The sequence below is a fragment of the Solanum dulcamara genome, chromosome 1 (genome assembly GCF_947179165.1).
Source record: "Solanum dulcamara chromosome 1, daSolDulc1.2, whole genome shotgun sequence".
Lineage (NCBI taxonomy): Eukaryota > Viridiplantae > Streptophyta > Magnoliopsida > Solanales > Solanaceae > Solanum > Solanum dulcamara.
In genome coordinates this window covers 88,084,061-88,137,895 of record NC_077237.1, presented here as the reverse complement: position 1 = coordinate 88,137,895, position 53,835 = coordinate 88,084,061, and the positions used below count along the sequence as shown (strand labels likewise).

The 53,835-nt window shown below is 35.8% G+C and overlaps 6 protein-coding genes across 6 annotated transcripts; 4 read left to right on the top strand and 2 right to left on the bottom strand.

Annotated features, from left to right (window-relative positions):
- The first annotated feature begins 386 nt into the window (after positions 1-386).
- On the top strand, positions 387-18,777 carry LOC129883623 (uncharacterized). Its single transcript, XM_055958249.1, has 24 exons — positions 387-686; positions 5,208-5,288; positions 5,415-5,514; positions 5,613-5,697; positions 5,845-5,894; positions 7,752-7,831; positions 8,273-8,332; positions 9,272-9,371; positions 9,466-9,543; positions 9,724-9,788; positions 9,920-9,988; positions 10,066-10,143; positions 10,222-10,317; positions 11,396-11,466; positions 11,574-11,651; positions 11,774-11,867; positions 12,359-12,454; positions 15,386-15,603; positions 15,694-15,808; positions 17,084-17,215; positions 17,304-17,411; positions 17,496-17,608; positions 17,673-17,774; positions 17,848-18,777. The coding sequence occupies exons 1-24, from the start codon at positions 642-644 to the stop codon at positions 18,347-18,349; spliced, it is 2,616 nt and encodes an 871-aa protein (XP_055814224.1). The 5' UTR covers positions 387-641; the 3' UTR covers positions 18,350-18,777.
- A 2,191-nt stretch (positions 18,778-20,968) lies between these two features.
- On the top strand, positions 20,969-24,774 carry LOC129883615 (ubiquitin-conjugating enzyme E2 32). Its single transcript, XM_055958242.1, has 5 exons — positions 20,969-21,185; positions 22,333-22,464; positions 23,074-23,158; positions 23,784-23,947; positions 24,030-24,774. Exons 1-5 carry the CDS (start codon positions 21,075-21,077, stop codon positions 24,441-24,443), a joined length of 906 nt encoding a protein of 301 aa, XP_055814217.1. The 5' UTR covers positions 20,969-21,074; the 3' UTR covers positions 24,444-24,774.
- A 472-nt stretch (positions 24,775-25,246) lies between these two features.
- LOC129890829 (UPF0481 protein At3g47200-like) lies at positions 25,247-27,009 on the bottom strand. The gene is made up of 2 exons (XM_055966303.1): positions 26,928-27,009; positions 25,247-26,653 (listed from the first exon to the last, which is right to left on the bottom strand). The coding sequence occupies exon 2, from the start codon at positions 26,586-26,588 to the stop codon at positions 25,314-25,316; it is 1,275 nt and encodes a 424-aa protein (XP_055822278.1). The 5' UTR covers positions 26,589-26,653; positions 26,928-27,009; the 3' UTR covers positions 25,247-25,313.
- A 1,163-nt stretch (positions 27,010-28,172) lies between these two features.
- On the top strand, positions 28,173-35,661 carry LOC129883608 (aldehyde dehydrogenase 22A1). The gene is made up of 14 exons (XM_055958238.1): positions 28,173-28,439; positions 29,185-29,228; positions 30,384-30,476; positions 31,014-31,141; positions 32,042-32,164; positions 32,299-32,452; positions 32,669-32,772; positions 32,846-32,924; positions 33,084-33,179; positions 33,351-33,488; positions 33,820-34,035; positions 34,119-34,310; positions 35,056-35,199; positions 35,285-35,661. Exons 1-14 carry the CDS (start codon positions 28,328-28,330, stop codon positions 35,441-35,443), a joined length of 1,782 nt encoding a protein of 593 aa, XP_055814213.1. The 5' UTR covers positions 28,173-28,327; the 3' UTR covers positions 35,444-35,661.
- A 373-nt stretch (positions 35,662-36,034) lies between these two features.
- LOC129883602 (FIP1[III]-like protein) lies at positions 36,035-45,574 on the bottom strand. The gene is made up of 8 exons (XM_055958233.1): positions 45,147-45,574; positions 44,127-44,305; positions 43,704-43,830; positions 43,446-43,514; positions 42,517-42,618; positions 42,254-42,441; positions 39,697-41,503; positions 36,035-37,310 (listed from the first exon to the last, which is right to left on the bottom strand). Exons 1-8 carry the CDS (start codon positions 45,567-45,569, stop codon positions 36,768-36,770), a joined length of 3,438 nt encoding a protein of 1,145 aa, XP_055814208.1. The 5' UTR covers positions 45,570-45,574; the 3' UTR covers positions 36,035-36,767.
- A 1,239-nt stretch (positions 45,575-46,813) lies between these two features.
- LOC129883596 (uncharacterized) lies at positions 46,814-53,251 on the top strand. The gene is made up of 14 exons (XM_055958228.1): positions 46,814-46,914; positions 47,022-47,167; positions 48,006-48,054; positions 48,142-48,288; positions 48,946-49,025; positions 49,129-49,198; positions 49,367-49,457; positions 49,731-49,800; positions 50,178-50,273; positions 50,367-50,466; positions 50,575-50,661; positions 50,746-50,834; positions 50,942-51,305; positions 51,971-53,251. Exons 1-13 carry the CDS (start codon positions 46,866-46,868, stop codon positions 51,089-51,091), a joined length of 1,224 nt encoding a protein of 407 aa, XP_055814203.1. The 5' UTR covers positions 46,814-46,865; the 3' UTR covers positions 51,092-51,305; positions 51,971-53,251.
- Positions 53,252-53,835: the final 584 nt, after the last annotated feature.

Sequence of the window (53,835 nt, the reverse complement as noted above, 5' to 3'; positions counted from 1 at the left end):
ATATCACAAGTTTATATGTATGCACACTTTTGGCCCATGACATGATTCAATAAGCAAATTTGCGAAATTCATCAAACCAAACATAAAAAAATACATGTCATGAAATTGAGCCGTGCCAGATATGATATTGTAGTTGGATTTCTTTCACTACAATGATGAAAAAATCTCAACGAGGACACCGAATCCCTATGGAGGTGTATTCGAAGCCCATAACAAAGAGTGACTCAAATAAATATTTTAGTTCAATATAAAATAATAGATAAATTCAATATAAATTTTTATAAATTATTTTTCTTCAATGGCAAGTCTGATATTTTACTCACAATCTAAGGGCATTAAAGTCATTTCACCCATCCACCAATGTAGTGCTTCTGTTCCCAAAGGTCAGGTCAGGCACGAACACTTTAGAAAGAATTGGAGAGAAGAGAGAGAAAGAGGAGAGAGAAAGAGAGAAGTTTCACTCCATTTCAATGGCGGTTAGGGTTTTGAATTGATCCCAATTTTATACCCAAAAAACCTCAAATACTTCATATTCAATCTCTTCCTTTCTTTCCCCCTTTTTTTAGCTACTCAAAAACCCTAATTTCAATCGTTCTCCGGTAAACAGCAGGCTCAGTGAAGTTTGTGTTCTAGAAGTTTCTATGGGTGCTCAAGAGAAGTCATCAAACTCTAATAATCCGATGCAGGTTAGTTTCGTTTATTTTTCAGTTCAAAAATTGTTGCTTTTGCTTTGTATAACCCTAAGGACTAAATTTTACATTGATTTAGCTCTTTTTTTTGCTGTGAAATCAATTTTTATATAATTGATTATGTCTCGATTCCGAACTAGCTAGAATTTGAGTATATTTAATTTTGGTTTAGCTATTTTATGCTGGTTGTAAGGTTTTGTGGAACTCATTTATTAGGACTATAGGTTGAGTTGGAGGTTGCTTTTTTTTGTTTGTTTGTTGGAAGATTTGAGATAAGAAGTATGGAACATGTGCTTATGAAGTGGAGAAGGGTAGAGGGGCGGGCCAATTATGCAGTGGATTTCGAACTGTGAGCCACTGGTCTAGGGGATTTCTGGGTATGAGTATTTATGAAGTGGGTCTAAGGGGAATTTGCTTTTGTTGTTGTCTTTGCATTTGAGCTAGAAAAACATAATTCCTGAGTCCGAAGAGCGCTTTTCTGCTTTATAACCTCAAGGACTAAGTTCCCACTGATTTAGCTCTTTCTTTTTTTTGTATGAAATCAATTATTATAGAATAGACTACATCTCAATTCCGAACTAGCTGGAATTGGATATTTAGCTAGAATTTGACTATGTAATTTTAGTTTAATTATTTTATGTTGGCTGCTAAGTTATTGTGGAACTCCTTTATTGGGACTTGGGACCTGGTACCTTCTATATTCTAGAGCCATAGGTTGAGTTGGTGGTTACTTTTTTCTCTTATTGTGGAGAAGGTCAATTATACAGTGAATTTCGAACTGTGAGTCACTGCTCTAGGGGATTTCTAGGTATGAGTATTTATGAAGTGGGTCTGAGGGGAATTTGCTTTTGTTGTTGTCTTTGCGTTGAGCTAGAAATACAGAACCTCTCTCAGAATATACCAGTTACCCAAAAGTATTTCACTGTAGGACACATGTCAAAAGCCTTGGGGCTTGGATAAAGGTAGCTGAGCTAAAAAAAAAATCATATTTTCTGGGTTTTTCGCGGTGCTACTCCAGTATTTATGTTTTGGTTCAGTTTCAGTTCAGAAGGTACTTGTGGCTAGGTGGAATATTATGTCTTCTATGTTTGCTTTGTTATCCTGTTGAATGCTTATGGGTTTTGTAATCTATAATATCTAGCCCTTCGCAGTCCATATTAGACTAAGTTATGTTGTTTCGGTAGTGATCAATCTTACTGTAAGTGGACCTGCATTATTGATTTGTATGTTAGAATCTAAAAGTGAACTTTTTTCGTTCGGCGTCAAGAGAAATGTTCCCATACCATGGGATTTTCTGAGTTGGTGGCATTGATGGTTAGGTTGTATTTCCCTGGATTTTTTGTGGAAAAAAAGAATTGAAAATCGCCTACAGTGTCATTAGGGATCTTGTTATGTTATTGAGGGCACAAGAAAGAGAACTTAGAGCCCGTTTGGATTGGCTTAGTTTAAGTGCTTTTAAGCCAAAACAACTTTTAAGCACTTTTGGAGTGTTTGGGTAAATTAAAAAAATGCTTATAAGCACTTAGTTTCAAGCTAAAATGGTAAAAATAAGCCAAAAGCCAAAAGCCGATCCAAACGGGCTCTTAATGTGAAAAATCACAAAGCTATTTTTGTCCTAATATTCCTCTCAAAAAATGAAGCAATTTTGTCTTAATATTGACACACAATATTCAACATCCTCCACCTTTTGTGAGATTAAACAATGTCAGGGATAAACGAGGTCGTAAATTGAACAAGTCTGGCTTGCTGGTGTTGATTTTTGTGGAGATGTTATTGTCACTTTGATAGATTGTTTGAAGGTAGACAAGTGAGGGAGTCGGCTGGAAGTTTGGTTATGAGAAACACTTTACTGTGCAAGGGTTTTAGGATAAGCAGTAGAAATTCAGAAAATTCCATAAGAAGAATGATCGTGAATTGGGATAATTTAGGATTGTTTGTGCCTAAATTCAAACAACCTAAATGTGTGGGCTTCAGCCTTCCCGAAGAACGATATGATGGATCATAGATGAAGATGTAATACATTTACTCCCATTCATCGTGCTCTTAGGCACCTTTTTCAAGGCATCCTTCTGAAGCCCCTTCTGGGCTTTGGTAACCCCACTCTGGTGGAACTACTCTATCGGAGAACTCTTTCTTTTCTTCCTTTTTCTTTCTCTTCTCTAGACATCCTGACCCTCACGGACAGGATGGACAATAGAATTTATTTCCGGTCAGAGGGGAAGTCATACGATATCATCGAGTCAAGATTAAAAGTGGAGACATGGTATGACTGGGTAGAGAGTGGCAGAAACTACATGAGGAGAATGATTCTGAGTAAGGGGGCTCTCATATGGATCTGCAGAAGACTCAGCGAAGTATTGAGATTTAGAGGAAACACTTATAAAACTTGGAGATGCAGGGGTTATGTCACCAATATTTTCCAGTCTTTGAAGTCCAACATGTACGGTAGATTTAGATCTTTAATAACTGTTAAAGGAAAGGGGAGGGCAGTTATTATACTACCAGTTAATGCATTCAATGAGGGGTGGGAGCTGTTAGAATAGTATGGTTGAAATGGAGTAGTACACCACTATTATATGGAAACAACAACATATGGGAGTAAATGTGGGTGTCCAAGGCATAATATATCCACACGATGAATGTCGTAAGATTTGTATTTGTATTTTTTATATATGGGCCTCCCATTCTGTAATGTCCATCATTAGTTTAGTGCTTGTCCTTGTACATTAATAGTTTTTTCTTCGATATAAAAATGAGATGGTTTGCGATAATACAAGATTGGACATATTAGAGATGATCCATTCTCTTGAACTTTTGTGCTCTATTTATTTATCAAAAAATAATATGAAAAATGTAAAGATCTGGTAGAAGATGCAAAGAGCAAATATAGAGAGGACAAAGTCAGAGAAGATTGCTAGAGAGTGTTAGGTCTTATCTTGCATAAACTTCCACAATTTTTCATTACTTATTAAGAAAAAAGTAATAAAAGGAGGCAAATAAACCTATAATCACACGAAGTTCCCTCAAAATGCCTAAAACCTCACAGAATTAATGAAGACTTAAGCCTGTTTGCCAAGCTTCTATGCTTATTTTGGAAAGTGCTTTTTGTCAAAAGTACTTTTATAAAAAAAAAGCTTTTGGAGAATAGCCGTGACTGTTTTTTTTATCAAGTGAGAATAGCCCGTACTCTTTTGGAGAATAAGCACTTTGGGTTTCCCATAAGCTTTGGCAATCATGCTATTTTTTTTTTGAAACTGGTAACTTTGTTTATATATATAACAGATCAGTACATGGGCTGTACTACAACCATATTTCCAGAATCCTATGATCCTATGTCTATAATGAATCTAACACATCAATAATAGAGACTGGATCATTAGACCAAATCTGGTTACACCAAAAACGCAGAATCAAGATACAATTCAACTTGATCTGTTGTATACTATTCTTTATGTTCTCAAACACCTAGAATTTCTTTCCCTCCAAATAGTCCACCATATGCTGGCTGGTATGATTCTCTGTCTGCTTCTGCTCTTGGCCTGCAACAGCAGCTAAGAATAGAATATCATGTTTTAAAGAATATTTAAAAGTGGTAGCAAATAGTTAAGATTCATTTAGGCCTTAGAGGCACTTTACTTAGCATTGGAATAAGCCAATGGATATAGTGGATCTTCATAGCTTACTCTAGTTGTATTGGAATTGTGACGTTTGGTTGATCAACAGATAGATATCAAGAGCCACGTTTAGTGTAGAGTTTGCTAAAATGGTAAACTTTCTTGGCGTGTATCAGTCGACATGACAGTAGAGGTGACCTTATGCTGATGTAGGATATTATCTTTTCAGGTCCTTTGAAAATATATGTGGTGATTGTACTTACTATTCTTATACCAGAAAATTTACCATCTGATACTTGTCGTGTAGGGAGTAATTGTATTCTGTTGGATGTGAGATTGGGCATTAAACTACAATTACTTTTTCTCAAAAGGAAAAAAAATGGGTATTAAACTATATCCAGTTTTCTGCAGAAATATAAAGATATATGATGGCTCTTTTATTTAAATAAAAGATATACTACAGTTAATTAAGGCACAATTTGGCTACCCCTTGTTTTTATAAGGTGTAAATTCGTTACATGAGCGGAACTAATTTTGGTTTGTCGTTCCCAGCTGAAATATCGTCTCCAATTCTGATGTGAAGGAGGGATTGGAATATTTGTGTAGTTTGTAGCATCTTTTGTTCCGTGCGCCTTTCCGTAGACCAATGTAGATTTTCTTCTACATTCTTGTAGCTCTAACTTTGTATATTTCGTTAGAAACACCCCCCCACACCACCCCCACCCACAAACCTCTAAGAAAGAAGAACCATCCTGCCGTGTCCCAACTATGCTCTCTGAACAGGCTGAGAAACTTTCTTAAGCAGCTTTGCCTGCTAATATGTTTAGCTTTGCTGTTGGTCTTTATTCCGTTCTTTTATTACATCAATTCTGTAAGATTAACCTTTGTCTCATCTGTACTGCAGCGTGTAAAGGTCTATCGCCTGAATGACGATGGGAAATGGGATGATCAAGGAACAGGTCATGTTACTGTAGATTATATAGAGGTGAGTGTTTGTAGAATGTTTGATGTTTAGCTTATACCATTTTGTTTGTGTCGACAAATAACGTGTCATCTGCACTGATTGGGAGGGGTTAATTTTTATTGCATCTGATTGTGGATGCCGATGCAGAGATCAGAAGATCTAGGATTGCTTGTAGCTGATGAAGAAGATCATGAGACTTTGCTCCTGCACCGTATCAGTGCAGATGATATCTATCGGAAGCAAGAAGGTATCCTCCAGCTCCATAGTTTTGTCTCCTTTCTCCCTGTTTATAACTTCTGTTATGTTAGTGTACAGTTTCATGAGAAAACATATTCTTCTATTCAGATACAATTATATCTTGGAGGGATTCGGAGTATTCAACTGAACTAGCTCTTAGCTTTCAAGAGACGACTGGTTGCTCCTATATATGGCAAGTTTTTGGAAATTGATTTTGTATTTTATCTCCTATTTTCTTGGTTATCCCACCCTCCTTGACCTATTTTTTCAAGGTTGCTTAGATTTTATAGAAGCTGTTAGAATCACCAGCAAATAACATCTTTTTTTTTTTGCTTTGTAGGGACCATATATGTAGCGTGCAAAGGAACATGCACTTCAGTAGTCTTAACAGTGAGTCTATAGAGTAATCTTTTTGTACACTTGACAAACGGAACATTATTGAGTTCTCAGTATTCTGAATTACAAAAGTTCGGCTGAATATAATATTCGCGTGGGGATGGTCATATTTCTGGCCCATGTGGATATGTGGAGTATGTACATTGAAAAGTTTCGGTCTATTTTTCTCCAATTAATCAAAACGAAATGAGATTTATCTACTTGGGTTAGCATTACGTGGTTCAATAGTCAAACAGGAAATGTAAAACTCAATTGCAATTGTCGTGCGATGAATAATTCAGTTGCTATTGTTGAATACTTAATTGCTATTGTCATGATATGAATAAATTTTGATGCTAGGAACCAAAATTAATTTATCTAAGGCGCATTATTGATGATTTTAGGCAGTGTCAAATGAGATGTGGTATTGACTATATTGGGTTGCTTCACGGCAATCCTCTAGCTGCATTGAGAAATCGCATGCTATAGCAATACTCCTTCAAAAAAGTATTGTTTAGCTGGACCTGTCCTAGACAAACAAGAAGATGCAGGGCATGGGATGCTGTGTTAGTATGGACTGTATGGGGAGAGAAAAATATGAGAGCTTTTGATGGGATAGAGAGGGATTTATAGACTTGAGAATAACTTCTTAGAGCCTGTTTGGATTGACCTTTGACTTTTGACTTATAAGCCAAAAGCCATAAGTTAGAAATTCTAACTTATGACTTTTGGCTTATTTTTACCATTTTACCTTAAAACTAAGTTGCTTATAAACACCTTTTTAATTTACCCAAACACTCCAAAAGTGCTTAAAAGCTATTTTGGCTTAAAAGCACTTAAAAATAAGCCAATTCAAACAGGCTCTTATTCTTTATTTCTTTTTGGTGCACCCACGAGGTTGCTGTAGGTATAGAAGATTATGTGTAATTTGCCCCACTAGGCTTAGCCCACTTGGCAAAGGTTGAGGGAGATTGTGGCTTAGGTCATGGGATTAAGCCTTATGCCAAGTGGATTAAGCCTAGTGTTCAAGTGGAGAAGGGTGGAGGGGTGTGCCCATCATCCCCGATTTTCGAAGGTTGTGTTTGTCTTAAGGGTTGTGCTCTAGATGGATTTCTTGGCATTTAAAGTGAAAAATAAAAAAATAGGTGCCATTTGTAGAAACACATATCTTTTTGTAAGCTTTTCTACTTTTTGGTATACGTCTTGTATACAGGTGTTCTTCTATACAGATATACTCATTTATTGCTTAGAGGTGAAGCTAAGATATATAATTCCATAATGATTTATTATGTGGATGTTGTCGTTTGGTGGAGTTCTTCCTTTATTCTTATTTTCCTGGCGAAGTTTTAATTGTCAAGGATTACTTTTAACAATAGATGTATTGATATTGTACTCCTGCTTAATTACAAAATATAGAAATTAGCTTTCAGAGATATTACCAAGTCTGTTTCTCAAGTTCACATTTCATTTTTGACATTTTTAATTAACTGACAACTTAGCTTTACGAAATCTTGACCTCATAAAGTTCGACAATAATGTGAAATGGGGGTTTTGAGGGTATGTTCTGTTGTCCACCAGAGATCCTCCAGTGGAGAGACATGACTTTATCACATGGTGGAGTCTTGAGTGTTTCTGGAAAAGAAGAGTGAAATTTAGAAGGATGATGACAAAGGAAAGAATAAATTGCTGCCTTTTACAAAAATAGGCCCACACAGTTTCTCTCCTACTTCTGGGACACTTATCATTGGGCTTTCTTGTGCTTAAAAATTACTGTCGGTTTTTTTGTTGACTCATTGTGTCATACCTGTCGGAATTAGGTTTTATGTGCATGACTTATTTGTTTCTCTTCTTCTTTTCCGTTACTATTTTCAGATGAGACATTTCATAGTATCAACAGTGATTTGAAGGAGTTGCCCCCTGTTGAGCTTTCTACGCTTCCCTTGATATTAAAGGTCCATCTGTTGTCATTCTTTCAGCATTTCTTATCTTAAATAGTTCAAATGTCTTTTTCTTATATTGCCTTGATAATTACCAAATCTCTAAGTTGCACTCGAGGGTGTGCCTTAGTAATCAAGGGGGTTGACTTTTCTTGAGATCTGGGTTCAAATCCCAGGCGAGACAAAATCACTTAATACTGTGTGCCCCCCCCCAAAAAAAAATAATAATAATAATAATAAAAAATAATAAATAAATAAAATAATAAAAGAGGAGTGAGGGTTGCTTTCTCAATCCTAACCAAAAAACATGTAAAATTAAAAGGTATAGGGTATATAATATAGGAAAAACTCTGTTTGCTTTTGTGTGTGTGAAGGCAATGCACTTTTGAGTTGTGCAAATCTTTTCATACTGTGTACTGATTTCTGAAAATGTGTTGTTTATTGTTTGACTTGCAGACAGTTGTAGAGAGTGGCATTGCTGATCAGTTGCGTGTTACCGAACTAATATTGCACGATGTGAGCTTCATGCATCTTTCAGTTCTCTAAGCTTGATTTCTTTTTGGACAAATAATCGTCATTGGAATGAGGGATTTCATGACCTCAAATTAGCATTAGTAATATCTTCCTTGTGACAAAGAAATCAAAGATTAGCGGTGGTTATGAAACTGCTTCGAGCATGTCAGCTTCAGGATTAATTGCTGTTATATACATTATCCATCTTGAAAACATCGATGTCCAGTCTTCACCTTTTTGAAGCAATTATTAACTACATTAACAATGACTGGATGAGAACTTGATTTTCTGTTATGGACAAGTTGGAAAAATTGGAACTGAATCATCAATTGATTTTAACTTTGTTTTGTTAAGTTAGATATAAAATTTTGATAGGTATAGTAAACTTTTCTTTGCCTTTAAAGTGGTGGCTGTATGTACAGGTTAGTACTCTATAATGCCAGTGCCCTTCCCCCCCACCCCGCTTCACCCCTCCTGTTTTTCACCACTTTGGCTCTTTTGCCATCACACTGAATACAATCTGCACAATCTGGTCCACTACTTGCTCTGGATCTGTAAAGATTTTTCTGTCGCTGGCAAAACTCCGAAAGATCTTCAGTCACCGCTGTCTCCCTTCATGCCTTCTTCACCCTTTTACCAGTCTTGGAAGAGCTGGAAATCGCCGAATCTTTTGTACTGTTTGTGAAAATTCTTAATGCAAAGTGCAGTATTCTATTCAAGTTAGTGGTGAACTCTCAAGGAGTTTCTGGTGCTATATGTAAGACGAGAGAAAAGGGGGAGGGACCCTCACTGCTCCCATCCCAAAAAGGGCGCAACAAGACAAGTGTTTCACGTTTTTCATTGATTTCTGTTCATTCTAAGAATCACTTGTTTATTCATTTGTCTCCTCGTTTTCTGGATCAATGGGTGAATCATACTGAGTTGGGTTCTTTTGTTCTGCAGCAAGATTTTTTCCGTAAGCTGATGGATTTATTTAGGATCTCCGAAGATCTGGAGAACATTGAGAATCTTCACATTATTTTCAAAATAGTGAGAGGAATCAGTTAGTATTTCCTACTTGTCTCCCATTTTCTTTTGTGTATGCTTTGGCTTGTTTTATGGGATATAATTAATCAGCATGAAATGGTTTCTTGCAGTGCTGCTCAATAGCACTCAGATCTTTGAAAAAATATTTGGTGATGAGCTGATAATAGATATTATTGGGTGTCTTGAATGTAAGCTTTTGATCCTATTGCTTTCAACTTTTAGTTAAATGTCTTTTTTTAATTCCAATAGAACTCTTTGCTTAATGATTATATACTGAATGGCCAACCCTGTTCTCCAACCTCTTACTCTGAAGACATTGATCACATTTTGGAATGTCCTGACAACCTGATTCATATTTTGGTCAACAGATGATCCAGATGCTCCTCGTGTTCACCATCGAAATTTTCTCAAAGAGCATGTGGTCTTTAAGGAGGTACACTGTTTCTTTTCTACTCCTTTTCTTCCTGCTGTAATAGTACCTCTGAGGAATGTTTGCTGAAATGTCTTCAATGTTAGTTCAGTTTGCATTTATTGATATCTGTTATTTCCTTATGTGTGTGTTAGGCTATATCTATTAAAGATCCGATAGTCCTTTCAAAGATACATCAAACATACCGAGTTGGCTATCTTAAGGTGAGTGTGTTCTTTTACTTTTTAGATCACATCCTTGTACCATCAATGGAACTGACAGTTTGTGGGCTTACTTTCAGGATGCCATTTTGCCTCGAGTGTTGGATGATGCCATAGTTGCAAACCTTAATTCCATAATCCATTCAAACAATGCAGTTGTAAGATTTTCTTTTCCTGAAGTTAAAATGTTCCATCTTCTGGTTAATATAGTCCCTGACTGTTTGGTTTTGATATAGGTTGTATCTCTCTTAAAAGATGATAGCACCTTCATTCAGGATTTGCTTGGAAAGTTGAAGTTACCTACTACATCTGCGGAGTCGAAGAAAAAATTGGTAAAGAAAATTGTTGTTTCCTCTTTTCTTTTGGGCTTGCCTCTGTTGCATTGCAGCTATTAGTTGATTTCTTTTTTATTTTCTCAGAAGACATTTAATTGTTCATTATATTGTCAGCTTCTGATAATTGCTTGTTCGTTTAGTTTGTTGGACTTATCTATTTTTTTGTTAGTTGGTCATTCTCTTATATTTTCTTTGCTTGCTGTTTTGTCATTAAATTTGAATTGGTCAAAGCAGAAACTTGAGAATTACTATTAAAACTTGAGAATTGGTCAACTGGTGAAAATTTATTTTGATCACTGAATGTAAAATTTTATTATTAAGTCAATTGGTGAGAATTACTCGCACTCCACCCTTTCCTCTAGGGATCTGATTGTGTCAAGATCCTCTCCCCTCTTATTACTCATCTTGTTAGATATAAAAGATGCATAACGGAAACGTAGGAAAACCTTGAGCTTAGGTGGGAGTGCAATTGGTAAAATTATATATCCTTATTTTTTTTTTTGATGAACTAAGATGTTGTTTTTGAAAGGCATCAAGGAGATGCAAATTACATACACAAAAACATGGTTAACTCCTGAGAACAAAAACACCTATTTAATCAGGGAGGTAGCCATGCGCAAAAGAATGGTCGCTAAGTCATATTGAGGGAGCTAATGAAATCTAAGAGGAGTAATATATCATTTACAGGGTATAAATTATATATCCTTGTGTCTGTTTAACATTAGTTCCAAAATTTACTGTTGATGCTACTCACCTATAGTCGAGTTTGTTCTATGCTGTGCTATAAAATTATTGTCTTTTGTTTCACTATGAATCCAAAAACCTGTTCCTACAATTTGGCATATTCCTGCGCTCATGATATTCCTTTATAGTGCCATGATAATAATAGGTAAACCGTGTACCAACTCCTTTGTCAGTTATTCCTGAAATGTTGGTATTATCATCACCTTTTACTTTTTTGTTCCTTGGTCTGATGTTTGTCGGGAGATCTGGGGAAAGGGTATTTGTAGTCTCATCATTAATTCATTATTGTACATTTGTACTTATCGTTTTTTCCTTTTCTTGAATTGGATAGGTGCACTTTTTGCATGAGTTTTGTACTTTGAGTAAGAGTTTGCAGGTGGTCCAGCAACATCGTCTATTTAGGTATGCATCACATGCTGTGTCTTTCGTATTAATATCAGTCTAATATATCTTATGTTGCTTTCATAGCAACTGGAGCTGATAGAATCACAAATCTATTATTGTTGCAGGGATCTTGTCAACGAAGGCATATTCGATATCATAGCTGATGTTTTGGAGAGCCAAGACAAAAAGCTAGTCCTGACGGGGTAATGGACCATATCGTTATATTTTAGCAAGTAGACTCTTTTCCTTTTGCTTTCGTCTTTTTAAATGATTGTAGTTTTTGCTTCCCTGAAATTCTCATCCAAAATGATTCTAACTGATGCAGGACAGACATCCTTATTCTTTTCTTGAATCAAGATCCAAATCTTCTGCGGTCTTATGTAATTCGTCAGGAAGGTCTTGCTCTGTTTGGGCTGCTGGTGAGCAAAAAATTGTTTTTTTCTTCTTTTCTTTTCCTTAGAATTTTAACATCAAGTTTGACTGTTGGTTACCTTCTCTTAATATGCATTCATTCATGTAACATTTATCTATTGTTGCAATGATGTGCGTCAATATGGATTTTGATATCTAGTGCCTGCCCCCTCCAACATGTTCTTCTAAGGCATCTGCTGTCATGTGTATTTGGTCAGTTATTCTATGCTGTGAATGTGGTACTAGATTCATGATATAAATAATTGGAGAAGTGGTTGGTCTCTCCTCCATTTCTCATCTTTTTGATGTTTCCTGTTTCCTTATGCTGGATGTTTTTGTAATTGTAGCAGAAATACAATGTCCTTTTCGTGGCTTAATTGTTAATTTTAGTACTCATCTTCTTTTTTCTTGGCTTTATGTTACTATCAAATGGCGTTGAACCGCGCTTGCCACCATGGAAGGTACTCGAAGTAAATAATAGCATGCTTCAAATTTGCAGGTCAAAGGTATGCTAACAGATTTTGAGGATGATATGCACTGCCAGTTTCTTGAAATTCTGCGCAGTCTCTTGGATTCATATGCATCAGGATCACAGGTGCTTCACATATAGCTTTTCTGGTTTTACCATCAAGTTCTAGCTTTTTTTTTTGGGGGGGGGGGGGGTGAGTTAAATTTTTAGTACCTTCTCCAAAAAAATCTGGGTAGTCAAGTTTATGACAGGATTGGCACTTTGAACATGGATATGTTCAATGTGCTTTTTTCCTTATGGATCTAGCATTTGTCTCTTATGTCTTCCCAAGTATAGTGATGGTGGGTGGAACATCTTTTACAAATTCTATTCCGGACTGATAATAACTAGCCTCCGCTTGTGAGATTACACTGTGTATGTAGTTGTTTGTTACTGATAATATCTGACCTGTCTAAGTGGAGAAACTGCCTTTCAATATTCTGATCACGTCTAGTTCTTGTTCGCTAGATGTATGTGTGGGCATACTAGGAGAGATAGGATTGAGTGCGAAGATATTTGGGATAAGGTGGGTGTGGCCTCCGTGGTGGACAAGATGAGGAGGCGAGGCTGAGATGGTTTAGGCATGTGAAGAGGAGACGCGCAATGCCCCGGTGAGGAGATAGCTATGGTGGGTATTAGGAGAGGTAGAGGTAGGCCGAAATTTTTTTGGGGAGAGGTGATTAGTTGACATGGTACACATGCAGCTTACTGAGAACATGACTCTAGATAGGAGGATATGGAGGTCGAGGGTTAGGGTAGAAGGTTAGTAGGTCCCTTATTATTATTATTATTATTACTACTACTACTACTACTCCTCTCCTACTACCCTATTCTTCGATTTTACTTTTACTTGTTGTTTCCTATGCTTTGGTTATCGTATTATTTGTTGTTGCATTGTTCTTTTCTCCATTATTTTCTCTATGGTTTCTTCATTATTGTATTTCCTTTTCTTGATGATTTTGATATGCGGTACTTGAGCCGAGGTTCTATTGGAAACCTCTCTACCTCCACAAGGTAGGGACACACCACCTTCCCAGACCTCACTTTGTGGGATTACACTGGGGACGTCGTTGTTGTTGTCTAGTGCTTGTTCACAAATGTAGGGAAGGGTAAGGATTAAAGATTGGATTATAGAGGAAGACGGAAACAGTAGACAGTGGGGGGAAGAAACCCATTCTTTTGGCACCACATTTTCTCTCCTTTCTGCTGTTATAAAGATAAATCTATGGACAATTTGAACTTTGCAAATGTGGGGAATGGATTATAGGGAAGACAGAAACGGTGGATAGTGGAGGAAGCAAACAGTTGTCTTGGCACCATATTTTCTCTCCTTTCTGAAGTTTTAAAGATAAATCTATGGACAATTTGAACTAGAAAAATGAGTTGTAAAAGAAAAAGAGGCTGGGAAGGCCTAGAGGATAAAGGATAAATAATATTAGAGGTGGATGGTTAAGGCTCAAAAATTTCATTGAGTTGAAAATGTGAGAAAGGATGCAGACCTCCTATAGAGCATTACTTTCTATTTTCAGTTAGGACTTGAAAGAAGTACTTCCTCAACTTCTATTATAAAAGGATACTTCTTTGTTTCTCCCATCCGAACAAAGGGAAGTGTTGTCTATTTCAAGCTCACTGCTCAATTTGCTGTTTTTTACTTCATTCTTTTTCCTTTTATTGTGTATTCTGTTGAAATATGAGTACTTTTTGTGGGTGTTGGAGTAATCGAGGATTCTTTTTGTGTGATGTTCTGGATTGTCACATCTTGGAGCCTGTATGTTATGAAAGCTTTTTTCCTAAGGAAGCGACTTATTTTTTTGGAAGAATGTTGTAAATATATTGATATCAGTACATGTATTTCTTTTGATTTGAGAATTTTCTATGAGGTCTTTTTTTGGGCGTCCACTTAAATACTTCTTTTTTTATTTTTGCGGGTGGGAGGTTTGTGATCTCCATACACAAGATAGCTAACATTGTGGAAGAGGCCTCACTTCCTCAATCCTGAAGCTTATTGGGAGTCCCCCCTCCCCCCTCTCTATTTTCGTTTAGAAGTAGATGAATTCTCATAATTGTGGTAGTGCAGCACTTTTCATGAATGATGCCTGGCTGACCTTTCTTCATTGCCCTGCATTCTCTTTTCAATGCAAAAGATTGTAGATTTCCTCTTATCCCTTTTTTCTTGTGGGATATTTTGTCGGAGGTTATGACTTTAGCGGAATAATTTGGCTTTGAGGCTACTAGTTTAGTTTGGCAGTTCGTTGGCCGTATCTATTATTTTTGTTTAATGTCCTTGATTGTGTTTCCTTTGTTCTTGTTTGAGTGAAGTGACTTACACTAAGCACTAGTAACAAAGAAGCCTGTAGAGGCATTACTGCTCTAGGTGGTTTAGTATCTGCCTGTAGAGGCATTACTATTTTAGGCGGTTCCGGATCTGCAAACTTGACTACCCTGGGCTTTGGTTCAAGGGCAAAGGTAGCACAACACAGGATGTGTGGCAGGCACATGTAATGAGTTTAAATCCTGTTCTGGATCAAGTTTGGTAGTTAAATGGAAAAGGGTAAAGGAGTCTACTCATTATCCACCTAGTTTCGAAACTAGAAGCAACAGATTTCCCGGTTTTCGAAAAAAAAAGTATATCCAATTTGATTCCCTTGTGTTTTGGGATGGGGATTATTTTTTTTTGACTTAATTGCTTTTTGAAGTATTAGATTGCTTGCTATTGTTTGAGGAAAAAAAAAGAAAATGCATGTGTTTCCTCTTTAATTGCATAAGTTCTTTGATGAGATGGTTCACATAATCCACATGGCATTAGAGCATGCAGAGATCCTGAGTTTGTGTTTCACTGATCCCTTATTATAAAATGAAAGGTGTTTGGCTGTGCAATGATCCCCCCCCCCCCCACACACACAAAGAATGTGTTCGACACATAAAAAATAAACAAAAATGTCTCTTATCTTATTGTCCTTACATTTCAACAACTATTTTGAATTCTTGTTTTTATTATTTTCTGTTAATTTGTTTCAGAGAGAGACCATTGTTGAAATCTTCTACGAGAAGCACCTAAGTCAACTCATTGATGTTATAACATCATCCTGCCCGACGGATGGTATCACACAAACCGTCAGTAACTCTGAGAGCTCCGATGGAGGAACTGGAAAGCAAAATAGTTTCAAACCTGAAATACTACTAAATATTTGTGATCTCCTATGTTTTTGTATCGTGCACCATCCTTACAGAATAAAGTAATCTTCTCATCTTGGTATGGAATTACTTGGTTCTTAAATGCTAAATTTGATTATTTGGTTTAATGTGGATTCTTTTCTGTGTTTCAGGTGCAACTTTCTTCTTAATGATGTGATAGATAATGTTCTGTTTCTGACACGAAGAAAAGAGAAGTACTTGGTAGTTGCTGCTGTTAGATTTATGAGAACTCTTATTTCCCGCAATGTGAGTTGTTACTTCTATTAAGCAAGAGAGTGTTGTCTGTGGACATGACTGAATTGATCAAGTTTTGATTTATTTGTACTCTATGATGAATGTTTTACTTTGTTAAATGCTCTTACATGTTTTAATAAGTAGCCCCCAAGCCCTTGATCCAACGATAAAGGAAGTATAGCGCAGTATGCATGGTAGGCGCCTGTCATGAGTTCGAACTTGTGCTCGAACTGGGATTGGCCAGCTAATCCACAGAGAATGTTTGGGTCATTAAAAATAAAAGTTTTTTTGCATAGCACTGTAGATGGGCCTGTAATCTTTCTTTTTGTGGTCCATATTTCTGTTTTGTTCTGTTTGTCTTGTGGTGATTCATGAGTCCATGATTGCTCAAGAGACTTGGTAAATGTTGAATGAAACTGGTAGCTATCTTATGCAGGTTTTTATCTGATAATAACTAGGTAAAACTGCTAAGATTTGAAGTACTTTAGACTCCTAGAGTCCACTGAGGTGTAGAATGGGGAGTGATCAAAATTAAGAATCAAATCCACACTTCGACCTAGTAATTAATTTTTTGATATTAAGTAAGATTTTGTGGAACAAAAAAATGTAAAAGTAAGATGATGAAGCTCTTCAGTGCAACACAGATAAATTTTCACCCTCTAATTAAATCCTATACCCTGCGATTTTATGTGCATCAATTAAGTTTACATGTACTTAAAGCCTTAGTAACCATAACTTATGAGATAGATTAGTAGGTTTGAGGTAAGGTCACTATGATTGAGTTGTTAAGGAGAATTTGTTGCAACATTGAACATATTTGCATTGTTAGATAATGTAGAAGTTGTAATTGCTAAAATGACAGAGGAGATTGTAGGTTTCATATGGTACCATTCAAAATTCAAACATTATCTTCTTTCTTGATTCGTTAGTGCACAGTAATTTTCTAAGAACGGTTTCAAGCAACCTTACTAGTTCTTTGGGGATGCTAGACAGTGCCTTCGTTTTGGTTGTACTGCTTTAATGTCCTTAAGTTGGTTGAAGTTTCTTGAAAGTGAAGAATAATAAGATGAATATCTTGTATTTAAGAGACACCCAAGGACTAGGAATTTTTCCTCATTTCATGTAACATAACTCCTATTTAATGAGTCGATTTTATAACCAACCAGTTTCGGCTAGAGTTTTTCTCTCTTCTTCTTATGTCATTTCACATGGTCAATAGAGCTACAAATTTGGCAGACTGAAGTATATTTGTGAATATATTAAAATGCTTTTGAGTATGAACTGCAGGATGAGCATTTGATGAACTACATAGCAAAGCACAATCTCCTAAAACCAGTTGTTGATGTCTTTGTTGCTAATGGAGATCGCTACAATCTTCTAAACTCAGCTGTTCTTGAACTGTTTGAGCATATTCGTAAGGTTGCATACTTCTTGACCTGCTTAGACTGCGAAAGTTAATGTGACATGGCTTCTCTTATTTCTTAGGATCTGACATGATATAATGCAGGATAACATGAAGATATTGCTCAAGTATTTAGTCGACTCATTCTGGGATGAACTGGTCAAGTTTGAAAAGTTGACATCTATCCACTCTTTGAAAATTAAATATGAACAGGTATTATCCATTGGGCCTGTTGTTCACCATTACACTCTTGATAGTGATGCTTGGCTCATAATGGGTTATTTGGGTCTTTTGTAGTCCCTAGATTGTTCAGGAACGAGAAGTGTCGGCAATCTATTAGACGACCCTAGGAAACGAGTTGATGACCGTGGTTTAGAAAAAGAAGAAGAAGAATATTTCAATGAAGACAGGTATGCCATTACTTGCATGTAAAAATATTTTATATGGTATCCACTGAATATGTGTATCCTTCAGTGACGAGGAAGATTCTGCCTCTGCATCCGTGACTAATGCAAGTAGAGCACAGTCTCAGCCGGCCTTGCCTAATGGATCTGCTCCAAGCGTCTCACCTGTGAGGTAAGTAACTGTTACTGGGGAATCTGGATGTATTAAACTAAGGGAACATATTCTGAGACTCCTATTGCTTTAGATCTGGGGGGCTTGTTGATTATGATGATGATGAGGATGATGAAGATTATAAGCCACCACCTAGGAAGCAATCAGATAACTTTGATGAAGATGGGTCAGTGGAGTCTTTCCCGTTGAAACGTAAGCTATCACAGAAAGAAGAGCCAGAGCCAAAAAGGTTGCAGCGAATTGCTAAAGGTTCAAAGTCTCGAGACAGTGTTTTTGCTGCTTTATGCTCAACCTTAAGTCAAGCAGTTTTACCCTCAAAAAAGATGGGTAGTACAGCACAAGATGGTCCATGCTCAGATGGAGACGAGAAATCTGTCGAGTCCAACCATGATGAGAAAGGGAATTCTACTGATAATGGGAGTTCTGATTTGGATAATCATGGCCACCGTGAACCAAATGGTCCTAAAAGTTATTCTGAAAGCATGCACAGTTCTCCTGATAATAGGCAGGGAGGAGACGACTATCCATTAATACCTCCAAAATCATCGCCTGAAATGGCTGTAAATGGATCATGACTCCTCTTTTGAGATCATCATGTCAATTTGACTCCTACCGTGATCTACAAGATATTGCTTGAGCATGTGCTTGCTTCAAATGAGCCCTCTGTACAACTTCGACATGAGTGATGATCTAACAGGCAATTTGATTGTTGAATTTCATAACTATTGGTGGATTGGAGTCTGTACAGTGTTGTTGCAAGCGAGGGGAGAGATTAGCCACCGTGTTGAGTTTTCTCTTTTGTTTAGCATTTCCAATTGCTCCTGTAAAACATTACATAGCTATAGAATTTTGGTTTCTCCTATTCTTTGGTTTTATCTCTACCCCCAACTCCATCTTCACTTTCCCTAGTTATGTGCACTTGTATGCAATGTATAGGGCACCAACTTTTGCCCTTGAAAGGTTTATTCTTCAATTTAGAGAGATCAATGTTGCTTGAGGCCAAGTTTTCTGTTTCAATGTTGCCTAATTGTATATTAAAATTTGAGTGGGACAATCAACATTTACTGCGTATATGTACATTAGATTTACAGTGGTAGCTCATTTGGCTTCTTTTTGTCCCCTCCCATTTTTTTGCTACTCTACTTGTGAAGTCCAGTGGGTTCTCTCTTTTCACTGTAACTTTTGTATTTGTCAAACCTGTTTTTGAAAACACTTCTCCTGAGTTAAAGGGTTTATCAGAAACATCTTTTGTCTCACAAAATGTAGAGATAAGATTTGTGTGCACTCAACCTTATCTGAACCTCATTGATGGGTCACACTGGTATGTTGTACCTTAGCAACTTCAAGGTTTTTAGTTATTTATTTGAAAGAATGAATTGAATGAATAAGGACAAAGAATAAAGAACCTAATATGGTAGGTCAAGGCTTTGCCTTGTCGAAACCTTTTTATTCTGGCGAGGTAGGAATAAGATTTGCATACATTTCATCATTTTCAGACTACATTCCTGGGATTACTGTTATTTAAGGTTTTGCTGTTTTTTCCATGTCTCTCTTGGCTGCTTAATTTCTTTCTTTCTTTCTTTCTTGTGTAGTAACACATGATGGAGATGTGTTGGTTGATTTTGGTCATTGGTGTTTTTTGGTCTCACATTAAAGGGGTCATTAGTAGTGCTTTTGGTACCCTACATCTTTAATTGTTATAAAATAAATTAACTTGACAAATTAAAAATGAGAGAGTTAGTGCAGGAAAGAGAGAAAGAGAGAAAATTGTAGTGAAAAGAAAAAGGCAATTTATAACAAAGAAAAAGGGGAAAACATATGGGGACAATGGGGAGTGAAAAGAAAAGAGGAAAAAACAAGTGGGAAAAAAAGTTATAAAGTGGAACATCCACGTGCTCCTTTCTAATACTCTCCGTTGAATGTCCACGTGTAACATTAAAAAAACTTTACAAAAAATAATATACATAATTATTCTGAACATTTATAAATGTTGTGCTTCGTTAAAATCTTATTAAAAAAAATTCAATGAAAAAAGCCTAATAGTAACAAAAAATATATACACATCTGATAGTTTTAAATGCTGTCTGATTAAAAATTTGACCATAAAAATTCAGTGTGACAAAACATATTATTTTGGAGTTTTAGAAGACTTCTTCTAAGGGGTGAAGTTTTCCACAAGTTTGTCTTTTTGTGTCCCATTCCACTTTTCGAGGCTTTACCCACATGAAACAAAATTACAACTACCAATTTGAGAATTCAATATTATGTTTTCACACTTTTTATTTCAAGTAATTGGGATCTTGAATTTAGTATCTTCCAACTTTTTAATTCAAGTTTGAATGCTTGTGACTAGGATGTTTTAAGTTTTTTAATTGTGAATGTTATGAGATCGTTCATTATCGTTAGTGTTATAATAAAAATTGTAAAGAGTTAATTCTAATTTTAGTACGATAGAATTGAGTTGGGATAACATAAAATACAATACTAATTATTTTGTGAATGGAGACTCCGGCACTAAGTTGGTATAAAAGAATTTATTGCGGCCCAAAAAAATTGTCTATGAAATTTATTGAGATTTTCGAACAGAACTTTAATAAGCAACAAGCGTAAGCCATAAATAAAATTCATAAATTCATACTGTCAAGTCAATAAATTACTAAAACAAACCATTAAGATTTTGTTATTTCTGTCTAATAATTAATCGTCGTGTTATTGTGATGACGCATCACCATCGTCTTAAAATCAATAATTTGTGAATATACCTTTTAAGTACTTTAGTGTTTTAAGTTTTTTAATTGTGAATTTCATCAAAACGTTCAATTTTTTTTATTAAAATAATAAAGTGAGAAATTATGTAAAGTAACTCTCAATTTTAATACGAGAGAGCTAAATTGGAGTAACCCACAATACAATACTAATTATTATATCGTTAGTGAAAACCGATGCAAAAAGTTATTTTTATAAAATTTCTCGAATGAGATTTTCAAACAGAACTTTAATAAACGAGAGAGGTATAAGCCATAAATAAATTTCATAAAACCATCCCTTCAATAATCTTTTCATAATCATAAATTATTACACTTAAACAAGCCATTAAGATTTTGTCATTTTTGTCCAATAATTAGTCGCCACGTCATAGTGATGACGCGTCACCCTTTCACTTTCTTTATTTATTATTTTTCCCATTAGTTTTCTTCTTCATTATCATCATTATCGGTGGTACTTTTTTGACCGGCGGTGGATTTACGGTGACCGGAGACGGAGGCGACGGCAGCGGCTTAGAGAGTTAGAGTAATAGATATGGCGGAGGACAAGTATAATCTGAAAAATCCGGCGGTGAAGAGAATCTTACAGGAGGTTAAAGAGATGCAATCAAACCCTTCCGATGATTTCATGAGCCTTCCTCTTGAGGTTTCAATTTAATTTCTTAATTTTCCTTTTTTTTTTGTAATGTAATCGATTTTATCATTTCATGATTTATCTGTTTTTTTCTCTTTGGATCTAGAATTTTAATGTGGTGCATTTTTTGCTTTAAAAAAATAATTTTTTTAGGTGAATTGCAAATTATAATACGAAATGTCTTGATCTCTATATGTTAATTTTAAAAATTGAGTACTTATGTAGTTTGATTTAGCTAAGAAAATTAGTCTAGTTTACTTGCCATGAGCAAAAACTGTTGAAACAAGTTGATTTAGGTAAATTTGCTGGATCCATTCGAAATTGAGTCAAATTTCCTGGGGATAAGAAAAGAAGTGTGAAATAAATTGGAGAAGTTGTCTGCTTGTATGAGTGTAGATGTAAATAGGGTTTGTAGTTAGTTGGTATTTGAGATAGAGGGTGTAACTAATTTGCTTGTCGCGGGTGGTGGGGAGGTGGGGAAGTGGAGGTGTTTTTGTTTGCTTTTTTGCTATGAAAGTGAGATTTGATGGTTTACCGTATTGGTAGGGAAGCTGTTTCCTTTATGCAATTTTTACTGCGCGGATGTACAAGTCTTAAAATTTGGAATGTTTTGGCAAAAGCTTGTTTGGTAGTATTTACTGCTGACAAAATAAACTAAATTGCAAATTGGACAAGGCAGCAACCAGTGATTTCTAGTATTTAATATGATAATTGTGGTTCTACATCAGAATGCTCATGATATAAAACTCTTAAGCTTCGATAAAATTTCATTGGCATAGAGTTTTTATGATCTAAGTTCATGTATGTTATAATAGTTGATCCTGCTGAAGAATCAACCTCGCTAACAATGAATGCTCCATGCACTTCTAGCTCTCAGTTTGATGCCTTTCTGCTGTTGTTATAATATACATGGTCAAGATTTGATTTTGGGGGATTTTCCTTCTTTTTCTATGAGGTAACATGTGTATTCAAGATCTTGAATCACTGGTAAATTTCATCATAATTCTCTCTTTCGAGTCGAAATAACTTTCAATGTTGTGTCTTGCATTATATTCTGTTAACAAATGACTGGTTATCTTCCGGTCACAAGTTGTTTTTAATACTAAAAGTTGCATAATGACGTAGCTATTTAAAGCTGAACTTTATGTTACCTTTTCAGGAGAACATATTTGAATGGCAATTTGCAATTAGGGGTCCCCGAGATTCTGAGTTTGAAGGGGGGATTTATCATGGACGAATCCAGTTGCCTGCCGAATTTCCTTTCAAGCCTCCTTCTTTCATGCTTTTGACAGTGAGTTTCTTTCTGTTTTAAAAGCTTGTCTTACTCCTTGAGTCATTTTATGGAACAAGGTTTAGTAATTAGAATAGGTCGAGCTTTGTCGGTCAAACCCCACCCTGCCACAAGCAGACTTTACAGATTGGGCTGAGCAGAGTGCTGACAAGTTTTGATGTGAAAAAAAAGGGATAAAAACAGGTATCATGGGAAAAAGAGGCTAAGAGATTTGTAATTCAAATGGAAAGTAAGCAAATCTTAGGGAAGTCGTACCGTAGGATAAGATCTGACTAAAGAGTACTGAAGGAAGTCGTTCTTTTGCTCCATGTGTAAATCTTGAATAAGTTTTGAAGTGTGACCCAAGTTTCCCTCCCGCTACACAAATTCGTCGGGGAGGGTAGCAAAAAAGATTGGAAAAAGAAAACAAAAGGTACGCGGATTAACAAACTGAAAGAGAAGAGATGGGATTATCGGGGGTGGTGGAGCAAAAGGGAGTCTGTCTTGTGGGGTGGGGCAGGCTACAAACAGGAGAAGCCAAACCCTATCTCATTCCATTACCATCTAAGTTTATAGTTGATTCATTTCATGTTTAATAATCTGCTAACTCATGGTTTTGTTCTTTTTCAGCCAAATGGACGATTTGAAACCCAAACCAAGATTTGTTTGAGTATTTCTAATCATCATCCTGAGCACTGGCAACCATCATGGAGTGGTAACTTCATCATTCTCTATACCATTTTTGCAATATGTTATATTTTGATGAATAATTCACTTTCATATCTTTGTATTAGTGTTTTTCTCTTGGGATATATTGCCAGAAACCCTTTTTACCTGAAAGCAATAAAACAGTTCCTCTTGTCTCAAATTTTAGGCAATGTCATGTTAGGACATAAAAAGGAATCTTCATCCGCATGAGTTGGCAATTTCCCTCAAAAATTATATTCTCCATTGCTTTTAACTTGTGGCTGTATTTAGTTGAATCAATATAATTGAATATGGCATGAGGTTGTGTTGATGGGTGTAAAAGACGGAAGATATGATTGAATATGTGCACTAACTTTCTTGTGATGGCTATTGGTGTACTGTGTACTTGAGCAAAACAAAAATGCAAACACCTTAGTAGGCAAAAGTTTCAAATCAAGAAGTGAAGTGTGAGCAACCTTTTTTTGCAATCATTATTCCTTAGTTGTAATGACTAGAGAAAAGCATTTTTTGGTGCATGAAGCTATTGTGTGGTATATTCTTCTGAATTAATGGACGCTGCTTCCCATGTTTTGGTTCAGGCTCACAGCTACTGAAGCTAATCAGTATTTAATTGTTTTACTTATGATGTGCAGTTCGCACTGCGCTGGTAGCTCTGATCGCATTTATGCCTACCAACCCAAACGGTGCCCTTGGATCACTAGAATATACAAAGGAAGAAAGGCGTGTTTTAGCTATTAAATCTCGTGATGTGGCTCCAAGATATGGGACTCCTGAGCGCCAGAAGCTGATTGACGAGGTATAGCATTATCTGAATGTCATTTTGGCATCCAATATGTTATAACACAGGCATAAGCATTAATAGTTGGTTTATTTTACAGATACATGAATACATGCTAAGCAAAGCACCCCCAGTTCCTCAAGCTACTTCCTCACCAGCTCCTGAAGAACAGAACAGTAATAGAGAGAGCGAGGTCAAGGAGAGTCCTGAGAACACCAGCAACGAGGCTGCTGAAGAAAGACGTCCTAATCCATCTGTTGCTGACACAACTACTGAAGAGAGACGTGAATTGGCTTTAGATGCTGATCCTGTACAGGCACCTATAGAGCCCCCTGCTGTACGGCCTAGTGAGCATCGGATATTGCATACACCTCAACAGAGCATTCCGAGGCAGGCTGATGACCGTATATTCACATGGGCAGCAGTTGGACTTACAATTGCAATACTTGCACTTCTGTTAAAGAAATTCATGAAAGCTAATGGCCACGGTGCTGTCTTCATGGATGAATCGTAAATCTACCAGCAGTAATTATGGAATTCGACAGGCAATATGTTTGGCAATTTACTTCACTTTCGGCCAACTTATGCAGAAAAAATGTAGTATATTTATCCTTTTGCTATTGTGACATCGATTATATAGATTGTCCAATGTGTAAACATGATTTACTAGTTGGTATTTTCATAGTGTTCTTGTATAGATAAAAGATGGTACTTTTTCTGAGATGTGAAGATGTTAAGATGAAGCAAAGTACTTCAGTTCAACATTGGCTGGTTTCTCAGTTCTTAATATTCAAAAACATGTATGTTGTTCAAGTAAAAGAGTATTATAGTTGGATTTCTCTATAGCAATCTTCCATATCTAACAACATTTTACTATAATGTTCAAGTTTTTCTTACAACCAGTTTCATTTGTTATGTTATGAATTATTATATGTTTTTTATAGTAATATTTTGCTATAACAACAAAAAATCCATTGTCTAGGGAGGGAAGAGTATGCAGTTTCTTACTTACCTTTGAGTAGATAGAGACTAGAAAGATTGTTTCTGATAGATTTTTAGCTGAACAGAAGATGAAAAAGATGCAACAGTAAGTCAGTTGAATGAAAAATGAAATAGATGCAACAGTAACTCAGTTGAAAGAAAGATGAAAAAGACGCAACAGTAACAAGCAGAAGCAACAACAAGAAAAAAGACACAACAAAAACTCAGATGAACACATGATGTAGTAAGAGAGAGGTTTGACTTTAAATACAGTAACAAAAACAAACATAGATAGATATAATTTGGAATTTCCATATAATAATATCTCAAGCATGGTGCAGTAAAAATGCAAATAAAGAAACTAAAATTGCAGCAAAAACACAAAAACTACTAAGAGAAAATGTTAGCATGAAATTCTTTTGGCAGTCTTCTTATATACATAGCTAATTTTCTGGCAGCATTCTTTCCACTTAGTTTTATTCTTGTAACCATCAACTTTCTCACAAAGTCCACTATAATAGAAATCCATGACATCAAAGTGCTCCACATGAAGCCTCAGCATCAGTTGAAAAATCTCTTCATCATTATACAAACTGCTATTCAAAATCTCCCTTTGTCTCAAATAGCTTGCATCATCTGCAGACCTTACAAGACTTTTCATGAGGTAAACATAAGACGTGACGTGCTTCGTGCCACTTTTAAAGGTATCACATTGCTCCATTGCCACCATATTTTTGAATAAAATCTCAGAGTAGTTGTGTAATTTCAATAATGGGATTTCCAAGACTTTGTCTTTGGTGAATCTTACATTCATGACACTATCACTTATTGCTTTCTTGAACTTGATCCCTATATCATGAAGATGTAGTACATTGTACATATGTTTTTCTGTTCCATTTGAGTGAATTTGTGGACTTGTTGGGAGATAACAATGATGAATTAAGTCCAATAAATGGTGAACATTAGGACCAAATTTCCCTATAGTTACAAGTCCTTCTCCAGGAATCAATTTTCTAAAGAAGAGTAAGGCAAGTTGAATGAGGGAATAAGTACATTCTTTAGGAATTGGAACTAAGTGAAACATTTGGTGAAGGATAAAAAATGGGATTTGGTTTTCAAATAGAATCAAGTCACATCTCAGATGGTAAAACTTCTCGTAGTTGCTAAAGAGAGTGTCATCTCTACGTCGAAAACCCTTTAGAGCAAACTTGATAAAGACCTCAATGAGAAAACCACTATCAAGTAACATCATTTGGACAAACTCATTACTTCCTATTTGATCAATTGTGTTTTCACCATAGCATTTTCTTGCTTTATCCTCTAAATTTCTAAGTGTTTTCACACAATTCTCTAAAATGGTTTGTGTGTTTATTGTTTTTCTACTAACAAGTGTGTTGAGATAACACCACTTATATTCCTCCATGGTTTTAAGATTATCAACTCCATGATGAAAAGGACCTATTGAGACTAATTTAGGAGAGTAACTATATTCACTTCCCTTTCTAAGTTCTTTAGGAACTCTGTTGATACGATGAAAACTTGAGATATTTTTCATCTTTTCATCAATTGATTGTACAAGATCTTCTTCTTCTTCTTTCACGATATCGAGTAATACATGATCATTTCTCTTGACATTTGCGTAAGATATATCGTCTTCCTTCATCTTTCCTTGAGACATGAGTAGAATTGACTCCCTCCAAAATCGTTACTTCATTAAACTTTTCAAATGAATTAACCAAACCCCTGCAAAAAAAAGAGAAATATTTCAAAAACCTCAAATTTGTACCACTTCACCTCCAACAATCGCCCTAAGCAATGACGAATTCAATATTCAGAATCAGTACATTCTACTTTTTCTTAATAAATGTGTCAACTTTTCACATAATCACAATTCATATCTATAGTCAGAGCTAGACGCAGTAGATTTTGTCAAATCCGCTATACGTCTAGGGGGCGGGGTGGGGGAGGTTGGGGGGGGTGGGGTGATTATAGGATGTAAGGGGTGAAACAAGGTTACCAGATGAATGCAGCAATGATATTAAGGGGAGACAATCAGAATATGCTGTTGATGACAAAACCATAAAATATAGAAATATTTGATGATTGATAGGTGTTATAAATGTGTCTAACATGGTTGAAACTTGTATCTTTTTTATGAGATGAACATGTAGGAGAAGTCATTATTTGTTTACTTCATTTTCAGAGAAGCATTGTTTTGTCAGAAAGTAAAGTATTGTTACAAAGAAAACTTAGTATTAATTACTTTTATGAGAATCTAGGAATATTTTACAACAATATTTGAGTAGCAAAAGAAAAAAACATTCTTAGATTTTGGCAATTTTGGTTTACTGATATTTATCTTCCCAACATTTACTGATTACTAAATATGTGACTTGGAGTAACAATAAAGTTGTTTTTGATCTATAGGTTATGAATTTGAGTCGTAGAAATAGTCAATAATGGATGTATTAGGATAGACAGTCTACATCACACCTCTTGAGTGTGACTCTTCTCCGGACCCAACTAACGCGAAACATTTTGTGGCATAAAACTATCATTTAACACATAGTGATTACTGAAGCACATCGAAGAAACACACTTAATATTTGTGTGCAAAAAAAAAGTGTATTCATGTTTTTTGATACATCAACTTTCAGGGTAAATGATAAAAAAATTAGTGTATCCTTTAACTAGGCCTTGGCTGACAGGTATACGGTATACCCTACAATTTTTGTTGTACACAAATAGATATTTAAATTTGTATAAAACTGAACAAGTAGACACACATATCCTACATGGCATAATACAAATCAGTCCGAGTATATTTCACTTGAATTATCATGTAGGATGCATGTATCTACTTGTTCAACTTCATACAAATTTAAGTGCGTATTTGTGCACACCCAAAATTGAAAATCATAAATGTTAGCTGAATTCAAATTAAAAAATACATTTATATCCAATTCTAGAGTAGTTAAAACAACTCAAAAAATTTTGACACACATATCTACCGGGTATGTTTGAGATACTTGAGCTGAGAGTCTTTCGAAAAAAGCCTCGATAATGATAAGGTCTGCTTATACTTTACTTTTTCTAGACTCCACTTAGTGAATTTCACTGGGTGTTATATCCACGGGACTAGTTCAGCTAACTTGTATAGCTTAAAAATTTATAAATGAAACGATGTATAACCATCCATCCAAACAAGCCATAAAAGAATTATCAATATTTAAAATGTGTTGCAAATCGACTTTTAGACCGCCACTAATTTATCTTTATATATTTAATAGAAGACTGAAAAAAGCGACGTCTACGAGGAACTCAGAATCTATTTTCTCTCTTGTGGCTATGGCGATTTCCTTCAGAATAGTGTGAAAAACCCTAATTATTCTTCTTCGAAGCTTCTAGAAACTTCCAATGACGTTCTGGTGGCCGCTGATTGTTATCGCTTTCGCATTTGCGATCTGTAGATTACTGTTGATGCTCATTCCTTCCAATGTTCCTTCTATTGACGTCGATACTTCTGATGGTAAGACTCTAAACGAATTTTGCTGTTTGAAGTATTTTTCACATTGCTTATTGAAATGTTGTAGTTAGTTATTTAATTCCAATTTATGTGACATTTTTACCTTATCTAAGCTAAATTAGATTAGATCAACTCAATAATTTAGAATTTATCTGTTTGAAGTACTTTCACATTGCTTATTGGAATGTTGTTGTAGTTATTCATTTAGTTCCAATTTATGTGACACTTTTTAGCTCATTGAAGCGGATTTGGAAGCTAAATTAGATTATATTAACTCAATACTTTAGAATTTGTTAGAATAGGTTAGAGTATTGGAGAATGGACAAGCGGTTTGTTTATATGGACTTGGGGGAGTTAAGCCTAAGTGTCATATTTTACATAGTATTAGAGTCAGGTCCATCATTGTTTGGTCTTTTGGTTCACGCTCTGGTTGGGCCTGGGTTTGAAGGGGTATTAGAGTGGGTTAGAGTCCTACATTGGTTTAAAATTTGGATATTCAAAGGCTATACCGCAAATAGTGTAAGTTGACATTCTTCTCATGTCAATATGTTGAAAAATACATATTAAAATGAAAAATGATGGTCAAAGTTGACATAGTATGAATTTCGGAAAGCAAACTGTGTCATATAAATTGGAAGAGAGGGATAGATTATTTAATTACCTTTTTTTACTCCTTATGGTAGTACAATGTTGATATTTTTGAATCTATTATAGTGTTGGTTGTTTAATGATGTTTTTGGTATTGTAGTGTTGGACGATGGGAATCAAACTAAAGACAACAGCTACATTTATGTAAGTAATGAATGAAATGCCTACTTGCTTAGATGGAATTTTGGTACTTTTATTTGATGTTGATTCGAACTATAGATGGTATCCATTTGCCTTTTGCTTCTTTTGTTTTTTGTTTTTATTTTTGTATTTGCAATCTTTTTCATGGCGTGATTTGGTAGAAATGTGGCTGCCTGTCTTGTTGAATTTCACTAGTTGGATTTCATCAACTCTTTTTTAGTAGTATCTTTTTCTTTATGAAGAGGCACTTAGTGATAGATATTTACTGAACAGAACAATTTGAATTTTCATTAGAGATATGTGGAAAGTGTTTTAACACTTAGAGATCATTTACTTGAAACATTTTACAATGTCAAGTTGAGTAAAAAAGCAGGTGATATTATTATTACTATAATATCATACAAGGTGGTAGATAGAGTATGAGGATTGAATTGCTCCCTAGGGCGTAGCTAACAGTTGAGACAACCTTGGGGAAGCAAGATTGAAGTCCCAACATAAGCTACACTAAATGAATTATTCTTATCTATTTAAACCTTGGTAGCTTGAGTACATGGTATAGTACTTGTGAGAAGATAGAAAGTATATGGTGGATTAACCAAGTTGTTCACAAGCTGGCCCAGACATAACCTTATTAAACAAAACAAAAGAAAAGAGATAATGTGATGATTGTGTTTTGGTGGTATCTAAAGGTTGACAAAAATACCTTATTGATGGTTGATGCAAGAGATATGTAGCAAGAATGGGGATATTTTATTAAAGAAAATGAGTTCCATCCATAAGTTTATGAAGTCAATTTTCTTCTCTCAATGGAGATAACTTTTTCGACAAAACATTGTCTCGACTTCGAGATACCAAACGCTTAAAATTACTGCAAAAACATTTCCATCCGAGAATATGAGTTTTATGTAATTTGTCAACTCAACATCTTACTGAGAGTAGTTCCTCCCACTTCCAACTCATTTACACAATCAAGAAAGCATTTCTCTCAAGGAGAACAAGTCCGATCACACAGTTTGAGATTTACTGTAGTATCCATGTGCGTTTAGTTATTCAAATGGACTTTGCTCTCTTACTTTTTGTGGAACTTTATATGGTTCATCCTGTAAAGTGAAAGAATGTGACATGTGTATATTCTCACACTGAATTTTGCTCATTTAGATTCCCTCGAGAAGGCATACGGACAAAGTTCAGTGCTATGAACCCGCAACAATGAAGTACCTGGGTTATTTCCCGGCGCTGAAACCTGATGAGGTCAGATTTCTGTTCTAATATAAATATGATATTTATGTTCCTCTATACTAAATGTCAAGATCCCCTGTCATGCACTAGACTAACTTTTCCTTTTCCCTCATTCCCTTTTTTACATGGTTCAGTATCTTAAATTCTTGTATGAAGTTTTGCATAAAGATACTGAGTAATCTTATCAGGATTTGATGGGGCATTCAATTAACTGTTTCTCTTTGCTGCCACTTATTATCATTAGAGCCTTTACGTGATAAAGGTATACATGAACTTCAAGATAGGTTTGTTCTTATAAATAAACAAAACTAGGGTGCTAAGATTAGCATCATAAAAAACAATCCTTACTTGCCACACTTTTGCAACAGGGTAAGCCTTATCATAGTTAAAGTGATTCGACGTTCCCCGTGGTTTGCCTTAGCATTCTCCAGCTCACATCTGCAATCTTATTAATTTCCTTGTTCTTCTCCCCTAAAACCAGCACCAACAGTCTTTTGTGAGATATATACATGCAAGCCAAATTCAATTAACAAGCTAAATCATGCTCAGGTTAAGGAGCGAGTTGTACAGGCAAGGAAAGCTCAGAAGATATGGGCAAAGAGTAGCTTCAAGCAAAGACGCCTGTTTCTACGTATACTTCTGAAGTATATTATTGAACATCAAGACCTTATATGCAAGTAAGGACACTTATCATTTTAAACTGCTATTTTACACTGCCAACAGTATTGACACATTAAATTATGTCCAAGGAGCAGAATGAATGATACTGAAATGCTTAAGATCCTTTTGGTTAATTGTTGAGCGTGTTTTTTTAACATTATATGTACAGAGACACAAATTATGACCTAATACTGTTGGACGTCCAAATGAAATGTTCTCAGTTATTGAGTTATACACTAATATGGTTTACACAGTAAAATGTTTCAGGAGAGACTGATAGTTGAGACAACTTTTGCAGTTGGCTTAGCCTCGTCTTTAGAAAGAAGAAATAAAAGAGATTCCTTTGAAGGGCTTAATCAATAGGTGAAGACAGCTATAGACAGAAGTAGCAGCTATTGTTATTTCATTCCCTCCCACTCTTCTAGCTCTGACGTGAACACTCTTCTTCCAATAGATTGAAAGTGCTTGGAAACAGGAGCGCTGGAGTACTAAGCATTTTGAGATTAAACAGTTCCATTGGGCATAATTTTGTGTCACAATCATATACTATGAAACTGGATAGGAGATACCTGAAGTCTATTAAGCTATTGCCTAGAGTTCAGATCTTTATGTCAGTGACCTTATTCCAAGTGTTGGTTGCTTCAAAATTTTCTGCCCAACAATTTGCAACACAACTAATGATATAATAGAGAGTCTCACTTGTCATAAATAAACAAGTACAAAAGTAACAGAAGAATCTCATGATTATGAAAACCGACCGTTTGTCCAATTTCTCTCTCTCACACATATGACAACATTGAATTTTGGTCTTAAGAGTTAGTTGCATTTGAATTGCCTCTTAATCATACTAAACTGCTACTTATCTTCCTATTTTCATTTGACTGGGTTGGATGATTTCTCTGAACAACTTTTGCTAGTATCTCTTCGCGTGATACTGGAAAAACAATGGTAGATGCCTCCTTGGGAGAAATTATGACTACATGTGAAAAAATCCATTGGCTTCTTTCAGAGGGTGAAAAGTGGCTAAAGCCTGAATACCGGTATGTTATGAAAAAGCCAAAATGGTTTATCTTCCTTGCATTTCAATAAAATAGTGGATTCATAACTTACACGGTTTCAGCCCTTGATACCTAGGGGGTAAAGGGAATTTATGGTTGTGTGTTGTGGCTTGCAGTTCATGTGGGAGATCAATGCTTCACAAGATTGCAAAAGTGGAGTTTTCTCCTCTTGGTGTTGTTGGTGCTATTGTTTCATGGAATTACCCATTTCACAATATCTTTAATCCAATGTTGGCTGCAGTCTTCTCAGGGAACAGCATTGTGATAAAGGTCTGCTTTTTTCTTTTCCAACTTACTGCATTGCTTGTTTGCTCATGGATAGAAAATTTTAGTAACATGGAATGCAATTGGAAAATATTTGAGATGAGCATGCTTAAATGTAGTTATCAGATCTTGAACTTTAAATATATACACATATATAAATCTGCAAACTGCTAAAAAACTGTGGTTTTGACTTTTGACGAGATCACCTCTTTGTTACCTTAGGTCTCAGAACATGCCAGTTGGTCCGGGTGTTTCTATCTGCGAATAATTCAAACTGCTCTTGCTGCAGTCGGAGCTCCTGAGAACTTGGTAGAAGTTATAACAGGGTATGCATTGTACATCATTTATCCTTTCTGTTCTTGGTTGATTTGTCATACAATTTTAAAATTTCATTACCAGCTTTGCTGAAACTGGAGAAGCACTAGTATCCTCTGTCGACAAAATTATATTTGTTGGATCTCCTGGTGTGGGTAAAAAGGTAGGCTCTCCCTGAACATAGAATACATGCTTATATTTTCTGATCTGATACGGAGTGACTTAACTTCCATTTTCATCTTTATAACTTTGGCTAACTTTTTTTTTCCTTTTCTTTTCTGCTGAATTATTAATTCTAATGTTCTGACTTTTTGTTTTACAGATTATGCGGAAGGCTTCAGATACACTGATACCAGTTACCCTTGAGCTTGGTGGAAAAGACGCATTTATTGTCTGTGAAGATGTTGATGTGCCACATGTATAAATTTTTCCAGTCTGCTTTCATTTTGGGGGTCACAAGTACATTTGATTGCTTTCAACTAAGATAGGAAGATCATTTAAATATCTCTATGAGAAGTTAAAGAAAGAAGATCATTCAACTATATCTTTTTCTTATGAGTCTTTAAAGAACTAATCAAATTTGATGCAGGTTGCACAAATTGCTGCTAGAGGAGCTCTCCAATCAAGCGGGCAGAATTGTGCTGGCGCAGAACGCTTTTATGTTCACAAGGACGTTTACTCTTCTTTTGTTGCTGAAGTTGTTAAAATTGTGAAATCGGTTACTGCTGTAAGTAACTTTTCTCATTTGTGCCTATTACTAACTCGATGGACTATAAGATCTTTATTCTTCATGAAACGTAGCATTTTTGCTCATAGTGGCTTTTTGGCTTCTTAGTTAAATGGCTTACTGATCCTATCTAAAATTCTGGTTTTGCTAATAATTGTGAGCGGTAGAAGTATGAGTTTGCCTAGAATTGAGAGATAAATACACAGTAATTGCCTGAATCCTAAGCAGCAATCTACTTTTTCTCTTGCTAATGACTTTGAAATTGATGATTTTGCTTGCGTAGTCTGATTTTCTAAAATTCTTATATACTCGAAACTGAATTTTATTGTAGGGACCTCCTCTGTCCGAGAAGTATGACATGGGAGCCATATGCATGCAAGAGCATTCTGAAAGGCTTCAATACCTAGTAAATGATGCCCTAGACAAAGGTGCTGAAATTGTTGCTCGAGGAAGTGTAGGCAATATTGGCGAAGGTGCTGTTGACCAGTACTTCCCTCCTACTGTGATTGTAAATGTAAATCACACAATGAAACTGATGCAGGAAGAGGTATCATAAGTTGTTAGATTATCTTTTTAGTTACTACTGAGATGAAGGTGGTATGGTTAACTCCATAAGGCAATTGCTCGCAGGCTTTTGGACCAATATTACCGATAATGAAATTCAGCTCTGATGAAGAAGTTGTTCAGCTTGCAAATGATTCAAGCTATGGGCTTGGTTGTGCTGTATTTTCAGGCAGTCAGCGTCGTGCTAGGCAGATAGCTTCACAATTGCATTGTGGAGTGGCTGCTGTCAATGACTTTGCATCAAATTACATGTGTCAGGTACCTATAGGCATCAGGCTCTTGAGACATTTTATCAAAGAGTTTGGCATACTTATATGTGACTATTTGCTATGATGATTGAGGTATGAGTACAATTAGAGACAATTTTGTGAACCTCAGACAATACCATGTTGCATCTGCTTTAGAACTCCATTACTGATAGCCATAATTTTTCCTTCATTATAACTATTTTCAGTAACAAGGATCCCTTTGCTCAAGTCTAACAGTCCTACTTAAAATTTTGTGCAGATCCCACATGGTCTTATTGTTTCTTAACCTTCATATCAAAGGAGACCAAAAAAGATCCTCTTTCTGCCTTTAAATGTCCGCATTTGCAAATTTGACGAGCTAGAAGTTAGCTTCCTTACCTTCTCTCTTCTACAGCCAGAAGTAACTGTTGCAAAACACAGCCAGAAGTTACCCTCCCTTTCCCCTCATGACTCACCCCCCATTCTCAACTCCTGATGCTCATGACCTTCCCTGGCCTGTCTTTGGTCCTAAAGCATTGCCATGTGTAACCTTGAAATCTATCTTCTAAACACCAACTACCTCAAAAGACTTAAAGTTTTGGTTAAGCAGTTGCTTTGCCCAGCATTGTTTAATCCTCTAAAAAAAACCTTTTGTTTACAATTTTGGACCTCTCAGCTTTTCCTTCCAAGACCTTTGTTCCTCCGCAGCACTCCTTTTTTCTTGTTCGTTTTAAAATGGACCCTTCTAACATTTTCTCCTGATCAATAATATGCAGTCCCTGCCATTTGGTGGAGTCAAAGACAGTGGATTTGGAAGATTTGCTGGTATTGAAGGATTACGAGCTTGCTGTCTTGTAAAGTCGGTTGTGGAGGACCGGTGGTGGCCTTTTATTAAAACCAAGATACCAAAACCCATTCAGGTGAGTTGCTGTTCATCTACTAAAAATCATGCGGTCATTCATACATTTCATATCTTATAAATACATTTTACCCCATCTTTTGCAGTATCCTATTGCTGAGAATGGATTCGAGTTCCAAGAATCTCTGGTGCATACTCTTTATGGTTTGAACATCTGGGATCGTTTACGGGCATTGGTGAATGTTCTGAAAATCCTCTCAGAGCAACCCCCTCCTCCCACAAACAATAGGAGGAGAAATGACTAAGACTACTGTTCATCTTTTTTGCCAGAAGCTTAAAAACAAGAACTTAGATGCAATTTCCTCATTCTATCGCATAGTCACTTTCAGAGTTGAACTCCCACTCATGTTTAACTTTGATTTACTAAGATAAACAATTTTGGTTTTGGTCAGTATTATTCACATCAATTCGAATTAATTATGTATCCAGCTTTCACTCATGTGAAATTATGGCTTTGTTAAAATGTGACTGATATGACCCAAGAAAACCAAAGTAGGTTTAGTCCCAAAATGGCTACTAGTAAATAATTTATCTATTAAGACACATAAAGATAGAGGAAATAATTTGACATAGCTTCTTACCATTTGAATAGAAGAAAACGATATTGAAAAATTCTTCTTGTAAAATAAAAATCTCTGTAGAACGACATGAAAAAGCTATATAACCAATTGACCAACCCGCAGCTTGGTATAACCAATTGTTCTTCGTTGTATTACATTAACTACATTTAGACAAGTAAACACAAGCAGACTCAACATCTATTATATATACACAAATAGTATTAATTTGATCATATAGAATGTAATTTCCAATGATCGGAATTTGGATGAACCCCCTTGCACCCTCCTAACTCCGTCCCCAAGTCTTCCATAGACATGAAATACAAGACTACAATCTACGCTCAAAAAATGACAACTACATATGACACACCATCACGTTACGCCATACTCCCTACCTTATTGAAGAAAAATATTCAGGCAAGCTTGCAATTTGAACTTGTAGATCCATATAATCAAACAGGAAAGTTGCTTCCAAACCACTGCTTCTGAAACCTATCAAGGAACTAACAAGGAAAATGATAAAACTTAAGAACTGAGAGATTATACATGGCAGCAACATGATTTCCTCAAGAATAAATGTTGTAACAATTGGGAATAAAAGTTTTTTAAAAAAAAAACACTCAAGCAATACCATCATCACTGGTAGCCTGCTACAAGCAACTTACATCCTTTGAAATCAAAATAATCAATTATACTTCAGAGAAAAAATGGATTTTAGCGCAACAAAACAGACAGTATTCAGTACAACAACCCAGTGAAATCTCACAATGTAGGGTCTGGGGAGGGTAAAGTGTACGCAGACCTTACTCCTACCAAAGTATTCAGTATTCTTTATTATACGTGTTTCTTCTTTCCCTCTTTTCATGGGAAACTTCTTAACCCCAGTCCCCAGGTATATACCATCAGCAACCGTTTCTGCAATCAACTGTAAGTGGAACACCACTATACACAGATCCAGTTAGGAAGGTGAATAGAGACGCATCACTAATATCACCTCACACCAAAAGCATTAAACAGTTGACTCGCTTGCAGCCCATCTCCTCTTTCGTGCTGGTCTTGGTTGCATAGACTCAGTCGACACAGCAAACAAATCAACCAAAGGCCTAGAGACATCCTTTGAATCACTTTTGAGAGCAATAGGCTGCTTGAAACGCTCTCTACGCTTTTCCATCTTTGCCATGATCTCCAAAATCCTAGGGTTGTCCTGTCCCTCCACATTTTTATCATTAGCGAAATTCTTCATTTCACTGATTTGCGATTTGCCAGAACATGTGCTTCTCCTTTCAATGATTTTCTCGTTCATTTCTTCAGAAATTATCTGACCTTCTTCAATATCCAGAGACTCTTCCTGTTCGGCATCTGAGAATATATCAAGCCTTTGATTATCGTTTTCTTTAGGACCAGTTGTCATGTTTCGAGTTCTGAGTGTCTTCCTGAAATGGGGTTTGCTAGCTCCATCAATGGGCTTCAGCTCCACATAACTATCTGAATCCAAGTGGCCATACCTGTCAAAGTATGTTACACCCACTGCTTTGGAGCATCTTCCGGAGGACTGCAGATCCATGGTCACAAATAAAAATCAAAATCCTAGTAGTTTACAGAATTAATGAAGAGAGGCTGCCTTATCGTGTGTGATCTCACATGACACAAAAACTTACCATGAAAACTAGAGAACTTGTCAACTGTTAAAGGCATAACTATCATACCCAGTACTAGCAAACTTGAAACTTTGAAAGGGGATGTAACTTAAATAGTTAAACAGAAGAGAGCTATATAGTCAATGGCTATATGCGTTTGTAATAAATTATAACTGGAGGTGAAGAATAAAGGAATTAGTATACATGCTAATCAAGATGACTGTCCGAAGCAGAACATCATGCTTTAGTTTACCAATAAAGTGCAGCCAAGAAGAAATTTAAAACATAGGAATGTGTTAGGAACAAGGATAATAGCAAAGCTTTATAATGCCGTCATGGTATACCAACATAAAAATTAATATCAGAGAGCTCATATTTACTACATGGTATCAATGTATCATAAAATTGATGGTTATATGGTGAAACAAGAAATGGCTCCTGAAGCAAAAGTAAAAGCACTATAATTGCAAAACGAATTATGCAGTTAAAGTTTTCTCCACATCTAATTCCCTTTTCTATGATTATCAGTTGGTTTTTTTCAACTTTGAAGCCACCAAGGCAAGGGTTGGATCTTACCTCAAAGGCTCAAACAAAGCTGAAGAAAGTAAAGGGTGGATTCTAAATTTTACAAACAGCATAACTAACTAAAGTTCTTTTTTACTTTTTTTATGATGGAGGTAGCGATTTTATTGACAAGATGGGGAGAAACGTAGAGAACCTTATAAAAGACATAGTTTTCTACCAAAAGCACCTCATCATCTGTACTAACGGAATAACAGAAGTACTAAAATGTACTTCCAAGATATGATGTTAAATTGTCATGAGCTCACACAGAAAATCAGTATTCTTATTTTTTACGTAACTACATAAGATCTTCAGCACTATACATCTAAACATTGAAGACTAATACACCTAACACACCCTCCCCTTGATAAGCAAAAAACAAAACTTTGTTCTAGTCCAAGTTCAAGCAGGAGCAACACCTAATATGGCCTCTCAAAAACTGAATTTAGAGTATCTGTCCGGCTAAAATTATCATTTCGTATCTAGATGACAAGTTGTCCAGAGACATAAAAGGGGCATGCATAAAGACAACAACTTCAGTGGTGTAGCAATCTCCTTTGTTCTTATTTCACTGCCCAACTCACATTCTTGAACACGATTTAAAGTCGTCATATTCAACTTTTTTGATATTGAAGAACAGATGAAAGCAAAGATAATACTTTATTAAAAACTGAAGGTATCCCACATACAAAGGTGTATGCCAAGAAAGAACATATGATTTGCTAGAATGTTGAGTCATGTAAAGTTCCTGTGCAAGCACAATTTTATGATGATTAATATCCAGAAAGAAAAGTACATTCAGGACATGTAGTTTGACGCTAATAGTAAAGTAAAACACAGTTTTATGCCAATGCCGGCTACCAAAGGCAACTTACCTCCTAAACTATTGCTCAATTAAAGAGAAAAGAACAATCAATGAAGTCATGCAGAAACATTGTGCTAGTGACATATCAATCTATCAGACTCGAGAAAGAAAGATCAGACAGCCCCCTTCAACACAAAAATAGAAACTATTTGCGTTAAATGAGATTTGGTGAGTTAGAAGAAATAGTAAGCCTCATCATGTTTACAATTTAGTGATACCCCAGTTATACAATTTGGTGAGTTTTCTGCCTAGTTTACTGAGATCCACTTTACTGATACTAAAGTTGCAGTATATAACAAAATTTTTCTTGTTTATTCCTGTTGCAGAAGATTACCTATATAACTACACAAAGACGATGAACTTCGGGAGTCCTCTCTTATTTCTTGCAAAAGTGCTATCACATTAGATATCTAATGTACCCCAAGTGGCAAAAGACTAACACCAACTGGAGCTACAAAATGGTAACATGTCTCTTAAGCAAACAATCTTTTCTTGTCAACGTATTTGTTGGATCAAGAAAAAAAACGACTAAATGGTCACCAACAGATTTATATGGTTTCATAGTAACTAGAGAATACTGATGATCAATTGATTATGGTAATAATGTAAGAATTCCTAGAGTAGAAAGCTTAATATGATCTTGGAATTGACACGTCCAATTTTTGAAGGGTCAGTTCAAGAAATTAATTTTATTTTTTCAAAAATAAACAAGGCAACATGAGAACTTCAATCTGAAATCAAACGCACAGGGAAATTAGGAAATCTTGGTAGCATGAGATGATATCAAAAGATGGAATAGGACCCAACATATATGGAAAACTCATATTTACATATGGACTATACACTCTTGACATTCGTATACACAAAATTACCTCTCTGTTCTCAACAATCAAGCCCGTGTCAACAGAATCTCTCCCTCTTGGGAATCTCCTCCAATGATTATCTTTATGAAAAACTTTAGACCCTTGACCAAATTGACTGGCATTATTGCCCTCCCTTATCAATTTGTATTTTTCCTGATCCACATGCCTGTCATCTAAAAGCTTTTCTACTGGGTTGGGTCCATGATTATTGTCAAATGACTTAAACCTTTGGTCACTTGAAGTTTTTCTGAACGAATATGATGTCCTCTCAGCATCTAATATATTTTGCCGATACCTAGAACTGTTTTCATCTTCAACCCATTGCATCCCTTTAGATTGTCGGTCCCCTCTTCTTCTTTTAAAACTGTCCTGATTACCAGGATACTTGATTGTCTGATCGGCACCAATGGAGTTGGTCAAATTAGCAAACTGACCACCATCGCATTTCCTAGTGCTGTTGAATATTCCGTGTCTGCCACGTGGCAGTTCAGGGTTCTGCCACCTTCTGCTAGGAGTACAAGTTTGTCTATACAAACTAAAGGATGGAGGTCGATACCCATCAAATCTCCCTTCCTCATCCTTTAGATCCATGAAACATATATCATTTAAACTTCTGCAAGGACTGTTATCTCTCCTTTTGCCCCTACTGGGGCTTTTAATTTCTCTTCTGAAATAAGTCAATTTTACATGATAGTCATCTTCTTGAATATTAGTATCCCTGTGGTTGTATGGTCTATATCTGTTATCGGTCTCTTCCATGATATCATAGATATAATTACATTCAGTTACAAGATCATCAGTCCTCACTCTCTTGTTACTCTGCAGCTGATCTATTTTCCACATTCGTCGACTGGGTTTCTCATCATCTGAATAGGAAATATACTTATCGATCCATTGTTCTGAATCATGAAAAGAAACGTTGTCCATATCCTGAACAGTGAGTCTTCTTCCATCATGGGGTCTATCTCTTTCCGACAATTCATCATCTGTATAAACTGATAATTCAAGAGGATCTAGCTTTCTTTTCACACTTCGATCGCCAGACCATTTTTTGTCATATCTGCATTTTAACTGATATTCCATCTCAGGATTTTTTGTAAAAGAATCCCGGCATGGATAATCAGAAAATCGTCCTGCATTAGAGTAAAAGGGTTCTGCCCTATTAAAATGTGAAGTATCTTCCCTTTCATGAGAGTCAAAAGCATATCGTCTATCTCTCTGTCTGTGTCGGATCACAGTTGAATTACGCCTTTCATACAGTATCCTAGCATCAGATTTGCGGGAATCCTCATCTTTCAGGTGAACGGGAATTGTTCCACTCATTCTACCAGGACTTCTTCTGTCATGCAGCAGATCTCTTTGCACAGACCTACTTCGTGTAAAATATTGAGGATCACCAGACTTTGATCTGATATGATCGGTTCCGGAAATTGGCTGGTAATCAATTGTACCCTTCTCCTGTAACTCAGATTCTGCATTAGATAATAACCTTGTATGATGATCATGAGATTTCTTTAAGTCAAGAAAAGTCCCATCTCCAGATGTGTCACCATGACTTAGAGAACAGCAAGATGAACCTGGGCTATGCTCTCTGCCTCCACCATGCAGTGGTTCCTGTAACTTTTTAGGCCGTCTTGCATCAGATATGTCTCTCTCACTGCTTTTATTTGCATCATGAGAAGATTTAATTGCTACCGAGGTTTGATCAACATTACAGTAGGTCCCCTCTTGGTGGTGTCGCTCATCTGCATCAGAGAACTCCGAATTTCCGTAGTTATCTGAACCCATAGACACGTGCTCATGAACAGGTGTATTCCTGGAATGCAGAGTTAATTTTATGAGAATGACATAACTTGAATCACTAAATACATTTTTATGCATCATCAATCAGCAGAAAATCAGGTGAGATGTGAGAAGCAAGACCTAAAAGTAAAGGTGAAGATAGCAAATAGAAAGACAACAACGGAACAGATTACTCATGGTCAATGAAAAAGGAAATCTCTGAAAAAATTGACAATGAGCCCGTTTGGATTGGGACCAACTTAAAGCCCCTTTTTAGCTTTTGGACGTGTTTGTCTAATGCTGACTTTAAGTCATAAAGTTCTTAAAGTCAGTCAAAAATGAAAAGTTAGGATTCCTAACTTTTTTTTTTCAAAGTGCTTAAAGTCATTTTTTTTTACCATGGAAATTACTTTTATATCCCTTATATTTTAACTAAATTCTCAAACTATCTTTTTTTATTCTTTTAACCCTAAAATTCACATTATAAGCAATATTTTGCAAGAATGTCTAGCACAAAAAAAACTTAAAATGACTTAGAAGACGACAACTTTAAGCCAACTAAGCAACAAGAACATGTGAGAAAACCTATCACATTTCAAACTCTTATATTGCAGCAAATATAGCCTTCGAACTTTAACTACATAAGGATTAAAATCTGCAAGGTCACTTTTACCGGCATGCCCTTTCCAAAATAGTTGTGTTCCAATGTGAAGATTAACCAGCAAAAGAATAATCCTAGTTGAGTTACAGACTACCATCACAATTCAACCAGCAGATGTCAGACCTTCCAGATGTAGAGTTGCCTGATCTTTCTCCAGTTCCTTCCAAGCTCGCTAACTCATCTTCGCTGGCACTACTGAAGCAGAGAAACTCCTTTCCATCTCCCCCAACATCTCCAGTTCCTTTCTCAGATGCTTCCCGCTGCTCTTTTGTAGAACTTATGGGATCTTCCATTGACTGCTGCAAAGCAATCTGGTGCCAGCACAAGCCTGTGAGCACACAGTAATTAGATGGTCAAGAAAAAGGAAGAGTCAAAAAATTTGATACCTGTATGACAACACCAGAATCCCGATACTGTGGACGTCCCACATCTGTTGATGGTCGGCGCTCAATCATGCTCTCTTCCACCTCTATTTCTCTACCTTTTGGCTGAACATTGGCAAGTTTATACCATAAACATTTCAATTTCAGATAGCATTTAAGAACTGTTAGGTAACAAAGACATCTACATTTTTCAAAATTCCATCTTCAGCATGTTTTGAACAGAAGACACTAGTTTACCAAATGAAATTCATATTAAAATGCCCATCCATCGTAAAGGTAATCTGATCTTTACAAATTTTGCCAACTTTAACAGGTTCTCATTCTCCAGCACCCTTAAATGGGTGGCAACCAATACACAGACAACTCCAGTACTGCATCTCAACAAAGAGGAATCAAACAAAGAAGCACCACTGAGCATAAGAGAGAGAGGGAGAGTGAAAGAACCAATGATATACAGATGTAGGTTTCGTTAAGAGTGCACTCATTATGGTAAGAAGTACCAGCATTTTAGGCAGCCCTTTTCCAATAAAGTGTTAAACCAATGCCTTTACTCGATTACTTATTTTGTGTTTTAGAAATGGAAAAAGATGAGGTTAAAGATCAGAAGGAATTTCGGTATGCATTTGATATATACAGAGGTGGTGTGTATGATCCTGAGTAAGGAACTTTGGAAAGAAGAAAGACATAACAGTGTGGGCTGCTGTTGACTACAACAACTTCCACTGGCTGGAGAAACTGTTCTACTCTGTGCAAAATGACCAGCTTTTACGGACATTACCTTCTTGAACAACAGTCACCCTCAGCTTTCACAACCCATTTGATACACAAAGCTTCACCTATTGTTTCTTTTTCTTCTTTTTTTTTTTGATGAGGTAAGGATTCACCTATTGTTTGAGAAATAGTAAATCTTGACAACATCCAGAGATACCTACCTTACTATTTTTCAAAGTCTTGTAGTCTGAATCCTTGACTACCTTTTTTGCTTGTTCTCGGTGCTCATCCTATTTCAAAAGTCACAATCAATGATAAACATGTAAGACATGCAGTAAAAATGGTAGAAGCAACTTGCCACTATACATTCTAGAAAGTTGGAAAGAAATACAAAAACAAACATAATAAGAAATGACAAAAGGAAAAACTATATACTCTGATACATATCAGAAACCGACAAAATTATATGCATTCATTACCAGGCAGGTGCAATACTGTTTCCAACTATCTTCATCAAAGCCAAAATTAAAATAATCTGTCAAGTCAGCGCCAGAATACCGCCAAGGTTTCTTCTCAAACATATCAATATTCATGTCCATGATATTCCTGAAAATTTATGGAACAATCACATATCTATGATATATGAAAAGATTAAGCCTACAAAAGAACATAGAACAACTTTATCTGGTAAACCTATTTCTTAACAGTTCTTTGATGAGATGACCAAAACTATCTCCAAAAAGCAAATATGCACCAGGAAAAGTGGAACCAGTTGTCCCAAATGTAGATAATTTTCTTTTAACAGTAAGTTGAAATGTAGATATTTTTCTATAAAAATGGAAACACAACAAAGCATTAACCAAAGATTAGAATACAAGCTAAGTTTGACAAAACTTAATAACCTCGACCGAGGAAGTGAGAAGCTCTGTCCATTTTGAGCAGCAAAGCCTGAGCCCACCCTTTGCGTGTAGCTATTATCCTCCCAGTTGCCCTTGACGAATGATGTAGAGTAAGAAGGCGCACAAGAAGATCCATTGGCTTTGAGATGACTTGAATATGCTGCGTGTGGAGGTCTTGTATTCTACAGAAAAGTGAGGGGAAATCATTATTCGGAGAATGAAACAATATGAAGCAACAGAAGTACAGAACAGTACTAATCCATTTTTACTAATCCATTTTCTTTTCATATAGGTGGCATTCAGGCCAGCACCTTGACTAATTCACGAAAGCTTAAATGCATTAATTCATGTAAACGCTGAAGAAGTCTATCATCGTGATAATTGTCACACTTGAAGAATTCAACATAGATAATCAAGAAGAAAACACTTAAAGACATTTCCAGTAAAATCCCAAGTTGCAGCAAGTGGAGGTAGGTACATATATATCAATCATTCAACTCGTCCTAGTCATATTTAATTCTTGAATTAACACCTAAACAATATACTGAGTTTCAAACTAAGTGAACTTTAAGCGAAATTTAAAAACAGAATTCACCATTTGATGTGAGGATATTTCAAACTTATAGTCCATAATTTCGTGCAACTCTTGAGGATATCTGATTTTAGCTTAAATTGGCCCTGATCAGCAAATAACGCCAGACAAATTTGAAGAGACTATACAATCACCGAATTTTCAGATTTGAAAGCAAGCTAAATTTAATAAAAAGAATAACTTAAACTAAAATGATATCAAATAAGAGTCTTCCAACATAGTAAATGTCAGGAATATCAAAATATACAAACCTCATAATCAGCTTTACACTAACCTCCCCGTTTTACGCATAAAATCAAGCCAAAATAAGCATTCAAAAACCAAAACAACTTGTTTAATCAGGTTCAACAATTAAGCAACATGAAAACGATTTCGAAATAAATTCAAATTTACACTACTTTTTACACTAATTTTACACTCTATAATGCTACCTTGTAACTGCTTTTTTCTCCTTTGCCGTTTTCGCTGCCATTTGAATTCTGTCCTAAACCATTTCCTTTATCACTAACACTAAAACCTCCATTTTCCTCAATTTCATCTTCATCAGATCCTCCATTGATAAAATGATCATCACCTTCTTCGTCACCATTCAACAGTATGTTCAAGTCATCTCCACTCTCGCTCTCACATTCCTCTTCGCTTACTGCATTTTCACGATTACAGTTTCCGACGGCAGCATTGTAGTCAGCCTCATTGATTTCTGTTTGAACCTGCATTGAAATCTGTATAGCATTGATTGCTGAACTTGCTTGGACTTCGACGTCGGCGTAGAGATCGCCGAAATCGTCGTCGTCGCCGGCGACATTCTCCATTTCGAGTGTAGGGAGTGAGCTCAGGGTTTTAGAGATAATCATGAGTTTCTTAAACCCTAAAAACGTACTATTTGGAAATTAATGGGAAGTTTGTGGGGTGAAACTGCAAAAGTTGTCATTTGGGTGTATTTTGGTGTGACCAAAAATACTTTTTTCTTTTTTAGAAAGAATTTTAAGAAAAATGTGTTATTTTCTTGTGTTGATAAATATTCTTTTAAGAAGCAAAATATTCTTTAATAAAAATAAAATGACTACCATCACTTATGTTAGGGATTACATGATGATTTTCTTCGAGAACTCACATCAATGAAAAGATTTGACACCTTGGTGTTTGTCGACTTTTCACCAACTGAGGTTATGTTATGTTTCATGAGTTGGACGTTTGCCCATTAGTACTATATATAAATTGGATTTTGAACTTTATGAATAGCCCATTGAAAGAAGAACAACATAAATTTATAAGTTGGTGTATGCAAACCTTATATCTTTATTGGTAGAGATGGAGATGTTATTTCTGATAAGATCATTGGCTCAGAAAAAACATTTTCAAAACAAGTTTGACAGATACAAAAAATAAAAAGTTCTGATGAAAATACTGAATAAGAAAAAGTTAGTGACAGAAAAATAGTAAAAATAACAACATCAATAAAATTGATGAATACGATAATAATAAAACTTTAATAGTGAGATATGTAAGGAGAATAGAAAAAAGATAAAAATGCTCTACGTGTTATTTCATGTTTAATCATCTTTCTCGATATACTTCTCCTTAAACATATCATTGTAGATCTCTTGCACCACATTTTTGAGATATATGTGCTCCTTCTCTTCACATGCCCAAAATATTTCAGCTCGCTTTCTGCATCTCGTCCACCACAAAGGTTACTCCCATATTGTCTTAAATAACTTCATTCCTAATCTTTGTCTCTTCAAATATATATTCGCACATCTACCTAAGCACTCTTGCTTTTGTTGCCCTCAGCTTCTGAACGTGTGAGTACTTGATTGATCAACACTACACTCTTTGCCAATGGATAAATATAAGACAAATCACAAATGTGAGGACATATTTGAACATGTCAATCAAACCTATTTTTTTACAACAAAAATTCAATAGTGGGGTATATTTAAAATAAAAGAAAACAATGAGGACTTTGATGGACCATGATTAAACATTTGACAAATACAAGACAAATCACAAATGTGAGGATGTACTCGAACATTTTCAAATAATTAAAGGGAGTGATATTGTAGTTTCAAAAACTTGAGATTCTTTTTAGATAACAATCAATCTTCTCCACCCACCCCCTCTTTATCCAAAAGAACCTTTTAACAAAGATGGCTTTAAGCATTCCTTGCTATGCTTCACTTGGCACCAAATTGCAAGGTATTCTCTATCTATTCCATCAATTTGGATTTATGGGGTTTTGGTATATCTTAATCTTTTTGTAAGTTTTCAATTTTCTTGATTTTTTTTGGTTTCTCTGTTACCAGATCCACTTAATTACAGCAACTACAATGGGGTTGAAAAAGTGAAAAGCATCATAAAGAAGACAGTAATTCCTTCTGTTAGTAGTTCCCATGTTGAATCTCTTCAGAAGGGAAATTGGGTCAAGCTCATTTGTGGTGCTAGTTTTGAGGTCTTCACTTATTAACTCTTCATTTACTCTAAAGACTCCACCTTTACAGTTTTCCACTGTTGACTTTTTGTTTTGTGCTTTTTAAAGTTCTTTTTCTTGTATAATCAGAATCAAATACTTTGTTGTTCCAATTCATATGATGTCCTTTTGTTTAAAGACTGATGCAAAATAACAACATATCTAGTGTAATCCCACCAGTGGGGAGTGTAGAGTGTACGCAAACCTCTTTTGATACTATTTCATTTTTATGCAAAGTTCACAACTTGGAAGATTTCAAATGCATTGCACTATCATTTTCAGGGTGGTTGCTGTTGTTCTATTTTTTAGAAGTGTCTCAAATTTTTGATACTATTTCATTTTAATGCATATTTCACAACTTGGAAGAATTTAAATTCCTTGTACTATTTGTTTTTTGAGGGTGGCTGTTGTTGTTCTATTTTTTTATGCTAGTACTCCTAGGTTCCATTTTATGTGCCATTCTTTACTTCTTAGTCTGTTACCAAAATGAATTACATCCTTGGAAACAATTTGAATGTTAAACTTCTCGTTTTAGCCTTAGTGACAAGCAACCACAGAAATGTCTATGATATGTTCCATAAGTTTCAAGAGTCTTTCCTTTCTTTCTTAAACTCCGTGCCGAATCAAAGACTGCCACATAAAATAAATATGAGAGTAAAATATATAAGTTAACTGTTAAAGTTATCATCTTAAGCTCCATTTGTAGTTGAATACCGTCATTAAAGTGTGATGAAGCTAGTACAAACTAAGTGAAGATTATACATAATGCATAGACATGTTAGCATATTTGAGCATTTTTTATCTTTCTTGGTTTTTGTAGGATTTGGTTGATATCAGGAACCTTTCTCTGGTTTATACACTTGCCGGAGGTGAGAATTGAATCATTAACTGCCTCTTTATAATTTTGGTACTATAATTTCTTGCATGAGGTTGGTAAGTTTGAGTGTTGATTGTAGTTGATTGCATTGACTGCGCTGCTGAGGCTTCAGTGGTGAATGCTGTAAATGAAGGGATAGAAGCAGCCAGAGCCCTTGTGCCCATACGCAGGCCTTGGGTAATGATCAGTGTTAATGATGATGAAGATCTTCATTTCCGTAAAGCTGGTAACTCCCCCGACACTTTGACTTCAACCAGCATATTTGTCCTTTCTGATACTCATAATCTTGGTTACGTGATGTAGGGGTAAAAGTTTCTTTTAGTACAAGTATGATTGCTACCCTGTCGTAGACAAAAAGTTGCCAGTAAAAAATATGGTATTTAAGTGGAGAAGGGTAGATGGGCTAGCCCGTGATCCACCGAGTTCTGAACCATGCACTGGTCGGGGGTTTCTCGGTTATAAAAAAAAAGTAAGCTTCTGATGGGAGTGCATAATCTTCTGAAGCATTTGAAACTGTGAAATGGTTTTGATTATTCCCGTTTTTAGAACTTTGTCGTCCATATTGAGGCTTTCTAATATCGGTCCTTTTGCAATGAGTTTTTAACTATCATTGGATCTTACTTCATCAAACATTGCACGGACCATCAGAAGCATTTAACTCAAAGAACTCTAGTTTATCATACAGAGTAGTTTCTAATGCATCGTCATTTTCATTGGATTCTATGATCTTTCAGTCTCCTAAAATGGGCAGATGGTCACCCTTTCGAAATTGAATGGTACTGGGAAAATTAGATCAAATATCATGAATGAGATTACTCATGGAAAGTATTCGTAAATAAGATGTGTGGGTTTAATACTCTAGCTGTCTATGATAATGTTGCAGAATTTGATCCGGATGATTGCCCTTGGGATTGCATGAGACCTTGTGAGAAAGTGTGTCCTGCTAATGCAATATTGCAAAAGGTTCTCTCCATTTTGAATTGCCTTGATTTACACTATAGCTGCTATATTCGTTTTAAAGCTTATCCATGTTCATTTCTAAAGGCTACATCTGTAAATATTGCAGGGCGGGGTTTTGGCTGAGCGCTGTTATGGTTGTGGTCGCTGCCTTCCGGTTTGTCCGTACGACAAAATAAGTGAGTTCCATAAATCTGGTCACTTGTCTAAAAAAAACGTTTCTCGTTCTGTCACCATGTTTTTTGCGTACTGCTGCTCGTCTATTTTCACCTCCTCCATGCCCTTTTACGTTAGCATTGTTGTTTTTCTGCAAATTGAATTCATAAAAAAAACTTTTGTTGATTTAGGAGCTATTACGTATGTGAGAGATGTTACAGCTACAGCTGAACTTCTTGAAAGGGATGATGTTGATGCCATAGAAATTCATACCAGTGGAAGGTTAGCATAATTTTCTTTTTGGTTAATATATTCCCCGAAATCATTCAAGTGTGCATTTTCATTACTTATTCAATTGAGACACAAACTTAACCCATATAATAGATACTTACTCAAAATATACTTCTGCAATACAATCTGATTTTGCTTCTCCTAAATTCTGTAACAACAGTAATCTCAAACAAAATGTACAAATAGTTCTTTGTCACATTGTCAGAGTAACATGAATTTGTAGCTAAAAAGTGTATCTTATCTGCATTCTCATTTTTGGAATAGGGAACCTTCAGTTTTTAAAGAACTCTGGACTGGGCTGGGGAATTCAACTGCAAATCTGAAGCTCGTGGCAGTATGTGAAGCCGTTACTCTTTATTTGATTGTTGGCCACATTAAATACTACTCCCTCCATTTCAATTTGTTTGTCCTACTTTTCTTTTTTAGTCCATTTAAAAAGAGTGTCTCTTTCCTTTATTGACAACTCTTTAATTCTAACTTTCCATATGACATGTTTAAACCACGAGAATAAAGACAATTTTGGTACATTCGATATATCTTTAGTTTAAGATCACAAGATTCAAAAGTCTTTTTTATTTTCTTAAACTCCCTGACAAGTCAAAACCAAACAAACAAATTCAAACGGAAGGAGGATCAACTAGTAAGTTCAAGTAACTTATTCCATTTCAAGAAGTATGTTAAAAAAAATGTTTTTATCATGGTTTCGTGCAGGTTAGCTTTCCAGACTTGAGAGATTCAACCATATCTGCAATGAAAGCTATGTACTCCATAATGGAAGCCAGCATACAATGCGTCAACTTATGGCAGGTGCAGATCATGTGTCCTATCACTAATTGATTTAGAAGCTAGGATGCTCCAAATATATTTTCATATCATTTCTACTAATGATTGTAATTGAAGTTGGATGGTCGACCAATGAGTGGAGATATTGGGCGAGGTGCCACAAGGGATGCAATTGCTTTTGCACGAAAATTGGCCTCTGCTGGCGACAAGCCTAAAGGTTTGCGCATAAAATAATTCTTTTGATAAATGACATGATATGACTCATTGTTGGCTATTGCTATAAACAACTCGCTAGTGAAATTTTAAGATTCTTCCTACGTTATAGGCTTCCTTCAACTGGCGGGTGGTACCAATGGTCACACAGTGGAGGGGTTGAAAACAGAGAGATTATTCCAAACAACGACCATACACGGTATTAACTCCACAGTCCACACTTTATGAAGTTCATATTCCATATAACACTGAAGTTTTGACATCAATCCACACATTCATTTAGAGGCTTCAAGATATGAGACAATTCCGAGCACCTTACATTCACCAAATGCTTTGATTGCTGGTGTGGCCTTTGGCGGCTATGCACGAAAGGTAGGTCCTTATTGCCAATCATGGAAATTATTCTAGTCTATCCAATCAACTGCATAGGCTAAATACTATAGCAGTATCATAATTTAATCTCCTTATTCCCCCTTCAGATTGTCGGTAGAGTTTTGAGTTCTGTGCAAAGTCATCACGGACTTGCTTGTGTTGAAGATTTCCCCGAGCAACTTCTGCAGGCCATTATTGAATCACTAGCTCTGGTTGGAACTGTTAAATGTTACAACATCCAGAAGCAGAGCACTTAGATTGTATTTGAGGTTGATACACCAGCTGAAATTTAGAACTATGAGGTTCTCTGGAAGGCCTGTCCAAGGACTAATGATGATCGTTGGTACACAGATTCTCAAGGACAAAGGTCGAAATCAGAGATAAACGGTTTTATAGCTCATACAGAACATATATATACATAATGCATCATCACAGATTTGCAGGGGAAGGCTTCAAATTTTTGATACAACGGTATGCCCTCTAACCTTATACTATTACTTGACTCATTAGCTACTCTAGTCCCTGGCAATGTTTTTAATGCTGTTAAATGCTTTATTAAGTAGCTCGCTTCAGCTAAATGTTATACTTGACCTTCCTTATAAACAACCATTGTACATGTATCAGTAGTTTCGTTTTATTTTTCAGTCATCAAATGAGATATACAGTAGAAGCAAATATGTCTAATTTCTAGTGTCAAAATGCTATTATCCCATGCAAAGAATTCACCACTATTTTCAGCTCGCGTAGTTCTACACTAAAAACTTCCATCATAAAGGACCAAGTTTATCTTGGATGAGTAGTTTCGTATTTCCTTAATTGACATGTGGACGTTGGAGCTAAGACTTAAACCAACATGTCTCGAGATCTGTAAAGCTTCTGGTGTATTTTTATTATGCCAATGTTGAATTTTTCGGTCTACAATCTTATATTGATATACTGCACACAAACTGACATGAACTGTATAGAAGTTTTTTTTGAATCTTATTGATCTTAGAAGTCTGCTCCATTAATATTCCTATTTGCTTAACATTTCTATACTTAACTTTCTATATCCCTGATCTTTTTGTACATTGTTTTCCTCTTTATTTGTACCATTTCTTACTAAGTTTTGGCTCATGTGGTCGTGTCTTTTTTAGGAAATTCTTGACGCGAAGGCCGCAAATAGATCTGTATATCACATAGATTACGTGGACTCTAGCTTACGATGCGTGAGTTAACAAACTGCAGTTCTAGCAAAACCAAAGGCATAATTTGTTGATTGACTCATGATCAGCGCCACCGGTTCTAACATGTATACAGAAAGTGCCACATTTCTTAGTAGAATACAGTTAAAGTCATCTATTGTCCAAGATGTGAGAACTGGATATGTTATTCCAAGAAAGGTCGAGCCTTTGGAGATGAGAGAGCTGGAAGAGGATGCTATTGGAATCAATCATCGTCCCCACTAGCTACAACTGATGTCAAGTTCAATCACCTGGTCCGACGTCTCATCACAGTTAACTCCATCCCATAAGCAACAATCTCTGCTCATATTCCGTGATAGTGTTTTTGGATAAGATCTTTTAACGTAGTAATCACAAATACTAGATGACCGTGCTCTTTTTGGACAGAAATTTCTGATAAAGCATTTCCCTTCTAAAATTCAAGAAAATGCTTAGGTAGGTCCCTCATCGAGCATCTGTGATTACTACGGTCAGGAATCTTATCTAGAGACAACTCATGGAATACGAGAAGAGATAGTTGTCTATGGGATGGTGTGGAACGTGATAAGACGTGGGGGCATGTGATTGAACATGACCTCAGTTGCAGGGACGATTGAGTCCAATGTCATCCTCTTCCAAGCCACATTTGAGATGTGAGAATTGGATAAGTTATTCCAAGAAAGGTCGAGCCTTTGGAGCTGAGAGAGCTGTAAGAGGGTGCTATTGGAATCAATCATCGTCCCCACAGGCTACAACTGATGTCAAGTTCAATCACTTGGCCCGACGTCTCATTGCATTTAACTTCATCCCATAAGCAACAATCTCCGCTCTTATTCCATTAGTTTGTTTTTGGATAAGATCTTTTACCATAGTAATTGCAAATACTAGATGTTTGTGCTCTTTTGGACCTAAGATTCAAGAAAATGCTTATTGTAGGTCCTTTATCAAGTATTTGTGATTACTACTGCCGGGAATCTTATCCAAAGACAATCCATGGATTATGAACAGAGATTACTGTCTATGGGATGGAGTAAAAATTGATAAGATGTGGGGGCATGTGATTGAACGTGACCTCAGTTACATGGGAGATTGAGTCCAACAGCAGCCTCTTTCAGCCAATGTATGAACTCTAATCATTGTATTATATAGGCAGAATAATGTTGAGATTATATACTAATATCCTACATTCATCAGAGGAAATGATTTCTTATGTCACACTTACAAATTCTTACAAATTGAACGGAAGAAAATGACCTTTTTAGATTTTATGCAGATGTAAAACTAAAAACAAGTTTGTAAAATACTACAAAAGTATTTCTGTTGATGGATGAACTGCTTTTTGAAGATATTTATATGTAATTACCTTACAAGTGAATTGATAGAGCAAACAACTTCTATCAAGTTGGTGTATAGGACTTAAATTCTATATCTATAAAATAACAGGAACAATTTACCATTCCTTTTTTTGTTTTTTTTGACCTTTTGAGGTTTTAACTTATATGTATATTAACATTAATAATATATATAAAATCAATGAAAGGCCTTATTCAACACATTAAATATTATATTTTGATTATATAAATTTTTATTTACATAGTGCATATCAAGATTCAGATCAATCCTACATTTTAACATATTGTGATTTGAGAAATCAAATAATAAAAAAAATTAAGAAGTTCACCAATCAGTCAAGGATGGAGTGCGGCTTGGAAAAAAAATAATAGCACAGAAATCATGAAAACTTCTTAATAATATAGTAATAAAAAAATAAGTGATGGCTATTGAAAATTGTTTAATTA

What these genes read in the sequence shown, in the direction of transcription:
- LOC129883623 (XM_055958249.1), top strand. Translation starts at nt 642, where the DNA reads ATGGGTGCTCAAGAGAAGTCATCAAACTCTAATAATCCGATGCAG. An exon ending in TCCATTCAAACAATGCAGTT is followed by an intron (nt 10,144 to 10,221) that starts GTAAGATTTTCT and finishes GTTTTGATATAG; the next exon opens with GTTGTATCTCTCTTAAAAGA. An exon ending in GAACTCTTATTTCCCGCAAT is followed by an intron (nt 15,809 to 17,083) that starts GTGAGTTGTTAC and finishes TATGAACTGCAG; the next exon opens with GATGAGCATTTGATGAACTA.
- LOC129883615 (XM_055958242.1), top strand. Translation starts at nt 21,075, where the DNA reads ATGGCGGAGGACAAGTATAATCTGAAAAATCCGGCGGTGAAGAGAATC. An exon ending in TCATGAGCCTTCCTCTTGAG is followed by an intron (nt 21,186 to 22,332) that starts GTTTCAATTTAA and finishes TTACCTTTTCAG; the next exon opens with GAGAACATATTTGAATGGCA. An exon ending in CTGGCAACCATCATGGAGTG is followed by an intron (nt 23,159 to 23,783) that starts GTAACTTCATCA and finishes TATGATGTGCAG; the next exon opens with TTCGCACTGCGCTGGTAGCT.
- LOC129890829 (XM_055966303.1), bottom strand. Translation starts at nt 26,588, where the DNA reads ATGTCTCAAGGAAAGATGAAGGAAGACGATATATCTTACGCAAATGTC.
- LOC129883608 (XM_055958238.1), top strand. Translation starts at nt 28,328, where the DNA reads ATGACGTTCTGGTGGCCGCTGATTGTTATCGCTTTCGCATTTGCGATC. An exon ending in TGGCTAAAGCCTGAATACCG is followed by an intron (nt 32,165 to 32,298) that starts GTATGTTATGAA and finishes TGTGGCTTGCAG; the next exon opens with TTCATGTGGGAGATCAATGC. An exon ending in TTGTGAAATCGGTTACTGCT is followed by an intron (nt 33,489 to 33,819) that starts GTAAGTAACTTT and finishes ATTTTATTGTAG; the next exon opens with GGACCTCCTCTGTCCGAGAA.
- LOC129883602 (XM_055958233.1), bottom strand. Translation starts at nt 45,569, where the DNA reads ATGATTATCTCTAAAACCCTGAGCTCACTCCCTACACTCGAAATGGAG. An exon ending in TTCTCACTTCCTCGGTCGAG is followed by an intron (nt 43,831 to 44,126) that starts GTTATTAAGTTT and finishes ATAAATTTTCAG; the next exon opens with GAATATCATGGACATGAATA. An exon ending in AACAGTATTGCACCTGCCTG is followed by an intron (nt 43,515 to 43,703) that starts GTAATGAATGCA and finishes CTTTTGAAATAG; the next exon opens with GATGAGCACCGAGAACAAGC.
- LOC129883596 (XM_055958228.1), top strand. Translation starts at nt 46,866, where the DNA reads ATGGCTTTAAGCATTCCTTGCTATGCTTCACTTGGCACCAAATTGCAA. An exon ending in CTAATGCAATATTGCAAAAG is followed by an intron (nt 49,026 to 49,128) that starts GTTCTCTCCATT and finishes TAAATATTGCAG; the next exon opens with GGCGGGGTTTTGGCTGAGCG. An exon ending in TTGGCGGCTATGCACGAAAG is followed by an intron (nt 50,835 to 50,941) that starts GTAGGTCCTTAT and finishes TTCCCCCTTCAG; the next exon opens with ATTGTCGGTAGAGTTTTGAG.